We start from the raw sequence: 72,089 nt of genomic DNA on the forward strand, positions 1-72,089 counted from the left end.
ACAGCGGTGTATGACCCCGGTCAAGTGTTTTGCAAGGTTCCCAACTCTTCCAGAAAGACTTTAGCATGCGGATGCCTCCTGGATCTGTCTCTGCCCATCAGATGAGCAATGGAACTTCCTCTCGGGGAGGAATGACTTCAAAAGCTGGCTGGGTGAGTCAGAATCACACACACACACCACATTTCTTCCCTTAACACAGAGAGACTTGAAAATTAAAAAGCAAATTTGCTGGTAAAATGCACTGGGGCTATTAATAAAGACCAGAGGCCATTGTGAGAGATTTAAGTTGTTTTCACAGATCTGATCTTGCCTGAGAGATCTAGAGGTCCCTGGGAACACAGCGGGATGGTGAAGGCCCATTCAGGACGTGACAGAGGAAAGGCAGCCATCAGGCCCTGCCCAAGCCTGTCCAGGTAAGTTCCTACTGTGACAGTCCTCACTTTGCAGACTGAGGACAGAAAAGGAAGCAAATCCCCTCAATAGAGCACAGCTCGTCAGCAGTAAGGTCAGGCATGGAAATGGACTCCTCTACTTATAAAGAGGCCAGTCTCTCAAAGGAGACTTTAGAGACTATCTAAACCTTTGCCTGCGGTCTATGTTCCAGATAAGTTCCTAGGAACTCAAGATGATCTGTTGAAAAAGATCCATTGTCAGACAAGTTTGGACATCATCCAGGTTGGCCTTTGAGATTTCACAGTAGCAAAGAATGACATCAGCCACTGCCTTTAGAATTCAAGAAAATTGTTTAGAATTCAAGAAAATTCAGGTTTAGAATTCAAGAAAATTCTGTTGAAAATTAAAGCTAGATCTCTTCTGAACACCACCAGTACGGATGAAATCTAGACAGGTAAACGTTCATTTAATTATCAAAACTCTAACTTTAGAACTGGTTTGAGTTATGCATGGCTAAATGACAAATTAACCCAAAACTTCTTCTGGCGATTGGATTGAACTCAGGGGCACTCAACAACTGAACCACATCTCCAGCTCTATTTTGTATTCTATTTAGAGACAGATTCTCACTGAGTTGCTTAGTGCCTCACTTTTGCTGAGGCTGGCTTTGAACTCAATATCCTCCTTCCTGAGCCTCCCAAGCTGCTGGGATTACAGGTGTGCACCGCCTCACCTGGCTACCTCAAAACTTAATGGCTTAAAACAATATGCATGGTTCTTTCTGTGAGCCAGGAGTCCCACGTGCCTCAGCTAGCACTTCCAATTCAATGGTTCTCCCACATGATATCGATAGAAGAACCTCAGTCATCTCAAGACTTGACTGTGGAAAGATCATCTTCCAAACTCACATTATTCTTGGTGAAACTCAGTTCCTGAGGACCTCAGCTCCTTGATGGCTGTTGGCTGGATCAGATCCTTGTCACATGAGCCTACCCCACATGGTAAACTGCCTCACCAAAGTGTGCAAGCCGGAAGGGTCAGAAATCACAGCAGATCAGAAATCACAGTATTTTGTAGTCTAATCATCTTTGTCACATTTCACTAGTTAGGAGCAAGTTGTAAGTTCAGCCCACCCTTGAGTTGAGGGGACATCATAACTACTGGGAGGCAGGCATCATCAGGAGATGTCTTGAAGCCTGCCTACCACAGAATCACCCAAATATTGGGGGGAAAATGAGAATTCCTATTCAATCAAAGACACTTTGCACCGTTTAATAGACAATGCTGGAAAGAGAGGAGGTCTTTGTAGTATCAAAGACTAAGGAATTCCTACAAATCCATAAGAAAGAGAATAGAATCCCCCAAAGGAAAAAGATGTACAAAGGCTATAAATAGACAATTTACAAAAGAGATTAAGAAAGCTAATTAATAAGCATATAAAGAGATATTCACATTTATTGGCAATTAGAAAGACACCCTTAAAATGAGATCATACTTCATACCTTTAACTGGCAAAATAGACAGCTGGGTAATGCGATGTGTTGTTAGGGACATGGGACTCTGGTCACTGCTGGTGGGAATGTAGGCTGGAGCGTCCAGTCACCCTGAAGCATTTGGCACCATCTAGTCAAATTTAATACCAGCATCTGCTAGGACCCAGTGGCCCTGCTGCTGGCCACGTATGCCACAGAAGTGCTCAAACCTGTCAGCGGGGATACTCCTCTGTCGCAGAGCCTACAGTGATAGAGAGTGGAGTGGCCTGGCTGTAATGGGTGGGCATCAGGAAGCACAGTGTAGGACCAGAAGCAGCAGATTGTATGCTTACAGAGCAATAAAGCGGGTGCCTGTGAAATCAGGCTGCTCTAAGGAAAGAAATAAGAAGAAAAAAGCTAGACAATGAGGTCAATAACATGGTACCATTTATGTAAATTAAAAATACAGGCCAACAAAGCAAAAATACTCATTAAACGAAACTCGGCAGTTCCTTCTAGGAACTGTAAATGCTGCATTATTTGCATGTATCCCACACATATCCTTCCATACACTTTAAATCATCTCTAGATTACTTATAATACCTAATAAAATGCCTACACGTCGCTTCATTTCTGAGGATTCAGCAGAGCAGATAGCAAATTCAAAATTTTTGCTTTTTGGCGCTTTCTGAAAATTCTTTCTAATATTTTTGATCCACCAGGGGGGTTGAATCTGGAGATGTGTAATCCGTAGATATGCAGGGCCAACTGTATCCAAAATAAGAAAGGGATTATATATAGACCAGGGATAAAAACAGTTCTATAGATTGAAGAATAGCCCTCTATTCCCCAGGAGGCGAAACTCAAACACAACATAGCAAAGAATTCCTGCCAAACTCTCTCCCCTCTGCTGAGTTCGCACCTCCACTTATCTAGGTTGGCTTGACTGGGTGTTATGTGTAAGTTCATTTTTTTTCCTAATTCTATTGGTTCTCTTTAGTTTTACATGGTGCTAGAATATACTATGGTATAATTATCAAAGCATGACATATAATTTGTTTAAATTCAGATCCCAGTATTTCCCCTTTCCCTCCCCCTTCCCTCTACTGATATTTTTGCTATTGACTTATAATTGTTTGTGGTTGTTTTTTTTTTTTTCGTCAATTAGTGTCTTGTGGATGTACATGTAGGTGAGATTCACTGTGGTGTATTCATATGTGTCCATGGGAAACCTAGGTCAGATTCACCCACTGGACTCTCCCTATCCCATCTCACCCCCTTTCCTTTCAATCCCCTGTGTTTATTCCTCGGATCTTACTTCTATCCTCCCCCGACCCCATTTTTTATTAGCTTCTACATATCAGAGAAAACATTTGCCCTTTGATTTGGGGGGGGATTGCTTATTTCACTTAGCAGGATAGTCTCCAGATCAACCCATTTACCAGCAAATGTAATAATGTCATTCTTCTTTATAGCTGAGTAACATTCCATGTGTCCATATACATTTTCTTTATCTGTTCATCTGTTGAGGGGTACCCAGGTTGATTCCATAGCTTATCTATTGTGAGTTGTGCTGCTCTATGGCTGTGTTGCTGTAGTATGTTAATTTTAAAAACTTTGGATAGATTTCGAGGAATGGGACAGCTGTATCATATGGTGGGTCCATTCCTAATTTTTTGAGGAATCTCCATGCTTCTTTCCAGAGTGGGTGTACAGTTTTTCAATCCCACCAACAACGTATAAGTAGACCCTTTTTTGAAAGAATAAATGCCAGTTCATTTGATCGCAGGATTCTTTTTTCCACATCAGAGCTACGTATAACAGAATTTGTGCTCTTGGCTTGCACTTTGGAAAATATAATTCATGATGAATCAAACCACTGACTTGACTTTCATTTTGAACTACTCAAATGTTTAATTCGACCAGAGATGAGATCCTAACGTGGCTAATAACCATCTCCTGAAGACGCTGAAATATCCTTCTTTTATTGATCTGTTTTATTTTTATTTTATTTCATCAATTTTTATTTATTTTCCCCAGTTTCTCAAATACCATCTCCCAGTGTTCAAGACTGGACAGCAAATAATTAAACTCTTGGTTAAACCCACAAAAGGAAACGGTGGGGTCTGATACGGGGGTGGGAATCAAACACATATGCCATCCAGCTTCCCAAAGAGATCCTAGCTTCAAATATTATCAGCACCTGGCAGGATGAGACTATTTTATGTAAATGGATTCATTATTATTAATTTCTGCTGGGGCTGAACGATTTATGAACTGCTTTTCGAATGTAGAAAAGTACTTCATGAATCAGAAGGAAAAATGTTCCCCAAAACCAGCATCGATAAATAACGACTTTTATTCATGGATCCCGCCTATGGTGTCTTTTATCTTCAGGAAGGTTGGAATGGAAATTACAAAATCCCTGCAGGGTGGCAGTTGGGGACAATCCAGGAAGCAAGGGGTCGAACAATTGGAGAGGTGGTTCTCAAGACAGCCCCAGTGGGCTGCAGAGGATGACTGCTGAGATGACCTTCCTGGGACTTGCTCCTCCCAGAGACCCTCTCCTCCTCTCTCCCTGCTCTCATTCTCCTGTAAACACAGGCTGGATTGAAAGGACTTCCTGACTTTGCCACTTGCAAATGAGGTTTCAGGGCTGTGCATCTGATCTTCCTAAAAGTCTTCATTCATGATCACGCTTGGATTCGCCATCTGAAAATGGTCAACAGGTAAAGGCCATGAAAAATAAATGGCAGTCAAAGGTGCCAACTCCGGGCTTCTTGTGCCACTGACCTGCAAGGTGAGCATGGTAAGGAGCCAGAAAAGGGGCCTATGTAGTAAATACTGGATTTCACATTTCTAAAATCCAAAGTCAGGCAGTAGCAACAGGAGCTCTTTGGTCCTAATTTTGCAGTAGTATTTCCAGGTTTTTCAGATTAGGTTATTCTTTTTTTGGGGGGAGGAGGGTGGCACAAGGGATTGAATTCAGGAGCACTTGACCACTAAGCCACATCCCCAGCCCTATGCTTCACTCTATTATTATTATTATTATTATTATTATTATTATTATTATTATTATTATTAAAGGGGATTGAACTCAGGGGCACTAAACTACTGAGCAACATCCCCAGCTCTATTTTGTATTTTGTTTAGAGACAGGGCCTCACTGAGTTGCTTAGTGCCTCACTAAGTTGCTGAGGCTGGCTTTGAACTCTCGATCCTCCTGCCTCAGGCTCCCGAGCCTCTGAGATTACAGGGATGCGCCACCACACCTGGCTAGGTTCTACAGATTAGAGGAGACATTATGTCCTACTGTACAGCTGCATTAGATAGTCCAGGTTTGGATCATCTAGGAAGCCCACAAGTACCTGCACTGGGCAAGGCTTTCCCAGCATTGGCAGACAGAGGAGGTTCCAGTCTGTTCCTAGAACGCTGAGGTCTTGCCCACGGCCTCCTCTCTCACCTGGAGACAGCTATCCAAGGCAGCATTCCCTCCACCACCTCCAGATGGGACCACAGCTAGCAAATCCTCCCAGGTAGTTGGATGTCCATTAACTGTCAACTCCACTCTCCTGAAAAGCCATGAATCCAGCTACAAATAATCTGGAGCAGCCTGAAGCTACAGGGGAATCCCCACTGTGGGGTGGATGCAAACACACCCACACTCACTTGGAGAGGATGGGGGGCCAGAGAGAGAAAGAAGTGGTTGAACTCTTGAGCTACTCTACCTGCCAACTCACTCAATCCGCTTTTGCCCAGAAATAAACATCAAATGGGACCCACGTATCTGCAGTCCCTTCTGGGTCTGATTCCCACATGCCTCTCCCCGGGTGGCCATCTTGTGGTGCGTGATTTTAGTGCTTTAAAATATTCATTTTTAATACAACTACTTAATCTGGTATTCAACCACAGAAACAGTGATCTGTTTCAACAGTGGAAGAAAAATTGGAAAACTAGTTGTTGGAGCCCTAAAATCTCAAATGGCCCTTTCCGAAAGGACGCCTGGGAGCTGAATGGGTTTTCATCCCTCAATGGGAAGTGGTCTCACAGCCACAGATGGTTTCCTATGTTGATCAGACTCTTACCTCTTAATTCCATTGTGAAGAATCCGTACAAGTACCTTAAAAACAAATAAATGAATAGATAGCTTTATTTTGCTTTGTTTTGTTTTGTTTTGCAATGAGTTACCCTGTGTACCATTTCTGGGCAGCAGACGAACACCTCTCTTCTTATTTATGGGGAGGAAAAACTGAGATACAAAGAAGACAATTATCCTACAGAGACATGACAGAAAATTGGAACTGAACCAAAATGATAACTTTATGTTCCTGAATCTTTCTCCCGGAAATGTATCCATTTAGTTATTGAGTGCCTTCTGTGTTGGGGTGTCCTGGGCTGTGGGTTCCATAGCCATCAACACCACCAATAACACCTCTGCCTTTTCTCAGAGGGTTTATATTCCAGGGGGAGGAGATGATGGTGTTAAAATGCTATCATGAGATAAAACTGGGAAGTGGAGAGTGAGATATTTTTCAAGAAAACTAGATAGATGGTCAGGGAAGGTGTCATTGAGAAACAAAGACCAAAGAGAAGAATCTGGTAATGTGAACCAGAGGGGGAGTGATGGGCATGAACATAAACTCTCAAGGGACACACAGAACCTACCCAGGCTGCTGGCAAGGAGAAGGGCAGAAAGAGATGAGCTTAGAAAAGCAAGCTGAGCCAAAACTCGTGGAAACTGGTGTCTGTTAAGGAGTTTGAATTTCATTCTAGATGCTATGGGATAATTTGTTAAATGAATAACTAGGAAGGTTAATTTCAATTACTTGGTTACCATGGAACTTCACTGAAGAAAACACACACAGGAAAAAAAAATAAAATGGGAAGAAACATATTTTCTCAACGTATTGGCAAGTCCAGTCCTCAAGGAGGAAAGAGTGGATTGGCTGTCACGAGGAACTGAGTAAATCACCCATTACCTTTATGTGTCTCCACTGGTCTGGTTGCTCCAACGTAAGCCAAACCCCTTTGCTGCTCAGGACACCAAAGGTTGTCCAACTCTGAAGAAGTAGGGGTTGAAAGAAAAGGCATTTGGGAATTAAATATATGCTTCAATCAGTTGAACTTTTATACAGATTGACTGCAGTGAAAAATTAGAGCTTTGTGTAATCCAATAGAGTAAAATAAAATGCCCCAAATAAATAAATAGTTGTCTTTTTTTATTAGCTTTCCATCACCCCCGGATCCATTTGTATGTGGCATTGTGTCACCTCTCTTTTCATTTGCAATGTTGCCCCTTAAAACTGTTCTGTTTATTTGAGCTTTGCAATCAGGCTTAAATGTACCAATATATATTGTTCTAAAGTGTATATTTTTTTCTGTCGACCAAAGACATAGTGACTACTCCTTTTATGGGAAACCAGTTATTAATCCAGTAAGTCCGCATGAATCAATATCTTTGTGAAATGACACCGTGTTCAAGTTATTTTATGTTATGTTGATGGTTAGCTAATTTTGGAATGGAGACACTTCTTCTAGAAAGACACAGAGCATAATTTAGTGGGGAAAACGTCAATCACAGTGGGTTGTATGTCTTTGTCCAGGCAGAAGAGGGCAGATTTATTGAAGGAAATGCAGCTATATATTCCTTGCCACACTCTGACCCAAAACATCCATTTTGCTTATAATTTCTTTTTGGCAAAATGACATCAACTGCAATCACTAATAGGGAGACAATGCCAAACAATAGCTTTGGAATCAGATGTTCTGGTTCAACTCTCGCCTGCAGGGTGATGCGGTGACAACCCTCACCTGACATCCTCATGATGGTGTTTTTGATAATCCCCTACAGAGGAAAAACCTCATACATAACATGAGGCAAATTTGTAAAATTGAGTCTCCAAAACACACTTCAGTCTAATTATGTTTTCCTAATACTAGAATTTGGGGTTTGATGAAGAATCCATGAATCGGCCCACAGGGAAGGGTGTGGTCTACACCCAAGATGTCTTCCTTTCCAAGACAGTTCTCTTTCCCTTGCCTCTCTCTCCAATCTGGTGTTTTAGGCTAAAACAAAAGGAATGGTAAAGAGGGGAAGGGGAAAGGGAATCTAATGGGTACAGGAGGAGGGGTCTTGGGGATTAAAAAAAATACCAAGACTCATAATGATATATTATGAATGATGGAAAAATAAATTCAAAGTACACTTGGGTTAAAGCCATTTTGGTATATGGTAGCCAATGTGTTTTTAACTGAATTACAGGTAAAATGACAATCTAGGAAGGTTCACTCCTGAGTGAAATGAGACAACACTCACTTAGCATGATAAGGAATTTCTCCTCTAAGCCAATAATCAACACCAAAATTAACAGTGGAATAATAATAAAGGCATACAAAGTGGATTGTTCCATTCTTGACCCCAGTGAGACAGACCTCCCACCAACCTTGCTGTGCCACCTTGACTCTGTGAGCATCCATGTCACTTGCTGATGCTCATCAGCAAACATGATGCAAGGGTAGATTTGTACCTTGGGGCTGCCCTGTTGGAGAACTGATGCTTATGAGGAAGTGATAAGGTACCATCTCAGCACTAGTTCTTGCAAAAGATTAAAGCCTTTTACATGTATTTTATCACTCATCCTTACACAGCCTGATTTTACCTATTGCCCATTTTACAGATGAGGAAACCGAGACACAAAGGTAAAAAAAAAAAAGTCCGTGTTTTGCTGAAGGTGGCACAACTGAGAAGTGATGAGTCTTCTATAGATGCCTGGATGGGGTTGGAGTCCAGACAAGATTCTGGCTCAGAGGGAGGAGTCAACTCTGAAACCCCTTCCTAAGCTACAGTTGTCCCTAGACAATTCTCTTGATCCCATCACCCAAACAAACCTGAGAACTGAATCTCTCCTAGGCAAGGAATCCTGCAAAGTTTGCCATCTCTTTCTGGGCTCTGGTCCTCTCCTCGGAGCTCTCTCTGTTTTCATGGGACCTTATTCTTAGTACAAAGGAGTGCATCAGAACACTGTCGACAAAAGGCAGCTTGAAGGATAGGTGGGTTTATGTGGCTGCAAAAAGCACAGAGATGAATATGGAGAGCTCTTGCCTGAGAATTCTAAGGGGTCTCAAGACACGTGGGTGCTGTAGTTGAAGGAGGAAACCCCTTTTACCTTCTGCCTAACAAAGCATATTTAGAATGTGGTTTGGATACCTGTTGTCCTTCCCCCAGAATGAGCACCAGCTCATGGGTAGGTAGCCCCACAGGAACACTGAGATTTCAGGCCCTGATCTCATTTCCAAAGAGGAGTGAGTACTTGTTCCACCTCGCCCACCCACTTTGTGCTGATAAGCTTTGGAGGCTCAAGAAATTGGGGAGGAGAATCTGGGAAGGAGAGACCACAGAAGAAGGGAGTTCTTTCCTGAGTTCTCAGAATACAGGGTGCCAATTCAAGCAGGATAGGTTTAATTTGCTTCTCTTACTACCAAGTGGCCCTGGAGAAAGTTCCCCCAGGGCACAGAGCAGCTCCCGTTGTCTGCAGGGAACAATGAGGTCAAATCTGCAGCATTAACTTGCTTCATCTTTACTTTCAGCTGAGTGTGTTGGTAGAGGACACTTAGGGACGTGGAAGTGAACAGATGCCTGGGAGATGGGGTGGGAAACTGAACAACCTGAGACTTAGAGGGTGGGATGGAGCAGGCATATCCGGCATTATTGGTAACCTTCGCTGCCGCTCACCTTTCCCGCTTACAGAGTTCTGTGTAAATTCTATAGACTGAGAGTGTCCACCCCACACAGAGACACTCGAAACAACTGTCACCTTCTAGGTGCCAAGTATTCAGAGCTGATGTGTAGTGATTGTAGTTCAGGGAGTTACAGGTGGTGGAATGAGCTTGCAGAAAGACCCTGGTGTGCCTGGGCTGCTTTCCTTCTCTCTGGTCCTTTCTCTCTATCTATGGCACCAGACACCTGAATTCTACTATGTCCATGGCCCAAATACAAGACCCGGGAACAGAAATGAAATCCAGTTCCACCATCCCAAGAGCTTTCCCTTCAGCCTGAATGAGTGTCTTAGAATTCCTGGTCTCTTCTGTAGCTGCCATTCATTCCCTGATGAAGGAGACTTCCCCCAGGGTGGGACATGGAGGGGCTGCCTCCAAAGCAGTGCTGACAGCAGCCAGTCTTCCTTGCATTCCTCTGAGGCATTTAAAGATAGCAATCAGTCAAAAGTCACCTTGGACCTTGAGCACTGACCCCCTGACCCCCAGCAGCTGGGATTTCTGACCTGAGCCTTGTGGCTCTCTGTTCCAGCAAGGAGTGTTCCCCTTATTTCTCAAAGATGCATAGAAAGCCCTGGAGCTGGGGAGTGGCATTTCTCAAGAGGCCTTGCCCAATCTCCTTGACCCTAGGACAGGGCCCATTGGAGGGCAGGACAGACAGGAATCATACAGATTCTCAGTGTTGCTAGGATCCACCTCCTTTCTTTCCTATCTTTGGGTTCCTTTAATGAACTGTTCTCCATCCCAGGCAGGAAAACCATTTCCCTGCAAAATATAAAATCTATTGCTGAGCCTTGCAATGAGAATTAACCTTGATTACCGCAGTAATTTACTAATCAAAACTGGAGACCTGCTAATCAAGTTGGAATTGCCAGCTGCTTGATTTTTTATAGTAACATAACCAAAATTGAACATTTGGTAAACAAGGGGTGTGGGTGTGCTGGGGAGACTGGGAAAGGGCTGGGGAGGGGCAGGGCCTTCAGCCTGACATTTGTTCCATTGACCTGTCGGCCGTTAGAGCCAAAACAGATCGACAGAAGTTCAGGAACTTTTACTGAATGATGGAACACGTACATGGTGAGTGTTGAAGCCAAATCGGGTTTTTCACAACACAGCTTATCTCGGGTTAGGTTCTTCGAGAAGCCCAGTCCCTAGCCAAAGACTCACTAGTGGGAGTTATTTTTTAGGAGATAATCCCAGAAGACACTTCAGGGAGATAGGGAAGGGAAGACAGCTAATGTAGAATGTGTTCACGAACACGTTACTGCTCTGGAGAACTCAACACGCCGAGGTTTACTGGGATTCTGTGCAGAATGGCCCCAGCAAGGTCCCCAGCCAAGGGTGGGGGAAGATACTGCACTCCGGGGTGTTAGCTCCCTGGCACTTCTGGGCTGCCTCACCTGCAGGCAGGCAGGCTCCCGTGCTGCAGAGCTGGCAGCAGGAATCCATCTGCTTGTGAGCTTTGAGTGCTGTGGGGACATGGGGTGGGGCTCCAACTGTATCCTCTCACATCGGCAATACCGCCCACTCTTCCTTGAGTTTCACCTCCATAAGGGAAATCAGCCCCTCTGAAATGCACCTTGAAGAAGGCACTGTGCCCCTTCAGCCTTCTGTGAGTTTGCACATACAGCTCACTCTGTTGGAGCAGGAACCAGATCAGGAGCCTCTCCTCCCAGCTAAATGAGCAGCAGTTTTCCCAGAACAACTTTCATTTCTGCCCCGAATCCCACTTGCCACTCGGTTCTTCAACTTCTATTTCCATCCCGTGGGCTGGACTGAAAACGACCAAAGGACTGGATTGTGTCCTTCTCTGCACCCCTCCAGTCTAGAGGAATTATTCCTAGCACAGGAAATCTTTGCTGGTCAGGTGATTTGTTGACTGAGCCTGATCAGGGGCTTCAGGAAAAAATGCACCAGCCTAAGATCATGTGACTTCATCAACACAGGTCTTCTAAATTGCAAAAGCCCTTTCTCTTGTTGGACACATCCCACCCTCATTTAGCCCCTAAGACAGGTGTTTTAGTCATCTTTTTCACTGCTATGATTAAAAGATCTGGCCAGAACATTTGTAGAGGAGAAAAAGTTTATTTAAGCGCTCAGAGTTTCGGAGGTCTTAGTCCATAGAAGGCCGGCTCCATTCCTCAGGGCTCCAGGTGAGGCTGAGCATCATGGCCCAAGTGTGGCAGAGGGAAGCAGCTCACATCATGATCAGAAGCAGAGAGAGAAACTCCACTCTCCAGAAACAAACTGCATACCCCAAAGCCATGCCCCCAATTCCCATCTCCTTCAGCCACACCCTACCACTTCTGTTACCACTCGGGTAATCCCTATCAGGGGATTAATTCACTGATTGGGTTAAGGCTCCTACAGTCCAATCATTCATTTGCCTCTGAAACTTCATGCATGGTCTCACATGTGAGCTTTTGAGGGGCATCTCACATCTAAACCACAGTAATAAGTAAAATAGACACAGTTAGGATGTGCCTCACAAGACAAAATAGAAAATTAGGGTTCAGATACTCAGGACGTTCATTCAATCACCTCAAGATTTTAAGTAGCTGATCCTAGAACTGAGCTGAAATGTTCTAGCTCTGGGCCATTCATGCTGCCTGAATCACAGAGTGTCCTCCACCTGCAGGAAGCCCCTGGCAGGGGACAGAAGAACAGGTAACATGTGCTAACCAGAGTTGGTCCTGACTCATTCTGTATCCTCTACTTTCAGTAATAGAGATAGATACTCAGTAATAGAGAGAGATAGATACTATATGTGCCAAAATGATATGCATTTGGTAGAACCAATACTTTGAATTTTGATTTTTGATCTTTTTCCAGACTAGTGATTTGTGGTACAATGCTTTCATGATGCTGGACAGTAACAGCAAGCCATGTGGTTCTAGTCGGTCACATAAGCAAGAGAATAAACACTCCACACTCTACAGTGACTGTGTTGCCAGTGGGTTTTTGATGCAGGTATTAAAAAAAATGCATGAGATATTCACCTTTGTGGTGCAGGTGATTTTGCCCCAGTGAAGGCTGATGTAAGGACACCAAGCACCTTCAGGTGGGCTAGGCTAAACGTCAATGTTTGGTAGATTACGTTTTATCAGCTGCATTTTCCACTTCTGATAGTTTCAGTCTTCAATGGGGATATCAGGATGTAATCCCATTGTATGTGGAGGAGCATCTGCATTTCATATTTTAATTGATAATAATGATGGCAAGGGCATTCTGTATCTGTCACCTCTCCCTGGAAGAAGAACCTCCTACCTGCTGTGCAGGGAGTGGGTGGAAGGGGGCGATGCTGGGGACAGGAAACCTGCTCAGGGGCTCTGCACAGCACAGATGCTGACCAAGGAAATGATGAGCGGGGGTGTTGGCTCAAGGAAGGAGAAAGTGAATAGGAGAAAACCACTACAGCACATCTCCTCTCCACCCCCAGCCAGAGCTCTCTAGGGACCACCTCTCGGCCTTGAGGAAGGAGGTAGAGAAGATTTCTCACCAGTGAGTAACGAGCATATAGGGGAGTCAGAGCATGGAGCCCCCTCCAGGTGCTGATGCAAAGCTGGACCTGGAGAAGATCCTGGAGAGAAGACTGGCCAGTGGTGAGGAGCCTGGGGTGTGAGCCAGACCCCCCCACCCCCACCACACACACAACTAGAGATGCAACCGTAGAGGTAAAGGGGATCTAGACAGAAGCCCCATCTCAGGGGTCTCTAGCAGGAAGCCCTCTGAGCAGTTATTGATCACCCACTCTTTCATCCATAGTGGGGTTGAAATGGTGGGAATCATCATCCAGCACCAAAGACCAGGAGAGCAGGGGCTCCAGGAAAAGACTCATACTGCTGCTCACTGTCCTCCCAAGGCACCAGAGATGGCAGAAACCTGCCCAGGAGCCTTTGAAAGTCCTTGCCACTCAGGAACCGGCACTGTGTTCCCCATCTAGGGAAAGAGCGGCCGCCCACCCTTCATCTTGGTCGGTATAAACATGACTTCAAGCAATCTCCAGCAGGAAAGTGGCGGGCTGTCCTTCCTGAGTAAACAAACCCCTAAGGAGCTCTACAGTGAGTGTGGTCAGTAAACAACCGCCAGCCTGCGCGGGGACAGACAGCGGCCATGTCATGCTGTCCAGCTGACCTCAGTCTGTGACCTGCCTGGACTGACCAGAAACCAGGATTCTCTTTTAAATGAGCTGTTAATGACTCAAAGCATCCATAAGTGTATTCTTAATTATAAATATCAAAGCATAGATAAGACTAAGAGGGTCTTTGACCCTCTGTATTAGTCAGCTTTTTCATTGCTGTGACTGAAAGACCAGCCAGACCAAGTGCAGAGGAGGAAATGTTTATGTAGAGGTCTCAAATCAAAGACAGCAGGCTCCATTCCTTGGGTCTCAAGGTGAGGCAGGACATCATGGTGGAAGGGTGTGGCAGAGGGAAGCAGCTCACATGATGATCAGAAAGCAGAGAGAGAGATCTCCACTTTCCAGACACAAATATATACCCCAAAGCCACACCCCCAATGCCTCATCTCCTCCAGCCACACCTCACCTGCCTTCAGTTACCTATCAATTAATCCCATCAGGTGATTAATTCACTGATTGGGTTAAGGCTCTCGTAACCCAATCATTTCTTCTCTGAACCTTCTTTTATTGTTTCATACCATGAGCATTTGGGGGACACCACACATCCAAACCATAACACGCTCTGCATCCCAACCCCCACCTGGAAATCACAGATAATCCACAATCTGTGGATGTGTAGTGTTCCAGGTACATTTTTTTTTTTTGTATTTACCTGGAAACCTTATGCTTTTGGTGAGGATAGGGGGCTTAGCCCTCACTGTTCTTGCTCTCTACATACATAAGATGTGGGCACTTCTCTGCTATTCAGGGGTGAATGATGCATACAACACGATATGACTTTCCCTGTTGGTGGGCAGTTTGTTAGATTTAGCATTTGCTATTTCTGCACCAAGCATTTTTCCATGTGAATCCCTGCAAATGGTTTTTCTAGAGTGTACGCCCCAAAATGCCAGGGGGTGCATAGGATGTACCAATATTGCCAATTTAGTCTCTTAAGGGCTTGTAAGATGTATACCCCCATCCATTCTCCATACCCTCCCAAACCTGTATATCATCAGATTCAAATGCTTTCCCAATTTAAAGTACAGAATATTGTTTCATTCAATTATCATGGTGAAATTGAATAGCTTTTATTTTTTTGATGATTGGGTTTCATCCAAGAAGTCTTAGCCTTTGCTGATCTATTGGGATTTTTTTTTCTTATTTGTTTGGGGTTATTACTATATCTACACACACATATTCTGGATATCAATCTTTCAGACTTGTTGTTATGTTGCAAGTCACAGAGGTTTTTTTGTATTTTGTTTTTCTCTCTTTTCTCCATATCCTCCTTTTTCTTTCTCCTTTCTGTCCCTTCTTGGGAGAATCCAGGCACTGCTGAAGCAATATGTTTACATCTGACACATTCTGGGAACTTCTTGTTTCTCTCATCTCTGCAAAGTGAAAAGCCTTACCCTTGCTGCGAAAGAAGGGAAGAAGCTCTTGTAACCAGCTTTTTTGAAAAATCCATGAATTCCAATTATTCCAAAGGACAGGGGTGCCACATATCACACTTTTGGGCACACCTGTTCTCTGGTATGCATGGTAGACACAACTACTTCATCAGTAAACTGTTGCCTCCAAGCCTGGATTCAGCCTCAGAATCCTTCCTAACAATAGCAGCCACCACAACTCTGTCGGTGCTGGAGTGTTAGAAAATCTATATGCTGTCACTGCCACAGCTTCATCAAGTGCAATTTAATCATCCCAGTTAACAGGGGTTTCAAAGCCTCCCTACCTTGCAATGATTATCTCATCAGAGTTTTCATTAAAAAGAAAAACTCAGCTAATTGGTTTGACCTCACCACTTAGGAAAAATGGTAATAATAACAACCTAACATTTATTGAGTGGTTACTATGTGCCAGACAGTGTGTAAAATGCTTTACACATATTTTCTCATCGAAGGTGACAGCAGCTACTTAAGTGGAATATTGTCACATCAAGGGATCAAGGCAAAACCACCCCTTGGCTGCTTTCAACTTTGACCCTTTCCTCTCTTAAGATGTGAGTGCAAAGACATCAGCTTTTCTTCCTCCCCAACCACTATTATTTAGCATGTTTATCTTTTGATGGGTCTGAAAACTCACTGGAGCTTGGTGAGTTTTCTAGTCTTCATGATCTGGAATATAGATCTCAGCTTAGTGGGAAAAATGATACGATGAGATTTCTCTTGGACAGCTGTGTCTTCCTGGAGCTGACATCACCCCAGCCAGATCACCTCTGCCAGACTGTGGTACCCACTTCTGGCTGCTGTGGGTGTGGGGGAATGATAAGAAATGCTTCTCCTGGAAATACCTGGAAATTAGCCCTCTTCCCATGGGGCTGACAGACTAATGCAGGAATAGGAAAGCCCAGATCCCTTGCCTAAAGGTGGAATAACTCCTGGCACAGTGAATCCTGCAACGTTCCCCATGGGGTCTGTGATAGATAATTTTGAGACGTGAACTTGAATGGATGAAGGAATACCTAAAGAACTGGTACATCATTATTTTGGGATATGTCCTTGACCCAGGGACTGACATGTGAGTCTAAGTGAACAAAGTGGAGAAGATCAATCCTTAAGTGGGGGTGGACTGCACCAATTGTGCCTGGGGTCAGGATAGAAGAAAAAGAGAAGAAAGGAAAATCTCTCCCTCTCTCTCTCAGAGCTGCGATAAATTCTTCTTCTGCCCTTGGATACCAAAATTCTAGGCTTTCTGATCTTTAGACTTTAGAACTTGCACGGTTGCCCACCCACACCCAGGGTTCTCAGACTTTTGGACTTAGACTGAACCATGCTACCAGCATGCCAGGATCTCCAGCTTGTAACTGGCCTGTTTGGGGACTTCTTGGCCTCCATAATCATGTGAGCCAATTCCCCCAATAAATTCCCTTTCTTATATCTACGTCTAGACATTGGTTCTATGTCCCTGGGAACCCTAACTAATACAGAGGCTGAGACTGCAGTCTGAATTCATATCCTCACCTGGCTTCTGCCCCTGCTTTACCCAGCTTGTTCTTTCCTCTAGAGGTTTCACGGGAAGCACTCCTTCCACACATCTCACTTGCATAAGAATCTTCACCTCTGTTATGCTTCTGGGAACCCAACCTAAGATATGCACCCAGAAGTCTCCTCTTCCTCGAACCTGGCCGTAGCTAAACTTCAGTGACAGGGTGCCCTTTGCATCTCCAACAGAGATGCAATCAATACCATTGAGTAGGGCTCAGGAAACCCTGTTGAGAGGAAGGAAGGTGATACCTGTCTGTTCAAATGGAAAACTCACCAAAAGGACACTTGGTCTCCTAGATCTTTTTAAAATGAACTTGTTGGGTCTCCGTTACTTCTCTTCCATTTAAGAAAGCAAACCAAAATGCAAGTGAGTGAGAGGTATTGTTAAATGACTATAGTTTAGGATCTTAGGCAGTTTGGAGTATAAAATTTAGGATTACCAGCAATCGGGAATGATTATAATCCCATGATTTCTGTTGTCAGAAGGTCGGGCCAACAATTCCAGTGGCCACCAATGCTACAAGCTCAGCACTCTCTTTGCAGATTCTCAGGACTCAGATGCCTGAGTCCTGTTTGCTCCAGTCACCTTGGGCTCCATCTACACAGTATCCTGGGAAGTATTTGTCTGGATAAATGAGGAAAAAGAAAATGCCAAGAAAAATCACTCCTGGTATCCACCTGCTTGTGCCTGAATTATTTGAGGACTCTTTGTTCCATCATTGAAATATCTGAGTATATTTGTTTTCAAGTCTATTAGACTTGACTCAGTTATGAATAACCCAGATAAGCATCCTTGTTCTTTCATTTTTGCATATGTAAACATAAACTTAATGCCAAAAGAGTTTTTTTTTGTTTTGTTTTCCTTCATCCTCAGAAGTCCTGTTCAATTGGGAGGCAAAAGACGTCAAACCCATTTCATATATATATATTTAGTTGTAGGTGGACACAATACCTTTATTTTATTTGTTTTTATTTGTATATAGTGCCAGGGATTGAACATAGTGCCTCACACATACTAGGCAAGCGCTCTACCACTGAGTCACAACCTCAGCCCCAAGACCCGTTTTTTAATATAGAACAAACCAACGCACAGAGAGGGTAGTTTGCCCTTGAAGTCTTTCTCAAGGACATAATATGGGCTATCTGATATTTGGATTGAATATCCATTTCTCAATCTGCTCTGAGCTCTATTCACTCTGAGACTTTTAACTTATTCCTCCCCCACTTCTCTGGGTGAATAGTGAAAGCCTCCCTAGTATCACAAATGAGAACCTCCTATCCCAGTTTGGAAGTTTCTAGGTTGTACCTCTGCCTCTAAGGCATGCTTCCTTGGGGCAAGATGAGCAGCAAGGAGACTTTTGCTGCCTGTCTTCCTAACTGGCTGTTGCCCCCTGCATGAGAATTTGTTGAACCCTCCCTGTGTTCTCCTGGGGAGACCAAGAAGCCTGCAGGTGACCCCCAGGGCAAGCAAACTGGTCTTCTCAAAACAACTGATCTTCTCGTATCCTTTGCTTGGGCACTGATGCCTTTTTCAGAAGTTCACCTGGAAGTGACAAATGAGTTAGAACTTTCCAGGTGGAAAGTCATATTAAGAGAGCAACTGAAAAAAAAAAAAGACATTTAAAACTGAAGTTTCTCTCCCTTCTTTACATCCATAATTGGGGTGATAGCTCTCTTCCTTTGCACTCGGGGCTGTAATGCCAGGCCAGAACTTCAAAACGAGAAAGCCCAGGCTGGAGGGATAAATGGAGAGTTTTCATGTTGCAGCCGGGTGGTTTCCAGGTTCATGTCAATTTATTCCACAATCAAGAGCAATCCGCCTCACTTTGCCAAATCATGCGATAGTTTTCTCCCCCATTATATCAAGAAACAGGAGACGGCAACAAACAGCATTACGACGTCACAAATCAATTTTATTGAAACCGTATTAGGTTTCAGTAAAAACTGAAGGATCAGACACCAAAGGAGAGGAAAACCAGGGGAGAGAAGACAGCACACCAAGATTTACTTCTGAGTGCTACAAAATATTGAACTAAAAATAACATTAAAGATGAAATTTGTAATGAATCTCAAGCTGCTAAATTCCCCCAAGGCTGGGTCTGCCAAAGGCTTTGCGGCAATCCTCTGTTCTTTCCTGTCTTTATTTAAATATTTTATACAGTTGTCTATGTTCATGTGCAGTGTGAACTGTCATTTATATTTCAGTCCACTCTAAAATGGATCTTAGGCTACCTCAAGCTGAGCGCTGTGCGGAGTGGGTCTGAGCTGAGAGGTAGTTTGGAATGGGGAGGATAAATGAAGACGGATACTTAATGTACTTTTGGTGTACTTATATTTGGCTGTCATGTTTTCTGCCTTAAACCTGATTTGTAATTCTATGGGTTTTGTGACATTATGATAAGATGCGATGTGCGCGAGACTCCCATTTAGCAGGCACATTGATGGGCGTTTGAGTTAAAGAGAGTGGTTGAAGGGAGCCAGGCAGGATTCGGACCCCGCGGCTTAATGCTTAGTGAAGAACGCGCTTCCTCGGGAGCCGTAGTATTTCATGCTTTTCTGTACATTAGACTTTGCCAAAGTGAACTTTTGGAAGAATAAAACATTTCCAAGATAAATTCAATTTTTGCTAGTGTTGAACTGAACTTTCTATGTCACTTGATGATTTACTCCAGTTCGGGGGTGGGGTGGGGGGAAGAGTGCATTTTTCTTAGTTCAGGCACCGAGGGGGTGGGGTGAGGATGGATGGGGAGGCCAGGTGTGAAGGAGGGAGGAGTTTAGGAGGAGGTGGTATGGAAGGCTCTGAAGGGCTCTCCCCGACTCTTGCTTCTCACCCAAAAGCATTAATGTGTGTAGGTGGGTATGGATCCCTGGGAAAGTTCCCCATGTGGATTCTACAGAGGGGCTCAGTCACCTGGCAGGTCAAGGCATGGCTACCCAATGTGAGCCACTCAGTCTGGAGATGTGGAAATGCAGTGAGGATGGGAGACTTCCCTTTCCCCACCAGTAAACCCCACCAGGACTTTCCATCAGTATCAGCAGAATCATGTCCCCTGCCAGGTCAGCCTGGAGGGGCAGATTTTCCTCTCCTAGCCAAATACCAGGAATTCTGCTTCCCATTTTTTCACCCATTCCTTGGCACATCCTTGGAGAAAGCTTTTGTCCTGGACCAACCAATACCTGCTGCTTTGACAGCTATCCCCAGTGTTCAAGCTTCTGGGACCATATCACAAGCCATGTGCCCACTGCCATCTGTAGGGTGTAGGCCATCATGGATTGCCCTATATTCAATCACAAATGTTCTTAAAGACAGAAGAGGAGAAGACACTGAGGTGACCGGAAACCACCTTTATCCTGAGAGGGTAAACCATGGTTCATGAAGAAATGTTTGTGGAAGCAAAAAAGTCGAAGCATATGGAGAGAATCCCAGGGACGCTCATGCTGGTTTCTAAAAGCCATAGATCCAATATAAAATGGATGACACCTAGTGTTTTTTCAGAGTACGCAGGGAATGCCCAGAGGTAGACGGCTCTTTCTCCCGTCACCTCCCTCACCCTCTTCCGTCCCCACCTTAACCTCCCCCACATCTCTGTATTGTGTCTGGCAAAGGCCACAGCAATCAGGCTGGGCGGTTTCCGGGTCTCAGACACTACCTGCTGTGTGACGTTGGAAAAATTACCCAATCTCTCTGTAGAGGGTTGGATGTTGCACCCCCCAAATGACCTAACCACATGCTAACCCTCAGAATTTGTGAACGTGTCCTTATTTGGACAAAGAGTCTGGAATTAAGGGAAGGATCTCAGAATGAGATCATCATGGATTGTCCTATAGTCAATCACAAATGTTCTTAAAGACAGAAGAGGAGAAGACACTGAGGTGGCAGGAAACCATGTGTAGATGGAGGCAGAGACTGGGGTGACACAGTCACAAAGCAGGGGATACCTGCAGCCACCGGAAATAGCAAAGAGATTCTCTGCTTGTGCCCTTGCAGCGGGTGAGGTCCTGCTGACACCTTGATTTCAGGCCTCTGACCTGCAGAACTGTGAGAGAATACCTTTCTGTTCTTTTAAGCCGCTCAGTCTATGGTGGTGTGTGATGGAAGCACTAGGGAAGGAACACACTTCCTACCCTCCATTTCCTCACCCAAATGGCAACGTTGTCCTCCCTTCAGGAACGTTGATGTGTGAGTATGTCAAAGTGAGGGGGAAAGCTAACCGGAGCTGGCACAATGCTGACATAACATGCCGGTGGGATATGCCTTCCTGACCCCATACGCTCTCCCAGTAGACACATACTTACTCTGGGATGATTTTCTTGGTCTCACCCCTTCTCTCTCCCTGCAAGTACCCATCTCTCCTCTCAAGGTCTATGCCATTCAGCAGGCCCACAGAGACCCTTTTCTCAGGATGGGGTGATTTTGATGTCAGGGCCAGCCAGATCCAGCCCCAGCAACTCATGGGCCACAGGAAGTTGGAGAAGCCGCTGTCCCCTGATGAAAGCCTATGCATGTGGTCTTCAGCAATGAAGCAAATTCCAATGATAGGAAGCTGAGGACTTTCAGGGAACCCAAGGCAACCCTACAACCTGGAACTAGGAGAACAGTCAGGTTGGTATCTCTCTTTCGTCTGCCTCCCTCTGCAGACCAGATCTCTCTACTTCTTTAGGGTAGCAGTTCATGGCTCTCAAGGTACTATCCCTGCCACATGGATGCCAGAAGTCTGACTCCCCAGGTTTTCTCAGTCCTAACCCCAAATCCCCTGTAAGAAGGTGATTGACGTGGCTTGCGTCAGATGCCCATTTCAGTTCCAATGCATAAAGACCATGGTGAGAAAGTCAGGAAGTTCAACTCTCCTGGAGTGGTGGTCATGGCAACGGGGCCTGGTTCTGAGGTACAGAGACAGGGTCAGGGGGAACAAGTAGGGCAGATCTCCTTCCTCCCCCATAACCTTCAACCAACATCCATCATCTCATCAGAATCCAGGTTCTGTGACCTGATGTGTCTCTCTGGGGGAATGGCGAGCGTCTAGGGCAGACCCCTGTAATCCTTGCTTCTTTGAGGTCATTTGACAACTTGCCCAGTAATAAAAAGGACTTGTGACTGGCAATAAAAAGAAGAGGACTGGATTAAGACTTCAGCCACCTGAGCATCTGTAAAAATCCTCCCCCAAGGACCCCGGAGAGTCCCAGACAGACTCTCCCAGGAAGTCACCCTAGGTGAAATGCATCCCGAGACTTCTGGAGTAGGTAAGCCATCTAAATGTCCCTTAGAGACTTGGAGGATTCCAAGGCCCTATGTGTCCAGAAATAACAGGGCTGGCCTTTTACCTCCTTTTCTATGTATTACCAGACTGTGTATAAACTTAGTCTCCCACAGTAGGAGCTCAGTCCTTGAGATACTACAATTGGGAAGAGAATCCCTGGTCAGGGTCTCCACAGTAGAATCTTTCTCTCCTTCCTGTGTCCTCAGTTTGGGCCACATGCTTTCTCTGGGCCTCAGTCCCTTCATCTGTAAAATGGGCATCGTGCGGCTGGCCTCTGGATGGTCGTGAGCATCCTATGAAATATTCTGAGAACTGGGATCAATCGTTGTAGGGATGCTATACTTCAGCCAGAATCAGGGTCACAGAGGACAGAGTTTGCATCGGTGGATTTGGCACGAAGCCCCTGGGACACATAGCAGGAGGAGTTCTGTGAATGGGCCCATGTCTCATGCAGAGAATAGTAAGGCCCTGGGAGGGCCAGAGGGCCGCAGCGGCCTGCTTGTCTGGCTGTAGTTCTGCTGGGTTAACTGCCAGTGGGAATAGGCCGGCCCTGACCTCTCTTTGTGCCTTTAATCTCCTTTGTGTTTCTGCGCTGACCCTGGCTGTACATTTGACTTGTGACCCTCTTTCTGTTCACAGAATACAGGCCTTGGTGAATGATGAGGCATTCACACCAAGGAGCTACAAGGTGACCATTAGCTCTCAGAAACCTCCAGCTAACAGGAGGAGGTGGGGCTGGGCTGGGCCTTGTCTCCCGGGGAGGCCACAAAGCCACAGCCTGATCCATGACCCTGAGCTCTTCCTGACTAAGAAGAACACGTGTCCTGGGGATGTTGCCAAAAAAGTGGGAGGAAGAGGACAAGAGCCTGCATCTGAGAAGTGAGTGCTCAAGGGAACCTCTTAAAGGCCAGGCTCTGCCTTCTGCCCAAGGAAACCACACGCGGCAGGCAGAACAGCAGCCCCCCCAGACGTCAGGTCCTGATTCTTGTGACCTGTGAATGTCATCCTGTCGGGAAAAGGGATCCTTACAGATGTGATTAAAATAAGGATCTTGAGATGAAAAGATTATCTCTGTAGGACCTAAATGTACTCACAAGTGATCTTATCAGAGGGAAACTAAGGAAGATTTGACATAGACAAAAAGAGAAGGTCATGTGAAGGTGGCACATACAGAGATCTGAAGATGTCCCAAGCCCAGAAATGCCAGCAGCCACCAGAAGCCGTCAGAGGCATAAAACAGTATCCCCACCCCAGAGCTCCCAAGGGTGCTAGGCCATGTGACACCTTGGCTTGGACCCAATGATCCTGATTTTTTAACTTCTGTTCCCCAGAACTATGAGAGAATGAATGTCTATCATTTTAAGTCACCAATTCTGCAGTAATTTGGTACAGCAGCCACGGGAAACTAATATGCCACACAGGACAGGTCTGTCTCGTAAGAGATGGGGACAGAACCACTGCCTGGAACACCAATTCCCAGGGTCACTTACTGTGGCTCTGTTCCTAAGCTCTGGGGACTGGGGTCACACTCAGACTTGTATTGTTCCCTGTGTCTCTTCCAAGAGTCATTCCCCCTGACTGAGTGTGAGTCCCTAGACAGTCAAGGCCATATGTTATAGACTTCCCTGATGTTCCAGACACAGAACAGTAAGCCAGAAGAATAGATATAAAGAATTATTTGTGAATTACCAGCACAAGCAAACAGCTAACGAATGGTGAGTTAGCAGATGAACAGAACAGAGTCTGCCACGTGGATGGCAGATGTCTTACCGAATCACCTTCCATTATTATTTCTCTTGCATTTGATATACCTGCAATGGTATATGCCTTACCTTCCCAGTGAAATTTGAAAGCCCAAAGTGGGCTCCTCTTTCCTTGCAGCAAAGACCTGAACAAATATCAGCAAACAGTATGTACTCCATGAAGATCAACTGATGGATTGACTGATGGGTGGATGGATACCAGGCAGAGAGTGGCTCTTTGCCCATGAGGGATCTACTCTCTACCCATTGGCTAGAGTGGGTGGGCCTGTAAGTCCTATATCAAATGTAGAATCTAGGAGTTCTCATGCTGCAGGTTCTGTAACTCTGGGGAAGGCCCAGGAAGCTGCAGTTTTAATTATCTTATTGGCAGGGTTCAGTTCCAAGACCATTTATGGGAGAGACTGATGAAGACACCTGAAGTAGATCTAGCAAAGCTTTTCAGCTTTCCAGAGACCAGCGACTGGAGTTGAGAGTTCACTCTCCACTTATGCATAGATGTGATTTTTAAAATGTAGGAGTGATAAACAACACAAAATTATCTGGCTCCATTTGGGGAGGAGCCCAGCTGGATATTAGTCAGGATCCATTTGCACATGTTGATGCTCTCTGGCAAAAGAAATTGCCCGGGAGGAAGCAGGAAAATACAGTGCAGAGAAAAATCTCAACAAGATGCTGAATGAACACAGGATGAACACATAGTGAAGTTTGGGTGTAAACACATCTTTTCTGAGGGTTGGTGATTATTTCTGAAAATTTCAGATTCTCAGCGTTTGCTCTGATAGAAACAGCTGCCACTCTAAGAGCCAATCTCTGAGCCAGAAAATATGGTGCTTTGAGCTGAGTGTTGCTTTTGAAATGAGGCCTGGGTGCTCCAGGCAGTCTAGAACCCACCTGCCTACTCCTCGAAGGGTTCCAGCCTGGCTGTTGAATGCAGACACAACTGACCTTCGTATTGCCTCTTCTTCTGGGAGCATGTGATGGCTGGTCTGGATTACCCTGGACACACAGCAATCCTATATTTAGGGACCACAATACTTGTTTAAGAGCTCATGGGGTAGACAGCGCAGATATTGAGAGCCAACAAGGGGAACCATTCAACTAGGAGTTAGAAACCTATCAGAATCTCCAGAGGGCTCCTTCTCTGGTTCTCAGTCTTCCCATCTGTTAAGTGAGGTAATCAGACTTTATCAATACAAGAAACTTAATAATCAGGGTAGTTGAAAAAGTTTGAAGTGCTCAGGCATGGTGATGCACGCCTGTAATCCCAGCAACTCGGAGGCTGAGGCAGAAGGATTGCAATTTCAAAACCAGCCTTGGCAACTTAGCAAGGCCCTAAGCAATTTAGCAAGGCCCTGTCTCAAAATAAAAAGTAAAAAGGGCTGGGGATGTGGCTCGGTGATTAAGTGCCCCTGGCTTCAATCCTCAGAACACCTCCTCCCAAAACAAGTTTGAAGTGGTACTGAGACAGCTCCTTCAACAACAGTTAACTCCACACTGGAAAATTTGTCCAGCTCTTTTTCTTTACAGCCCTCTGATCACATCAAGATAGTTGCCAGAACATCTTTAATATCATTCTCCTATTTTGCTTATCTTTTTCAACCAAAATTGGAAGAGACCTAAGGCTCAGAGCCATAGGCAAACCAAAGTACCTAGCTAGCATTTAATGGTGTTTTCTTGCTTTCATTGTATTCAATACAAGTGATCATGGATTTACATCTGTGGTCATGATATAAGGGTTCCTTTTAAATAAACGTGTGTGTGACGACGAAATATGAAGCAACTTCAACAAATGCATTTAGATAAAAGAAACACAGATGTTAGATGGAGGATGTTATCAGATGCCTGATGTTTGGGGATTTCTGTCTTCCCTGGTCCTAGAAAGTTTTCCAGCTCTGCTTTCTGTAAGTCTTTTATTTTAAATATATTTTTAATGGACATAAAGCACTTGTCAATGTTTTCAGGGTACAATGTGAGATGTCAATACTTGTATATGATAAGTGCCAATAAGATCAGGGTAACTGACCTACCTAGCACCTTGGATATAGATGATTTCTTTGTATTGGGAACTTTCAAAATCCTTCCTACCAGTTACTTTGAAATATTCAATGATTTTTTTTACTAAGTTCCCCTGCTGTGCTATAGAACATTAGAAGATATCCCTCCTGTCCAGCTGCAAAGAGCAGCCAAATCTTGTCCCTGATTTCCATTTAGGAGCTAGACCTGCAAGTGATCATGAGTCACATAACACAGTGACTTTATTTTCCTACTGACCCCCCCACAATGCAGCCACAGAAAATGTCCTTTCTCATCCACACCACTGATGCTGGCAGCTTCTTATGCTCCCTTGACACATTAATATTTCTATCAAATGATATGTATTTGGGTGCATGAGCTACATCAGAGCCCAGCAAGTTTTTTCCTTCTGCCTGTTTACGTTAAAAATACTCATTACAATTCAAATTACTTATGCTCATCTGGATTTCTGTGCTTTATAAAGGCTCCCATGCCTATCTCTTTCTGGGGTTATAAGTTAAAATATTTTTATTATGATCCAAACTGCTTTAAAGACTCCACAGACGTTTGCTAAACTGTGACGGAGACAGCTTTGTGCTGAATAAGCCCTCTCTCAGCCCATCCTGAAGGAAGGGAAGCTGACCAGGAGAAGTCTGCCAGAGACAGCTGCTTTGTGCATGGACTTGAAGCTTCCTGTGTCAGTTCTGAGTGCATTAGGTGACAGTGTTGCGCATTGCAACTAGGATTACCCTTGTACCCTCATTGGCAAGGTGGAGGGGGTTATTAGAATTCACTGTCCTCAGTAAGCACACTTGTATTCTCTAACCTTTATCCGTGGAGGAAAAGTATAGGAAAACACATTGTAGCTAATAAGAGAGGGAACTTTCTAACACTCAGAGTTCTCAACAAGGAAACGGGATGACTTCAATATGGCTGTGAACCCAAGACACCAGAGAAGATTCCAGGTGGATAATGAATGGCCTCCTGTGTCTGTGGAAGACAGCCACATACTAAATGTACAGTTGATCTCCCTCAAATCCTGAGAGTTTGTGCATCATGCCTACATTGAGAGTGTGTACATCATGCCTACATTAGACACAAGTTTGGTGGTAGTTTTGGTAGACAGAGATGCAAGTCCAGGTACAGCAGGATTCAAATGTCCAAATGACATGACCAGAAACCTGAGTAAGAGAGGGGCTCTCTCCCAGTTGACCCAACAGAGATTTTGAGGTTTTCTAAGAGGAGAAACAGAGATTCCTAAAAACCTAAATAGCAGATTATTCACTTAGATCTACTTTCTATTAGAAAATAATTGAAAAAACTTAAATATACAATGATGAACAAAGGAATACTATGCAACCACTAAGAGTCTATTTTCAGAGAATAATAATGACATAAAAAACATTTTTTAATAATTTTTTTGCAGTACTTGGGACTGAATCCTGGGACACTTTACCACTGAGCTGCATCCCCAGGTTTTGGGATATATATATATTTTAGAGAGGGTCTAAATTGGTCCAGGCTGGCCTTGAACTTGTGATCCTCTTGCCTCAGCCTTCAACTAGCTGGGATAATATTAGTATACCACTGCACCCAGTCAAAATATTCTTGATGTATTTTAAGCAATATATAAAGTGAATAAATTATAAGTTCATAATTTTGTTGCAAAATATTTATTCATAAAGTCTAAATGCAAATGTACAATTCCTATTTTCTCAGAGTAGAAGGATAACATTTTAAAAAATACTTTTATTTCTAAGTTTTCTACTATGAAACTTAGAAAAAGGCCAAGTTTTGTTTAAAAGCCAGGAGAAGAATGGATCACCAAGAGGATTCCCAGCTTGGGCAGCAGAAGGACCCATAGACACCGCTTATTCTCCAATCTACAACTGGATTAATCTTTATGGGATATATAGTGTCACCATGGGCATGAGGCAGCACTCTATGCTTCCTTTTGTTAAAACTTTTTTTAGTTGTTGATGGACCTTTATTTCATTTATTTATATGTGGAGCCGAGAATCGAACCCAGTGCCTCACATGGGCTCCACCACTGAGCCATGACCCCAGCCCACTCTATGCTTTCTTGATGGGACCACAAAGAAAGCTGGGCCTGTAGGTATGCACGGTTTCAGCCTCCAGCTGCTCCTGACCCCAGAAGATCGCTTACAAGGCCATGGTCAGAGGTCTCCAAAATGTGGTCATTCGAAATATATAATGATATTCTCACTCATGCATACACATACACACACACACACACACACACACACACACACACAATTGCTCATGGCAACCACGCCTTCAATATGGATTTATGACCCAGGTACTTAAAACCTTGTAGGCCTCTTGGGCATCTCTGATAATGCTCTGTCCATTTAACACTCCAGCTTCCTAGTAAAATCTACATCATCTCTACTGGTATGAATCAAAACTCATCAGTGTCTCTTCTTCTGCCTGGACCATGAGGCAGCAAGGAGAGAAAGGCAGCTCACAATATCTAACCCTCTGCGGAGCAAGCCCCAGTACCCACTGCTCCAGATTAGGCCAGAAGCAAACTCCTCCATTATAAAAGGGCCTCAAGCTGTCATCATCCCTGTCTCTGCCTCCAAGAAATAAAACGCTTAGCAACTCTGGGACCTGCCCCAACACCACAACTTCCCAAACCAGACCTCCTTCTGCCTGTCATTGGCCCTGGCTTTTCATTGCTGCCTGTCATTGGCCCTGGCTTTTCATTGCTGTGCCTGTTCTGGAGAATTCCTGATCTTCCTGCCATTGAAGATGTGAGTCATGGCAGATATCAGATATCAGTCCAGGAAGAGCCATAATTGGCATAAACGATGAGAGAAAAAACGACTTGTCAGAACTATCAGAGAGATGGATTTGTGTCACCACACCCATCACATCTACATTAGATGCTCAGAATATGGTGCCCTGCAGGAGGTGTAGGTCTATCCTTGTGGGGCAATAGGGAGAGCGGCAGATAGTCAAACACTTATTTGTGCCTAGGAATACCAGCTGGGTGCCTTTCCTGCCATTCAATGGGGGAAAATAAGTAAGTGATATTTCAAAACAACAAACACCCACCAGTAATAAATATATACACAAATAATGAAGGAATGAATGACCAAAACTTATAGCAGAGTGTTCTAGCCTGGTCTGGAGGTGGGATGGGCATCCTTAAGAAAGGGACACTCCAGTTAAAATCTGAAAAGGATGGACATAAATGAACTCAGAGAAGATGGAAAGGCAGATTACTGCAGAGAGAAGGAGAGCAAATGTCCATGCAGGGAGGAAGGAAGAGGGTCCCAGGAGTCTCTGGGACCAAGTGCATGGAGGGAGTCCAGGCCTGGTGGAAATCATTCTGATCATTTCCTAGGGGAGAGTGAGAAGTGATGTCTATCCACCACCAGCCTCCTCCTCACAAGTTCCATACTTTAGCCCTTACCCCTGAACAGGCCAGTTGACCTGGGTCAGTTTGGGGTGACATGATCAGAAAACATGAGCCTGAGAGTACTGTGGACCCCTGGCAGAAGACCCTAGGCTATGTTTATGGGCACAGTGGGAAGTCTCGGGTACTGAGATGAGAGTCCAGTTTTCTGCCTCTAAGGTCAGGCTGCCTCTTGGCAACCAGAGGAAGACTCCAAGGTGACTCTTGAGACCAGAGAATCAGATGGACAGTTGCCAGTCCAATGAGGTAAATGTGGACTTCAGAGAAAGAACTTAGAGATGTGAGAGCTTCCCGCGGTGGCTTCCCTCTGGAAGTCACAGAGCCCCTCGTCGTCTCTGGAGTCAGTGCTGGACATGTCAGGGAGGATGTGGAGGGAGCATCTACCTGAGAGTTCCTTCCTCCCAGGAATCTTCAAAGTCAAAAAGTCCAACCTAAGTCTTGCCATCATCTCCAGGCATTTCCCCCAGCTCTGTCTTCAGCCAAAGTAGGTATAGGTGACAACTCTCAACATTCTGAGTGCAAAAATCAAGAAGACAAATAGGGGTTTCAGCTATACCATGAGAGTAGAGTCTCAGCGTGGCTGGACATGGGGCAGCAAGTGTCTGTCACCAACCTCAGGAGCACACCCTCATCTCAGTGACTGTGGGAGGAAGGTTGCTGCTCTTCCCTGGAGATTCTGTCATAGGTCCTGCAGCCAAGTCTCAGCAGCTCTGACTGAGCCAGGGACCCTTCCGGGTGGGTACCAGCCTCAGAGGCTGGGATATGCCCATTGATTCAAGCTGGATCATAGGTTCTCCCAGAAACTAGCAGAGGTAGGGAGAAATTTTTAATCCTATTCACTCATCCTATGAGGATGTGCTTGTCTCAAAGGAAAATCAGCATGCCATCATTAGGAAATGGAAAAGGAGGGACGGCCACCCAGAGCAGCAGGTGACTGCTCCCATACAGAAAGCCACCTCTGCTGAGCTCCCTGGTCCCTCTGCTCCTCTCCCACCCTCTGCTTCAGTCCCAAACAGAGAGACTCCCACCAGGAGTGCTGGTGGGCAAGGGGGAGCATGTCCTCCCACTAACAGACTTTCAAGAATATTTTCAGAAAATCCATCTGTAAAGGGAAAGTCCAGTTTTCCACCCTCTGTACTCAAAATTGGCCTCTGCTCATATTTGCTGGTAAAACAGCCCGGGCCCCTGCTCAGCTCCAGCCATGCCTGCCTATGACTGCGCTCACCCTCGACAGGTCCTGGCATTCAATCCTCAGCACCACAGAGAAATAAAATAAAGATATTGTGTCCACCTAAAACTAAAAAATAAATATTAAAGAAAAAAAAAAGATGCTAATCCAAGGTCAGCAAGGAGTAGGGCTTGGGGGCTTAGTCTTCATTTTTCCTCCCAATTCTTTGCAAAGAATGATCTGAAAAGTTTGTCACCAAATGGATTGAGAGGTGTTTTTTTTTTTTTTTCATAATATTGCATTTCCTTCTCTGGGGCCAGAAAAAAATTGAATTATATATCTGACATTTTTCTTTCCTTATAGAAATATTTATGATAGATCTACTAAATAATATATTTGAGAGCAACTACAGGAGTATATACATGTATTAAATAGGATGCAAGATCTTAAATTATGTAAACATAATCAGGCTGCAAATCCGCCTCAAAATCCTCATTTTCAGGTTCCACGTACAAGGTGTGTGTTTCTTTCTGGATGAGTCAAATTTGCGCACCACCATCCCAAAGATTAAAATTCACTAATGAGAACTTTTTCTTCCATGCACACAAGCCAAACTATTAAAAGTTTTATTTCTGAAAATGTAAAAAAAAAAATAGTAATGGATTTTAAAGGCATCAGATCCAAGTGTGTAGAGATTTCTCTTCTCTCTCTACTTACACTTGACACACAGAGCCCCAATCAGGTATCAGATAAAGCAGGTGGTCAGGGAATGTCACCCTTAGGAGGACAGAGGGAACTCGGGCACTCTGAGCAAACTTCTTCCTCTGTGTGTTCCCTTCTGTTCCTCTTCCAGGAAGGCCATCTGCCTGTCCCCCACTCTGCCTCTGGCCCATATGACTAATTCCCACTAATTGTCATGGATCAAATAGCAGCAAAATATTTCCAGTTGCCAGTCTCCTGTTTTCCAATTGTCCCTCTGTTATATGTCTGAGTAAACATTTGTTCTGCTTATTGTTTCAGAGCAAAGACATGAATCACTTGCCTAGAAGACACCGCAGTGGCAGCTGTTGCCTATTAGGAGCTGACATTTGGGGAAAAGGGCCTGCTGAACAGGACTCCAGAACTAAGTTTGCTTTCCTTGCCCTGGTTCTGGAAAAGCAAGCCCGGGGCACTCTGGTGGACCAGCAGCTGGGTCTGTCCTACTGGGTCAAGGTGGGACACTGGAATATTCAAGGCCTCCTACTCACAGAGCTACACATGGACTGCTGTGCTCTCTCTAAAAAAGCATCCTTTTTTTTTTTTTTTTTTTGTACCAGGGATTGAAGTCAGGGGCACTCAACCACTGAGCCACATCCCCACTCCCTGTTTTATATTTTATTCAGAGACAGGGTCTCACAGAGTTGCTTAGCACCTTGCTTTGGCTGAGGCTGGCTTTGAACTCATGATCCTCCAGTGTCAGCCTCCTGAGCCCCTGGATTACAGGCGTGTGCCCCCATGCCTGGCTCTCTAAAAGCATCTTTCAAAGCCTTTTTTTTAGACCCTGGTTTCTAAAGCAGGTTTACAGGGAAACTTAAGTTGATGGGTTCTCAGGGTTTGGGGATGTGTCGGGTTTTGGAACAATTTGCATATTTTCTAATGGGTTCTGTGCTGGGCATTTTTACCTACTTCCTATTATTTAATACTTAAAGTCCTACCAGGTGTGTAAAAAGGCATCTTCAAACACAGTGATGGACAGACATTTTGAGTCAGGGAATGATTCAAGCCTAATGGGTTGTGCAAGTTGAGTTTTGAAGGTCACTGTAGGTAGGCTAGAGGAGGCCAGTTCTTAGGGAGAAAACAATTTATGTGAATGTGGATAAGACAGAGTTACTCAGGCTAATTCTATTACATGGTTTTGAAATTAAGGAGAATGGGGGATGCAAACATTTAAGCAAGTCTCAAGCTTCTCATAGGGCTCTGGATCTAAAGCAGACACCTTCTCTCCTAGGAGAAGGGCAGTAACTTTATCAGATGATTCTTGAGTACCTGTTCCCATCAGTCTTATAAAACCCAATCTTGATAAGCAACAAGCAAGAGCAACTTGCATACTACAGGTGCTCAGTAAGTGCATACAGGAATAAGCTTAAAGATGGCCTCCATTATCACAACTAACACCTTTTGCTTTATAAATGGCAGCTAAAGAGAAGCTATTGATCAGGGCAAAATATTTGCAAGTCCCCTATGCAACAAAGACCTTGAATCCTTAATATGTAAAGAACTCTCAAAACTCGAGTAAGAAAACAAACAACCCAATTTTTTAAATTGGCAAAAGACTTAAAGAGACACTCATACAAAAGCAAATGAGCACAAGAAAAATGTTCTAAATAATTAGGCATTAGGGGAATGCAACTTAAAACTATAATGAGAGACCACTATACAACTATTAAAATGACTAATATTTTTTAAACGCTGCCAATACCAAATGTTGGCAAGAATGTGTAACAACAGGACTCTCATACATCGCTAATAGGAATGAAAAATGATACAGTTACTCTGGAAGAGGGCTCAGTAGTTTCCTATAAAGTTAAATATATACTTTCCATATGACCCAGAAATCCCACTTTCCCTTACCCAAGTGAAATTAAAGTCTATCTTCTCATAGAAACCTATACATAAATGTTTATAGTGATATTATTTCTAATTGTCAAAGCTGAAATAACCCAAACTGTCATCTAATGGGAGAATGGATGAGCTGACAACAGAACACAGCACAGGAACCAGATTGGGACATTCACAGAGTGGAACACAGCTCAGAAATAAAGAGAAACAAAATGGTTAATACCTGACACAATTTGGATGGATCTCAAAGGCATGGTGCCAAGTGAAAGGAGTCAGTCTCCAAAGGCTTTGTTAGTATACAAGTCGACCTATGTAGCCTTCTCAAAGAGACCACGTGGTCCTGATGGAGAACAGATCAGTGGAACAGGACGGAGGAGGTGTCTCTATAAAGGGACAACATGAGGAAGTTGGTGGGGAGGGATCATGGAACTCATCTGTATTCTGGTTGTGGTTGAGGTTGCACCAGATCTATACAGGTGTTAAAATTAACTAGTCCAATGAAGACAATATGGCCTTCTGACTTGACTCTGCTCTGTGAGTAGGACCAAGGAAAGAACAGAAAGCCTATTGAATAGCAGACTTTCCCCACCTCCATCAGTTTTGGTTTTCATTCTCATAGGCCTCGGCTGTCAACTTCCCATCTTCTGAAAGGCTGAGAGGGACAGCCACAGGCTCATGAGTGGGGACCAGGGAGAGTCTAGTTCTGTGGAGAATTGCAACCAATTCTCCCCCTCTGTCCACCAATGTTTTTTTTTTAATTATTATTATTCATGAGCTACTTGGGATTCTACCTGGCAGACTGGCTTCCACCCTGCTACAGACATATAACAACAAGGGCCCTGAGTGCTCACTTGCTCTCTCTCTCTTAACCATTTTATACCCTTTGCAATATTGGGCTATGACTGTCCATTCATTTCGTAAAAAAGGGGATTTTGTATTTCTGTTCAGCATTCTTCTTGTTTTATTTATTCATGGTTGTTGCTGCTGTTCTTTTTCTGGGATATGATTATCCAGAAACGAAGTGGCAGAAAGTTTTTGGTCCTGCCAGCCTAACCCAGACATCACCACTGCATTCTGTGACAGCTACTGGGGCTTGTGCAGCAGGAATTAAACCAAGAGAGAGGCTCTACAAAGCAGGGGTTCCAGTGATGGAGGGAGTAAAGGAAATCCCAAAGGTGGAGGTGACAATAGGTTTGCAGTCACCCAAGCAGTAGGAACCAAACTAGAACTTCAGAGGTTTTACAGAGGAGAGGCCTCCTCTCCTCCAGAGCAAAAAATTGCTACCATTGGATTATCTGATATGTTCCACCTTGTGGAAAATGATATCGAGAGGCCGTAGGTGGGTGTGGGAAAACTTCATTCTACGTCCCAAGAAAACCAAGCAAATGAAAAGGAGCCCATTATTGGCTTTAGGAAAAATAAAATGAGAATAGAAACAATTCAAAGCACCCTGGTATACTATTTGACTCAACAATGAACAATACCTATATAATGAATAATGAATATTAATTTAATAAAAGCTGTTGTGAACCAGGCAGGAGTTGGGCATAGGCCAGCCTCATACGGATCTGTAGACAGAGGTCACACCACTAGTGAAAACCAGGGGCTGCAACTAGAAGCCATGTTTTTAGATGTCTGCTCCACCATGCTTGTTGAGGGGGGCCCAGTGCAGCACTACTTGTTAGGGTTAATGGATACAGGTGCAGGGAATGGAGTATCCAGCCACCAAAGAACCAGTGACATGAGGGTTTGTCTTGCTCCAAAGGAGGGAGACCATTCTGACCACCTGTTACTCCCTGGAGGTCAAGTGTATCCAGTAAGTCATTCACCCAAGGACTCCCATCTTTAGTTGTAAGCAGAAAGTGACCAGCCTGCCTGCTCTGCTCTACTAAGAGGCTGTGGGGAACAGACAGGTCCCAGCTGAGCTTGCCAGTCCCTCATTGGGAATGGTGACTAAAAAGACCACATCAGAATTTCAGCGGACAGTTGGAAGCCTCAGTAAGAATCACCAGCTCAGAATTACGATCAAGTTCCTCTCCTCACTGGCCTCTGGAGAAAGCTGACACCACTTTGCATTTCTAATCAAAGCTTTGAGTCTGAGATAACTTATTGCTTAAACAGAGACAAGTGGGGCCCCTATCCTGGAGCAGAAGAGGCAGCCTAACATCAATTCTCCATGCATCCTGGCTTGGAGGGGGGCGGGGATCCCCTCTCCCAGGAATGTCAGAGATATGCTATCTCCATCAGAGGACAGGATGGAGAGAGAAGTTATAGAACTTCCATCCTCCATCCCTGTGCAGCCAAAGCCATCAGGTATTTAGGGACCATTTTCCTTTTCTAGAGGGTGTTGACATGGTTGGTCTCATATTTACTTGCTTCACGTCCTACTTATGAACCTGTGACTATGAAGTATCTACTTCCAGAAGCATCTTCCCCAGCCTATCTGACTCTTCTGCATTTTTCTAGAAAAAGACTTAGATGAAAAACTCACATGCTCTGGGACCCGCAGCCCATGACTTCCGAGCTGAAAGCCCTAACCTTACAACTCACCTCTTCATCTAAGCCCCCTACCATTGTTCCAGAACCCTGTTATTTAATTTTCTTAATGTGAATGCAAACTCCGAGAACAGGCATTATATTAGGGTCAACTAAGTTGCTGTAACAAATAGATTAATATGCAAATGTTCAACACAATGGATGTTTCTTTTTTGCTTTTTGGCAGTCTCTGGTGTGTGTGTGTGTGTGTGTGTGTGTGTGTGTGTGTGTGTGTGTGTCCCTAAGCCCATTCAGAGATCTAGGTTTTCTATTGTGTGACTCCACCTTAGCCTAGGTCCTGGTCTTCATCCGCATTCAACTGGTGGAAGGAGGAAGAGCAGGGATGGGCCTTCCCAGGCATCTTTTTATGGGTTAGACCAGGAGGCAGAACATGTCACTTTTGCTTACCTTCCACACAAAACTTAGTTGAGTGGCCCCACTAATCATGCATAAGAATGAGAGATGTCATCTACCTGTGTCCACCAGAAGAGTATGGTTTTGTAGGTCAGTCTTCTGCTAGCCTCCCCAGTTCTCATCCCCGCACCCAGATCAAGGAGGGACATTCAAAGAATGTTCCATGAGAGGTTGGTAAGGGTTGGACATGGACCAGCCTCATATGGATCTGTAGACGGAGGAGACTCCTGGGCTCAGGATGACATTTAATTACAGTCCCCTCCCATCTATATCCACCCAACCTCTCAAGAGGTGGTAGGTTGCTTCAGAAAGTGGATGGGAAGGCTGGTCTTCCACACAAACCTCTTCCTGGCTTCTGCCCACAGAGGTCACTTGTACAGAATTCCATTCCATTGTGCCAGGCAGATGGGCATCAAGCACCCACTGAGATACCCCCGTGTCAGGTAACTGGGATATATGGACCATTTGTCATAGGGCAGCTCAGATGGTCCTAGGATGGCTAGGATGGGCGATGGATATGTGGATCACAGCCTTGAGAGAGTGGCAGAGGGCAGGGCATGGTGGTGCATGCTGGTGCTCCAAGCAACTTGAGAGGCTGAGACAGGAGGATCACAAGATTGAGGTCAGCCTAGGCAAGTTGGTGAGATCCTGTTTCAAAAATAAATAAATAAATAAAAAGGCCTGGGGATGAATCTCTGAAATAGAGTGCCCCTGTGTTCAATCCCTAGTATCACAGAGAGAAAGAGAGAGAGACAGAGAAGCAAAGAGAGAGAGAGAGAGCGGGGCAGAGACAAAAGTCATACTAGGGGAGCCCAAAGAAAGAACAGAGGAAAGTGGACGACACACACACACACACACACACACACACACAGACCCCAAGACCAGGCGTCCTTCTCTCTGGAACTCCTGCCTCCTGCTGGTACCATCTCATCTGGCCAGATGCTGGTCTCTATGCTCTGTGTTTATGACCCTGGGAGAAGCAGCTCACTCTGGGTGCACTGATGTCAGCATATGGCTGCAGGTGGCTGCCTGCTGTAGATGGAGCGCTGGAGTCAAAACCAGGGACCCTTTTTAGAATCCTCATCTTTCGGATCTTAGCTCCTCACCCCACCACCACTTCCACTGGCCGGGGCCACCGCAGTGTCTGTCTGGTTTGGACAGCTGGTCATGGCCTTCTCACTAGTCCCCTAGATGGAGCTAGCCCTCACCCTCCTGAGTCGATTCTCCACACAGCCGCCTGTAGGATCTTTAAAAACATAAACCAATCACATTATTTGCTTGGTTGAAAGGCTAGGCTGATTTCCCAGCCTCCATTTCCCTGCTATACCCTTCTTCTACTTCATTTCCTTCACAGCAATTAACTCTACCTATAATCATATTTTATTTTTAATCATTTTACTTGATTATTTCCTTTTCCACTAGAAGGCTGGGGCTCTAAGAGAGGACCTTTGTCTTATTTACTTCTTTGTCCCTAATACTAATTGAAGGCAGTTTTTGTTGTTGTTGTTGTTGTTGTTGTTGGGTACCAGGGATTGAACCCAGGGGTGCTCAACCACTGAGCTACATCCCTAGTCTTTTTATATTTTATTTAGAGACAGGGTCATGCTGAGTCGCTTAGGCCTCACTAAGTTGCTGAGGCTGGCTTTGAACTTGCAGTCCTCTTGCCTCAGCCTCCTGGGCTGCTGGGATGACAAACATGTACCACTGAACCCAGCTGACATGTGGTTTATTTAAGCCTCAGTTTTCTCAACAATCAAAAGGGGGACAATGAATTCTCTGTGTTTCATATCTCAGGGGTTTGTGGGGATTGAATAATAGAACAAAGCAGAGCAGATACTGTGCTCTGTGATGCAAGCCAGGTAAGGTAGCCTCATTGTTAATACTGCTGACCCAAAACACTAATTGTGCAAGATACTTTCACATCCCCCCAGTCCCTGTTTTAGGTCAAATGGTGGTATTGTCTCTAGAACAATAGCCAGAGCACTCCTCCCAGTTGAGATACCTGGGAGTCTATTGAAAATAAATTAGTAATGCCTCATTCTCAATGAAAAAGTCTCAGGGAGATTTATAATTTTATTTTTTCTAAGTGTACAGAATAACATAAATCAAAAGGAGCAATAGTCTACCTTGTGTTTTGACTACTTCGACCCTCTTCAACCTCTGCCAATTTTTATCTCATTTTTGTTTAACTTTATACATCAGAGTTTAATTTGAGAGCTGGTCGAGAAGACAGTGATGTATAGGTTATATCAAGTGCAGCTGAAATTACCCTGTCTCTAGGGACTTTGGGCTGTAGGGAGGGTCCCGGTCGTGTTTCAGGGGGTAGAAGAGGAATGGTACAGTTTGCCCCTTGAACTCAGCCTCGCTCCACCCAGCCACCTTCATTGCTGCCTCTCATTTATTTATTTGGCCACATTTAAGGAGCTCACAAATTGCATCCATCCAGGCTCATGCTTCCTGCCCAGCCGCGGGCTCAAAGCGTAGGCTGCTGTGGACAATGTCATTTTCCGAACCCGAAAAGGAGTTCTATTAGCATTGATTTTTCCTCTTTGAATTGTTATCTTCATTGGGAAAGTGTGCCCAGTTGGCAGTGTAGTCTGTCTAGACAAAGAGATTGCTGGCTTTGCTTTTCTGAGTGTCCACAGCAGTGCCTGACATCTGCCCCACAGAGTACTAGCTAAGTAAGACTCACTGTGTAAACACAGGAGTGAGTGAATGAATGAATGAATGAAGAATGAATGAGATGCCCTCTGCTTCCTCGTGGCTCTTAATATTCCAGCTGGCCCCAAGTCTTTCTGAAGAAGGTAAATATAAATAGATGAACCAGCCACTGACACAAGAACTGGGGAGCTGCTGTCTCCCCCGAAAACTTTTCAAAGGTAGCACATAGACACTTGGGACCAGAAAGGACCTTGTGGTCATCTTGCCCAACGCTATTTCTTTGCATCACTGTTTCCCAAGGCAGCCAGATCATGCGCCGGACCATCTCCATTCAACACCTCCAAGATGTGCCACCCCAGCCATGACCCAGGGCTTAGCATTTTTAAATGTACATTTCCTTCCTAGCACTTATCACAGTTTGAAATTACATCCTTGAGAAATTATTTGATTAAAATCTGTCTCCTCCACTGGACCCTGAGAACATGGATAAGTTCTGTAATTAAATTTCACGAGAAAGGTCTGTTTGTTCGCCTGCATCCTTAGGGATGGCCACAGGGCTTAATGCAGAAGAAGTGCCCAATAAACATTTCTGAGTAAGTGAGTATCAAGTAAACTGGGGTGGAGGGGATGCCTGTGATTTGCTAGTATGGAGGTAGGAATAACGGCCACAGTTAAAAAATACCCAGATATGATATGGAAGTCACATTGTACCTGGTCACCAGGTCTACTGTGAGTTCACCAGCCTGGTAAGGCCGTTAAGAAGGCACTACATGGTGGCTAGACTTTGGAGCTAGGTGAACATGCCAACAGTGGCAAAAATCGCTTTTGATTCCTTACTTTAGAACTTCATTGTCCTGGACCGTAGCTATGAGCCACATCTGTGGCTCTTGGGCACTGAAAACATGGCTGTTCTGAATTAAGAAGTATTGCTAAGTATAAAAATCCATGCCCAAAAAGGTTTACATGAAGTAAATGTAAAATATCTCATCAATATTTTTATATCGATGATATGTTGAAGAAATAGAATTTTTGATAAAACTGATTACATCAAATTTATTATTAAAATTGATTTCACCTGTTTCATCTGCTTTTTAAAATGTGGTCACAATAACATTTAGAATTACACGGCTTGGATTTGATTCTAGTGCTAAATCTAGAGGGAGACCCTTAGAAAAGTTGTTAGTGGGGGAAGAATCTTATATGAATATTCATCAGGGGACAAGAATAGGTGGTGTTAAAGTTGCGCCTCTTCTGGGGTGCCCTTAGCTAGGTTCTTTATCATCTAGTACCTTTATCTTGGGGATATCATGCTGCAGAAAGAATCTAAAACATGTAAAAATCCTTTATGCTTAAGATTAGTCATTATAACATTCTATATATTAACAAAAAGCATTAAATATCCTAAACATTTTTAAGCAGTAGGATTTTAGCATTCATGAAATGGAATATTATGCAATCATCTAAAACTCTACCAATGATGTAAGATGGGAAAATATGGTAATAATGCTCAACCAAAAATTCAAAATTCAAAACTGCATACTCACTAGAACCATAACTATGGAAGAAAAGCTCAGAGGAAAGCAAGTGGAAGGAGGTATACCCAACCATCAACAGTTGCTATCTGTGGAAAATGGGACCATGCATGACTTCTTTTTCTTTTATCTTTTTGATTAAATTTTATTTAAGAAGAATTGATTAAAAAAAAGAATTACACATATCTCAAGTAAAAAGAATAAACCTCAAAAGTTTTTCTGAGCACTGTAAATGGCAGCATGCAGTGAGGCATTCCAATTTCAGGTGCCCCTTTAAGGCACACACTGGGCAAATTTTCTGAAAGAACATCCTTTATACCTTTCATCAGGCAGGTCACTCAGTCCTCCAAGGACCTACAGCTGTTCCATAGACTCTAAGGTCTTTGAGGGTGGTGGTATGATTCCTTCTCTTTCTCCACCCCCAGCACACACTAAAGCTGGCACAGTCTGGTGCTTGGCAAGATGCATTGCTGCCTGCCCTTACAGGTCTCCCTGTGCTGTGTGTAGACCCAGATATCAGCATCAAAGTCCTACCTTTGCCCATTAGTATCTGGTGGGGTGAACCATTTTTTTTTTTAAATCCCAAACCCTTGTAACCATTCTGTTAATTTTCTCTTATGCTTTCCTTCACCTTTGCAAATAGTCTCTTTAGGAAATCCTCCATGAATAATCTGCATTCAAGTGTGTCCCCTCTTTCTCACCAGGATCCTGACTGACACAGAACTTAACTGAAACACAATGTCTATCAGTGTCCTATGGGAAGAGAGGCACAAAGCACATTAGAGGAAGTGCTATGTCCCCGAGCCTGGTGATGTCTATGGTGTGCTCCACCCCAGTGTCCTGGAGAGCTGAGATCTGGGGCAGACAGACCCACATTCATATTCAAGTCCTACCCTTCTCTGAGCCATGAGACCCTCCTCATAGTCTTCATCCTCTCAAGTCTTGCCTTCCTCATTGGCAAAATGGGGTTAGAACATCCCATCCCATCAGAATCCTGAGATGCCTAAACTTTTTAGCCTGGGACTTGGCATGGAATAAAGTCCCAGCAAATATAAGTTCTGCTGTCATCACTATTAACCATGCAGTGTCAGTCTTATGAATGCAGATGTCCCCAGAAGACCACCACCTCTGGATACTTTATTGCAGTTCAGGAGGGTACAAATCCTCCACATCCCCTCTCCCACCTTTGGGGAGGGAGGGACTTCAGAAAAGTCCTCCTCTACCCAGAACTATGCACCGCATTATTCCCATTCTGTTAGGTTCCTTTGTGAATGGAGAGCAGGTTATTCATGAAGCAAGACGAGGGCAGGAAAACCAGCAGGAGATAAAGTGCATTTTGAGAAAATCACTTGTTTATTTAAATATTGTACTTATGAAAAATCCCAGAATGAAAAACACGAGCATTTGTGATAATAATCAAAAAGGAGGAAAAAAAAAAGAAAGAAAATACATGATCAGAAACACAAGAGTTTGAAGATATTTGAAATAAAAATATGCATCTTTAAAATATTAATATTTCAAAATATCCATATTTCAACCACAGAATGAGTCTTTCTTTTAAATGCTCTTTGAAAACACCTCCCCACACTCTCTTTGTCTCCTTTCTTTAGAAGGCATCTTCTCTTTAACTCCCTTTGGGAAACTTCTTATAAATGAGGATTTGCATCTCAAGGGATTACTCTGGTTAGGAAAGTGTTTTATTAAAAAATATATGTTTGCCACAGAATGCTGAGCGATATAATTAGCTGGTCCCTTCTGTTTTATTTTAAAAGGCTGTATGGCCAAGTTCTAATTAAACATATTCTCAGGGCGTTTGAAATGTGAAGGTGCCTCAGAATTGGGCACTGAGATGAAAGAAGCAAAGATATAGGGGATGTGAGCCAGAAAGAAGGATCTCTGGCCACAGGGCGCCCGGCAGTACAGCCTCATTTCTGTTTCTGTGCGCACAGATCCACAAGCCCGGCTCACTGTATCTCTGGTGGGATGCTGCCCTGTGTTCTGGGAGGTCACACACAGAATGAGCTGATCTTGTTCCATCTAAGGCAATCCAGCGAGGCTGGCAGTGTGTCCCCGGCTGGCATCCTGGGAAGAAGGGCGTGTAGAGTAGGTTATCAACTTTACAGGAGAACTGCTAAGATCCCTGCCAGTTCTGACAATTGTGATTGTACATTTGGATGTATGCTTTTTCCTAGTTTTTGACATACAGCCTAACGACATTCTAAATGATCAGACTTCATGTATTTTGTGAACTCAGGAATAAATTACAAGGTGATAGAATCTTGCTCTTGATCACATTATATAAACCTGGCCTGGCTCAACCAAGAGAAGCAGAGTCGTGGCCTCATTTGTAAAATGGACAGAATTATGCTTACCTGTAGCTCCTTAGGAGGAGCCAATGACCTGCAATGGAATACTCTGTTTTCAATAAGGAGTTCACAAGAGTTAAGAGTTTAGAAATACCTCCCTGGAATCTTCCCACCTTGGCACCCTGCATAGCACCCTCACTTTTTACAAAGCACTTTCATATCCATTAGAACCTCTTTAGGAGTAAGCAGAACTTGGCATTCATTGCTGGTGAGAATACAAAATGGTACAGCGGCTTTAGAAAACCATTTGGCAGCTTCATATAGAGTCAAGCAGACTTTTTCCATATGACCCTGCATTTGAGACCTGAGAGAAATGAAAACTTAGGTTCACACAAAACCTGCATGTCCAGACACACAGCACCTTTATTCACAATCACTCTAAACTAGAAACAACTCAAATGCCCTTTGACTGATGAATGGTCAAAAGATCTATACATTCATACAAAGAAATACTTCTCTGTAACAAGAAGAAATAGCTTCTTGATACGCACAACATGAATAAATCTCAAATACATTATATTGAGTGATAAAAACCAGATTTGAAAGGTTATATATTGTGTAATTTTATTTATGCCACATCCTGAAAGATCCAAAATCATGGGGAAGAAGAATTGGTGTCTCAGATCCACGGTTCAGTGGTTCCTAGTGTGGGGGAGTAGGAGTCAGGGTAAGTGGTGGGTAGAGGACTACAAAAGGGAGCACAAGCAAATTTCTAAGGGGCGGGGTAATGGATTATCCCCAGTCTTGATTACAGTGACCACATGACTCTTCTGCATCTGTCAGAATTCAGAGAACTACACACCAAAAGAGTGAATTTTACTCTCTATAAATTAAAAAATAATTTAAAAAAAAGACCCTTCCAGGTTGGTAGAAAATGTAGCAGTTGTTGGAAGTTTACTCCCCCGCCCGTCCCACTCCAATATTCATTCCATCAACCAGGAAGGTTCAGGAAGCTTGTCAGGGACTTGCATTCTTTTCTTGGTGGTGGGAAAGAAGAGGGCCCTAAAAACTAAAAGGACGTAGATTATATGAGTTGATGAAAAGGTTAATTAATTAATTAATATTCTGGATGGGGACAAATAAAGGGGTCCCACTTACCACCTGTGGCCATCTTGAAATCATGAGATGAGACAGCCAAGTACGAGATGATGCTAAAAACAGAGGGGATATAGTCAGAGGGTAAGAAAACTGGTTTAAGTTGAGCCTGAATCTACCACTGGACAATGTCCTCATGACTGTGTGAGTAGGATCCATATTATTTTCAGACTAAAGCATCCTGGAAAGGTAATCAAGGATCTCACTAATACATTTTTTCTTTTTTGGGGATACCATGGATTGAACCCAGGGGCACTTAACCACAAAGTAACATCCCCAGTGACCCCCCCCACTCCGACTTTTGTTAAATATTTTGAGACAGGGTCTCGCTCATTTGTTTAGGGCCTCACTAACTGCTGAGGCTGGATTTGAACTTTAAATCCTCCTGTCTCAGTCTCCCAAGCCTCTAGGATTACAGGTGTGAGCCATTGTGTTGGCAACTGAAATATTTCTATATGATCCACAGTCCCAAACCAACTTGAAACAAACCAGGTGATAAAGAACTTTAGTGAAATAAAATATGAAACATATATTCAATGGAAAATGGGAAAAGGACTCAAAAACATGCCTCACTTGCTCAGGACCAAAAACATATAAACAGGTGCTCAAATACACTATGAATCATGGAAAGCAAATTATACAGAGAGCAACCACAGCCACCAGATTAGGAAATAATTTTTAAAAAGAGGAAAAACACAGCTAAAAATGCCATATGGTGATAAGGATGTAGAACAATGAGAACATTTAAAACACTTTGGAAGATAGTACCGTAGAGATGCATGCTCTGTGACCAAGCATTCCCACTTTCACAGGGGCATTTTAAAAATAAGAGCTCAAAAACTGGAAATAAAGAGAAACCGAACATATTTTGAAAATGAACTAGCCACACACATCCACATAGTTAAGTCTCACAAACAAGGCCAAGTAAAAGAAACAAGACACAAAATGATTCATCCAATGTGATTTCATTTATGAACACACAAAAGAATGAATTCCTCAGTGTTAAAACCATGAAGCAATGCAAGACAGCAGTCACTCCAAACCTCAGGACAGAGGAGTGGCCTCCAGGAGTGGGGATTGGCATTGGGAGGCGTCAGAGAGACTTTGGGTAATTGAGTGTTGACCCTCTGCCCTTATTTAAATCATACATCTATGATTTACATAGTCTTCTATATCTTTTATGTATCGCACACATGGAAACATAGGAAATCAGAAACCAGATTCCTGGAGCCAGGAATGTGTAACTAATGACTAGGTGATGAATCTTTAGAGGTTTTGGCTCCAAAGAGGGTCTACTCCAGTGAGTCTATATTATGGTCTCAAGTCTTGCTTCCCTTCATTATCATTTCCTGCAGCCGGAGACCTTTTAAAGGTGTTTGCTTTTAAGTAAAAGTTGCATCCTTTTAAAGGTATCCATTCTTTCTCATAGGCGTAATGAGTATTAATCTTACAGAGTGCCCCTACTGATTTATTACATGGCTTAGATCAGATATATTTTTTATATGCACCTACAGAGACTTAAGGTGAGCTCTTTTATTCAATTGTGCCTTATTTGTCTGGAAATCTTTCATCTGAAAAAAATCATCAGAGGCAGAAATCTAGGGAACCACACCCAATGCCTCTTGAATAAGTAAAATGCATGCTGTAGGGTCTGAGCATCAACTTCATGCAGTTTCCTTGTAGAAAATTCCTTCCTGCTCTTATTCAAGCCTATTAATTTGACTCTTATTGTACATACAAATCTAACATACTCAGACAGTATTCCAAAAATACATCAGTTTAGAAAGGTAAAAAGTGAAGGAGAAGGGGCCAGAGTGAGTGACAGTAAAGAAGTTGACACTATGTTAAAAGACAAACTAAAAAAAAAAAAAAAAAAAAATTAAAAGAAAAAGAAAAATCTCAACTCAAACTTCCCCAGGATTTTTGGAGGCATTTACCCTAGGGATAGCAATGAAATGTTAGTTTAGAGAGTTACTAAACCCTTTCTCAAAAAATCAGATACATGTGTAACACATAATAAATTGATAAGTTTCGTGAAACTTACCATTCAGGAGGGGCAATTTTATACCCACTTTCCTGTAAAGAAATCATTCTGTGAGAATGCTAGAGAAGTTCATCTAAATCCACATCTCTTCAAGCACAGATACAAACACATGCACATAACTATATATATGTGTAAACACATGTGCAGAGGAAAGTATATATCCATATCGTGTGTGTGTGTGTGTGTGTGTGTGTGTGTGTGTGTGTGTGTGGTTTGGATCCCATTAAAGAATTAAGGATTTGGATGGAATTCACCCTAATAGCTGAACAATTATGGGAACAGTTGCATCCTCAGAACAAAATGACCTTTTCAAGTTCCAAAACATTAAAGGTTAAAGAATGTTTGAAAGGAAGTTAATACTTTTAAAACATTGGGGAAATCGCCATCCTCTCCAGGACCTGACCAAAATGAGGGGAAAGTGCCCGTGGTCTTTATGAGCTTATGCAGGGAGGTGTGACATAGTTAAGTCTCACAAACAATGCAAAGTAAAAGAAACAAGACACAAAACCTTGCCTGCTTCTGCTCAAAGCCATGAATGAAACTACCTCCTTAGCAAAGAGAGATGCTCGATGGCTTGTGATGGGCCCAGCACGGGAGCTCAGGAAAGAAACCCTTTTCAGGTGGGTTCCTAATTGCAATTTTGAAGTCACATTTCTTTCTCTCACGAGTAGCAATGGCAAAGAGAGCAAATCAATGTGTATGTCAGATTTTTCTAGCTTCTACTTTCCATCTGACCTGGATGGTGCAAATTCCAGTCACTACTAACAGGGAAAATAGAAATATCAGTGTGGCTCCTTACCATACCCCTTCCTCTAATGAGCTCACAGAAAGGTCTGGAAGAATCCATCTTATCAATCCTGTAAATGCCCACTCTTCCCAGGAAGTCAGGAGGCCTGTGCCCTGCCTTCACCAACTCTCCCCACCCCACACTTCTTTTTTTTTTTTTTTTTGCCCCATTCCAAGCACCTGCTTGCATTCTAAGGTATACACCCAGCCTCACTGTACCTGTAAGCCTTTGTCTTCAGGAAGGCCTGATTCTGTGGCTGCTCTTTTCACCTGGGCTTTAGAGAGTCAAGTAGTGTATACCAAGCCTTCAACCGAGGCTCAGCATACATCGTCTTAGGTCACCATCCCAGATAAGCAACCCAGGTAAACCTCTTTCCAGGTAAGATACTGGGAAGTAGCTTCTACCTGGACTTGCCCACTGACACTCCTAGTACACCAGTGCCTCTTATGTGGTGTGACCCAAAGCTCCCAGTATGTAGCAACAGGTAGCAGATATTTCAAAAGGCATCTCCAACTTTGATCACCTCCTTCCTCATTGAGTCTCTGTTGTTTCAGATGGAGAGAGTTGTCCTGTTTTAAAGATGGGGTACAAAAGGTGGGGAAGACTTGCTCAGTTACTTGGTGAGTTATGGCCACACACCCAGGCCTTCCACCACTACAAGCAAAGCCTGCATTCACCTGCAATGTACAGCTGCACACGACACATATAAACATGCAGAGCAGACCCACTGTGTGCATGATCCTTCTGTATTGCTCATTGGTACCTACTTCATGTCTCATTTATTCCCTAATTCATTATGCATAGTTCAGCTGAGGTAGCTCAGGCCAGCCAGGTCTCTGCTTTCCCATCTTTCCCACCTGGCTTCTTGTCTCTCCACATGCCCCAAGAGGGAGGAGGAGCAAGCATATTTGCATTTCTGATTTGTGGACCTGCTTGACAAATTTCACTACTGGTGGAAGATTCTGATCCATTTGCAAGTCTCAAATTTTTCTAGGCCAACAGGTGAGGCCTGAGGAAGAGAAGGGGATCTGTGGGCTTCCAAGGAAGGCCTTCCTGCCACATAATATATATCTACTCCGTTGGACAGGAAGAGGCTTCCTCCCTTCACAAGACTTCTCCTAAAAGGAACCCTAGTCCCAGGCACTCGAGTAGGCTGCAAATGAAGATTCTTTAAGGAAGCAGGGAGGCCCCTTTGGTACTTAAACTTATCTCTGCCATCAGTTATTTTCTGAGTGCACTCCCATAAAGCCCAGGCCCAAAGCCTCTCAAAAAACCCTAAATGATGCAAAAAGTCTTGCTAAGAATTAAATTCCTTAACTGGGCAACCTACTTCTAAGTTACTGATGATACCTGCAAGGCACTCAAAAAAGAAAATGATTCTATCTCGAATTTGTATCAATACCTACTATTTTTTTTTTTTTTTTTTTTTTTTTTTTTGCTATTTATATAGCATTGAGTTAGCCTGGGGCTAGGTTCTGAGAGGCCTAGGTCTTCCTGGCTAACAGGCAGGGAGGACAGCTGGAGATGACTCACTTATGCTGAGCATGTCTCAGGAAGAAATGCCTAGAGGGGACTCAGACCACTACCTAAAGACCCTTTTGACTGGTAAGTGGGTTAGGGATCATGTACTCTCCCAGGCAGGAAACTGAGATCCAACTCTAAGTACTACAGAGATGGAGAAGAAACAAGGTGCTCACCAGTAAACAGCAGATAAGTGAGACACAATGCACTTCTAAAAACTCCATTTAAAAAATTAGCCTGGGATGGATGAAGGGGTGGGAGAAGGAAGAGATGCTCCAGCAGATAAGAGATGTCCAGCGGACCTTGGATCCATTGCAAAAGTCCCTGTTGAGTCAGGACTCCCAGGTGGAGCCAGGTCAGGAGGCCAGCTTGCCAGGGGCCAGTGGAGTGGAGTTCTCCTGGGCCACCAGAGGCAACACCATCCCAGAGCCAGTTCCCTTGATGTGCTTTGATTTTCCCTTGATTCCTTCTGGCTGTTTTTCTACATCCTAACCAAGACTGTATGCTTGACCCTCTGTGCACACTCACATAGGGGCTGCCTTTTAGGCCTCGGCACTTCCTCCAAGAAGTAGTTTGCTCAGGGGAGAAGCTCTACCTGTGAGGGTCAGGGTCAGCATTCTGACACAGCCTGCTCTGGTGTATTCCAGGAGTCACATTTTGCTGCTCCAGGCCCTGTACAGCCTCTGGAGAGTCCCAAATGAGTTTCAGAGTTGGGGTGCAAGGCCTGCATGTGTGCAATCCTCCACTTGGTGCAAGTTGGATGTATCTGTTTCAGAATTTCAGTACTGGAGGGGCTTGGGGGAGTCTTGTTGTGCTCTAGGATGGGCAAAGGTCTTGTCATGAAGCTAAGTCAACACAGCAATTACACTACTGTAACTTAAAAGCTAGGTTTGTTCTGGGATCTTACATAAAGGCACTTTGGGGAATCTAAACCCTTTCCTAGGGTCACCACCTGCTTCTGCAATCCATCAACACATTTAAGTGCAAGATACATACAGAAACCCTACAGCACAGCTGGTACTCTCTAGGCCAGCCCCAAATCCTCCTCGTGCCCCAAAGCACCCTAGCCTGCCACCTCCTAGCTCCCAATTCCTCTCTCTCCTCATCTGGATCTTGTACCTGGCGTCAGAGAGGCCGCCCGCTGTCCCTCCTCTAGAGGGCGCGGATGGAGAGGTGGTAAGGGCAGCTCCCGCCGCCCGCTCAAGAGGGGACCCCTAGGGACTCCACCCCTACCCCACCCCGGGCCTAATTTGAATATTTCATTGGCTGCCGCCAGTCTGGTCAATTTATCATGCAAATGTGGATGCCCTCCGCGCCAGAGAGGAGCCACGGGCCCGCGCTGGAAAACGGCGCCCGATTGGTGGCCGAGACAGCGGCATTTGTAATATTTTTCTTTGGGCATTAGAGTCATTTACCAATGCCATCACCGCAACTCCAGGCACTGAATCACCAGCCATTTAAAGGGTTTTATTGGCAGCTCTGAAACTTCTTAACATGTTCTTTTATTTTAAACTAAGTGTCAACCTATTTCAGACCCCACCCAGCCCCCCGCTCGCCACCTAAAAGACTACAAAATTCTTTGGACCCTCAAAATTTGTGCACCGGTGATCGCCCCTGCCTCGTCTTAGGGAGGACGACTTGACCTGTTTGGGACTAGGACTTGACAGTCATTAAAAAAAATCTTTGATAATTCTTATGAAGGTCGAGGAGGAACTGGTAGAACAGAACATGAAAACAGGGGGAGGAAAGAAGAAAGAGGATGAAAGACGTGGGGGGCAGGGGAGGGGAGGAGATGTGGCAGAGGAAGAGGAAAGGCAGAATTCAGGGCTTCTCTGCAGAGGGGGTAATTCTAGGTTATAAAAGTCCCCAATCAGAGATGCCTACATGTCAGATAATGTGACCCTTGGGGCCACTTGTCCCCAACAACCTTGGTCCTTCTATTGTCCAACTACATGTGTTATTCATCAAGTTTCAAGAAATAAAAAATGAAAAAAGAACGAAGCTCCTTGTACCTCTCTCGTGTGCCGGCCCTATTGAGTTATGCTTAGTCTTCTCCGTTTGAAAATTTGGGAACAAACACAAAATCATAATGTATAAATCAGAAAAGAGGAGGGAAGTTGGGAGAGTACAGGGAAACAAAATTCTTCCTGCTCTTGAAAATTCCCTGGCCAGTTAATGAGGTCACCAGGCGCAAAAAGCTGGACTGTCTGGTTAGAGAAGACCGGGTGGTTTCATTTCTGGGACCTCCTCTTCCTTCAGGGTTCCTGTATTCGGAGAGCATTGGTTCACACCAGCGTCGGGTTGCCCACACCTTGATTCAGATACCCGCTGCTGCCTGGTAGTTCCCGTAACCGCACGGGAAGAGGTGGGCATTTCTGCGTACCCACTAGCAAAGAGCTACTCGCTCTTGCCAGGGGTGAGTCCCACCGCGGCTGCAGCCGTCTCCAATGTAGGTTTTGTTTGGTTTTTTAAAACTCTTCACAAATAGTTTCCAAATATCCATTTCACCCAAAGTGGGGTGGGGGACACGTAACATTATAGCGAGGAATTCCAGAAATCCCCCCCCCCGCAACCTACGTCTACACGTGGGACTTCATAAAAGGATAATCCACCGGTCATCGCACCCTCAAAACTGGGTTTAATATACATCTGTCCTCTTTAGACCGAAATGCAAAGATTATCTGTTTTGTTTAATGTTCAACCTCCTTTAAAAAGTTTTTATCTTTATTTTTTTTTTAAGTTCGGCGAACGACAGAACGAAAGAGTATTACGGAAGGAAAAAGAGCTATTTGAAGATGCGCCATTGAGAGCACAGGAAAGTGGGGGAAAGGAGGGACAGGAGAAGGAAATGGCCAGCCTGTCTCCAGAAACCCGAGAAAGTGAACTCTACCTACCACCCAACCCGATCCGCTTCTCCCCCGCCCCCACCGCAGCGGTAATCTTCCTTCCTCCCCCTGCTAGGTGTAGAGTTTAGATTTTTAAAAAGACGTTTAGAACTGCCTGGAAATCCGGAATGGCGGCGGGGGGGGGGGGGTGTGAGGCATCCGGGAGGGGGACTTGAGGGCCCTGGCTTCCGTGGGGGCTAGACAGCTTCAGCTTCCAAAGTTCTCCGGGGTCTAGACGCCCAGGAGTTCCCCTCGGGCTGCAGATCCAGCTTCCGCCTAGAAGAACGCGGGCATCTTGGCTGCCCCGGGAAGATCGCAGGCCCTTTTGCTTTTGAATTGAGTGGTCCTGGCGGAAAACGAGTGTGCCTTGGGCTTGTCCGCCGAATCGGGCCATACCTCGGTGCACTACCCCACAAGAAATTTACTAAGTAGGAAGCCAGGACCAGGAGGGGGAGGGTTTGGGCATGGGGGGGGGGGGTGCGCGCGCGCGCACGAGTACTTTTGTGTTGGGGGTGGGGGACACACTTCACACTCCCAAACCCATTCTTGACCTTGCGCGGAAATCAGCCCCCTACTTTTCAACGAAGTTTACCCCCCACCACCAGCCACCTCCGGGAGCGCCTGAAGCATCCCTCCAGAGGCCCCACAAAAGTGGCATTAATATACCGCTCCGATTTTCGAAGGTTTATTTCACGTCAAAACTGTAAAAGTTCTTGGGAGAATTTACAGACAAAACATCTGGTTCGTTAAAACAAAGCTACCGGAAAAAAAAAAAAGAAAAAACAAACTTCGCTGCTGTGTAAATGCACTTTTAACAAACAATTTACCGCCTGGAGAGGGCCTGGCCCCAGGGTCCGGATCTTTCGCGTTTTGGCAGGGGCTGAGGTCCCCAGAAGGGACCCAATTCTTGGTTGAGGTGTGCAAGTGGCAGGCTTCTCTGCACCCAGGGCACTTCCTCGCCACTGCCCAGCCCAGACTGCGGTGTGTGGAGGACCAAAATAAATAAATAAATAAATAAATAAATAAATAAATAAATAAATAAATAAATAAATGGCGGGGGGGACACATCCAGGAGCCAGCGTAGCAGGCATACCTGGTGCCGCCTGCCCAGGTCCTGATTTCTCCAAAGGCCCGCACTCTGGCCAGCCGCACTCACATCTTTAAACCGGGTGCAGGCTCCTGGAGTGTACTACCCAGACTGCCTTGTCCCTCCAGGTGGTCCACGCCTCCCTCAAGGCACCAGGAAACCCTCTCCAAGGTCAGAGTTTAGGCCCTGGGTGACTGGGACTGGAGCCTGCCCTGGACCGGCAGCCTCCTTTCCTTTAAGTCTTTTCCCTAGGTGGTCATCCCAATGACACACCTCGACCTTCCTCGGGTCAGGAGAGCGGTCACCCATTGCCCTCAGTCGTCACATTGGACACAACCTCGGCTGCCTCCCCGCGGTAGCCCAGCTGCTTCTTCCCAGGACCGGACTTTCAGACTCAGGCAGGATGTACTGCAGGTCAGGACCCCTCCCTCTCCACTGCAACCTGTTCCAAGCCATGCTTGCGTTTGCCTCCCCCCCCCCTCGGGAACTCGTCAGTTGGGGGTCAGAACGCTGTGGGGTGGTTTAGACCCATTAAGATAGGACCCGGGAATGGGTTCCAGGACTCCTTGAGTTCATAAACAGACTGGAGACAGACTGGGAGTTTTTCTATAGAATACAGCCCAGTACCCCAGGTCTGAGGACAAGAGGGCTTCCATTGGTCCTAAAATGCAATCTGGGGGATAAGAATTGCCTTCAGGGCCCCTGGGAATGATTTGGGTTTACAACATGACTATTTCGTTTCGGTGTGAGGCTGCCAGTTTCTCCCAGGAGTGTTCTCCACTGGATGGTTCTCCCTGAGTCGTCCTACTACCCCTCAGCCCATTTTTCCCTTCTTCAGTTTTTAGGGATTTAAAAAAATCATCTCCCAGAGATGGGGGGCATTTGGCTTAAATGTTTACTATCCAGCATGACTCAAGCGAAAAAAAGTTACCTGGTGCTCTTGGGGATGTGTTTCTTGTTTTTGGAAGACACCTGCAACTCTTAGGGTAAAAAATATTTCTACATGGTGCATCTTCCATAGAACTATAGTTCCTCCGCAGGGCGCAGGCTTTTCTGCTCTCCAGTCTAGCATAAAAAACAGCTGGACCACCGGATGTGGTTATGCAGTGCCTGCACCCCCAAAGCACAGGCTGTATCTCCTTTCTGAAGGAAGGATCCCCAGTATGCACTGCCGCAGCCTCTCTGGACTCCTCAGGAACTGAACAGACCTCTGCATTCACTGGAAAGTGGCTCTTTCCCCCTTCTAACTTGCCAATAACAATGTGAACAGCTGTACAGGATTTCCCCCCCCTCTTTAAAAAAGTTGATTAGAGGGGACAGAACTCACCAGGCACCCAGAAAGAAATATTTGCAGTAAGGATGAAGTCAGGTAAAATGCCAGGTACAGCCAGCCTCCCAGAAAATGTCTGAGGAATAAGTCCCCTATAAACCCTACCCCGAAGTTTTTAACTGTGAGGACAAAGGTCCTTTGGACAGGCCGGACTGATCAAAGACGCATGTGCATGTTTACCCTCTGGACAGTTGTGGAAGGACAGGGAAGCAAGAGGCAACGACTGGGAGAACACACAATGACAGGGAGAACACGCAACCACAGCCGAGGTCAGCACTCTGGAAGAATGGGCACCAGGCACTGTCCACATATGGCCCTGCCTGACTACCTCTAAATAACATGGGGATTACAGACTTACTGCCACCCAGACACCTTTTTCCCTTGGTTTTCACTGGGATCCCTGTTCTTTAACCCTCTCCTGTTTCTCCTTGTCAGGCCTGGTGGTGCAGCAGCCAAATGGGACCAGCAAAGTTTTACACCGAGATCTCCTAGCTAACACGTTCTGGCGAACGGACAACCCAGCATCTGCCCAGTTACAGTGGGCATAAGCCCCTGCATTCAAGTAGTTTCAGGGTCTATACTGTGGTTGCTACGGATTTGGAAGCTCTCTCCCCTTCTCTTTCAGCCACACCCAGTCCACAGAAAAAGGGCAGAGACAACCTAGGACTAGGTCGACACTGCCCCCTTTTCATCTGTCCCATCCCTACAATGGTCTGAAAAACTATTCATGTGTTTGGGCCCCGGGATTAAGGGGGTCGAGTGCAGGTAGTTAGAAGGACACAGTAGAGATCAGGGATCCAGCCTACCCCGCCACACCGGGCTGAATCTGTTTGCCTGTCCCGGCAAAACAGTGCGGTCTCGGTGTGCACTCCGCACAGCCCGTGTTGTGCGTGACGGGCTGTCGCTGCAATGTGCAGCCCATTGACACTGATGGATGCGCCTATGGTTAGACGGACAGATGTTAGGGCGGATCACACAGTGCGCGGCGCCTAAGCGGGGGAGGGACAGCCACTGATCCAGCGGCGGCTGCAGCGAGCAACGCGAAGACCCGAGTTCAGGCCAAGGCCCGCGAAGGGGGGGGGGGGCAGGGGTTGGAGAGCAGCAAGGGGAATGAAAGGAGGAGGCAAAACACCACCGGGGCAAACTCCCTGCCTTCATTGAGAGGCGCCCAGCGATGTGCGCGCTGCTACCGGTGCGCCTAAGTGGGCGCTCGGCGCTTCGAAGGTGAGCTAGGGGCTGGTGGGAGCTGACCTCGAGCGGCGCCGACCCTCCTTGCAGGCAAGAAGCGCCCAGCGCGGCCACCAGAACCCTGAGGCCGCCGGCGGCGTCTGCCGACTCACCGTTCCCTCGCTCTCAAGAAGCGTTTCACGCCCCACGGCCGCATCTCCCAGGCCTGGAGGGGTCGCGGTTTCGGCCTCTACAGCCGCAGGCATCAGACGCGCGTGGCGTCCCCACCCACGAGTACGCCACACGCCGCCAGCCCCGGCACCCAGCCGCAACCCGCCACTGGCTCCGGACCCCTCTCGGGGTCCGCACCCCACAACTCCAAGCGCTCTTGCGCGCGCTAAGGCGCTGGAGGCCGCTTTATAGCCCGGGAAGACCGCGGCGACACATCTGCATTCAGGGAGGCGTCTGGACTGAGCCCAAGCTCGCAGGCTGGGGGCGAGCAGAGACTTTTGATCTTACCGTCAGGGTGAGATCACGGTCTCCTGGTCTAAAAGAAAAGAAAGGACGCTGTGAACTTTTAAAACAAACTTACAAAAGCAATCACAAAGAAACATAAAAAGGAGGCAGGCCATAAAAAGAAGGGAAAAAAGACTAAAAAAGAAAGAAACATAAGGAAAAAAAAAAAAAAAAAGGAAGGAAGAAGGTTGGGATTTGCAGCTCCCAGAGCGCTCAGTCAGTCCCGAGTCGCGGGTCGCCGGCCCTCGCCGGGACTGTCGGCCTCCCGGCCCACGGGAGGGCCAAGCCCCCAACCGACACGCCCAGGCATAGTGCCGCCTCAGGGACAGTGGGCTTGGGGACCGCCCCCGCACCCCCGCCACAGTTGCCGGGGAGCGCCCGGAGCCGGCCCCGCCGCGGCCGCCCCATTCCCGGCCCGAGAGCTGGCCCAGGGAGACGCAATCGAGCCCGCAGCGCATCGATGCGCCGCCGCCCGCGCCGCTCGGGCTCCGGCTCCCGCTCCGCCGCCGCCGCCGCCCGAGGGTCGCCCGCATGAGCTCCAGCCCACCCGCGCCCTCCTCGCCGCCCGTAAGTGAGCCCGCGTCGTCCTGCCACCAACGCAGCCCTCCCAGCTCCTCCTCCCCGCGGTCGCCCGGCCGGGCCCGCCCGGAGCCTCAGCGACCCCAATCACCCAATCAATAATCAATCCCCTTCATCCAGAACTGCCCGCAGGCCGGGCGCGGCAGGGTGGCCCGCTCTCGGAGGCGCCCTGGGGCGGGGGATGGGCCAGGGAGCCCGAGTTTGCTCTCCCGCCTCCGTCCCGCCCTGGGATCCGCCGGCGCCGTGGGTGGGGGGCGCGGCCCGGCGTCCAAGGGGGTGAGAGGCGGGGTGGAGGGCCCGTGATCATCCAAAAGTCAGGAGAGGAAACTTGGAGGCACCCCCTCCCACCCTGACCCCCCGAGACGGGCCCGGGAAAGTTTGCCCGGGGAAAAAAAATAGGGGGAAGTGGCAGCGGCGGGTCCCAGGGGAGGAGCCCGGGTGGCGTGGGGCCTGAGGGCGGCCCCCACCCACTCCGGCCGGCACCCGCCTCTTCCCTGGAGGGCGCCAGCGCCCGCCTGCGGGCCCTGGAATTTTCGGGGGGCGCGAGCCCGCGCCTAGGAACCTTTCTGTGGGTTTTGGACGCGGTGGGTGGAGAAGAGTGCGGGCCCGGCGGAGCAGCTGGGGGCAGCCAGGGGGCGGCCCGAGTGGAGAAGAGGGGTGGGCGGGGGTAGCTTGCGCCCCGGGACGGGCTCCGCGGGGCTGGCGCCGCGCCCGTGTGTGTGCGCACGGGCGGAGGCGGAGGGGCGGCACCCGGTCCCTGGACTGGGTGGGGGTCCTAGGCAGGCCCCGGGCTGGGGGCGGGGGCGCGGCGCCCCCGCGGGCAAGCGAGTGACACGATCATCTCCTTTTCCTTTAAGCTTGCCTGTTGCCGACGCCGCCGCTCCAGCCGCGCCGCGGGCAGAAGACTGGACCGCCGAGCCCCGGGCCGCGGCGGCGGCTGCGCGCCCCCCCGGATGCCGTGACCCCCTGCCCGGGGGCGGGGGCCGGGGCAGGACCCGCCGGGGCCGCTCCCGCGCTCCTCCTCCCACCCCTCTGCCCGCCTTCTCCCCCTCTCCCCGCCCCCCAACCCCGAACCCCGCGCACCTCGTCTGGGGACGGGGCGGGGGGGGGCAGGGCCCGCTCCTCCCCGCCCCCTCCTCCTCCGGCCTCTGGAGCGATTTGTCAAACTTCCCATTCCGCCGGCAGCGCGGTCCTCCTCCTCCTCCTCCTCCTCCACCACCACCTCCTCCTCTGCCTCCTCCTCCCCCCGTGCTCCTCCCTCCCCGCGCCTCCCTCGCCCGCCCTCCTTCTTCCCTCCGCACGTTCGGGGATCGCGGCGGAGCGCGGCGAGGGGGGGACGCGGAGAGCCGGGGCGCAGCAGCATCCTGCGGGCGGCCGCTCTCCGGGGGGGAGGCTGAGAGCAGGCCCGCCTCGCCCCCCCCGCGGGCCCGCCGCCCCTCCCTCCCTCTCCTCAGCCCGGCAGCGGCGGCGGCGGCGGCTGTGGCAGTCGCGGGAGAAGCATCATGCCGAGGAGGAAGCAGCAGGCGCCCCGGCGCGCAGCAGGTACGAGCCGCTTCCCCTTCCTCCTCCTCTCTTCCTCCTCTTCCTCTCCTCGCCCGGCGCCTCTGGCCGCCGGCAACCCCGCTTCTCGCCTCACTCCTTGCCGCTCTCCCACTGCCGGCGCAGAGTAACTCCGGGCGCCCGGCTTGCTTTTCTCTTTGGGTGCGTGCGTCCGCCTCGGATACCCGGCGCCCCCCGGATGCTCCGCTGCGCTCTGCCCCCCTTTCCGCTCGCATCCACTTCGGGACCGCGCTCCGGGCGAACTGAGCGGAGATGGGTCCGCGCCTCCCCCGCTCTCTGGCTGCAGAGCGGATGGGAAGGAGCCCTGGTCTGTCGCTTTCCGTGGGGGGCGGGCGGGGTCACCTGAGTTCCCTGGGACACCTTCGGTGTCCTCCGCGGCGGGCCGGCGGGGGACTGCCCGGTGTCTGCCAAAAGAGAGACTGAGAGCGAGTGAGCGAGCGTGTCCCTTTGGCCACCTTACTGCTAATTCGATTGATTCTTCGTTTATTGGGCCCAAACCCGGCACAGCGGTGGAAAACCAGAGCGCACAGGGTCTGGGTATTGTCAGATGACTGTCAAGTCAGTATTCAGTGCTGGCATTTCCTCTACTCTCGTTTGTGTCCCTTTACCCCCTTCCCTCCTTCCACTGCTTCTCCTACCCTCATCTTAGAACACTTAGTTTTGGGACACGTTTGAGTACTCCTCCCACCCCCCACCTTTTTTTTTTTTTTTTTTTTTTTTTTGCCAGGAGTGTCAACTCCTGTTAAGACTGAACTGATTTTTCTTTTCTTTTCTGGAAAAAAGCATTATTGAAAGCAAAACAAAACCCACACACGTAACATTATTTTGCAATAATGTTGGTCGGGGCATGTTGCCTGGAAGGAGGGTTTCTGGCCCTTTGCCACCCTTGATTTGATGACTGATTGATCGCCCGTCATGCTGCTGCCTTTGATCTATTCATTCCCAATAAACATCAATAAATCACTTGCAATAGTGAGGCCAAGCTCTGTGACGTCAGGAGGGCCCTGTCAGTGCAACTTCGGGGATTTGGGGGCGGATTGCGAGAAGACCACATATGGACGTGATGTATTTTGATATGAGTAACACTCTGATGTGCAGTGGTTCAGATGCTGCCTGAAGGAGAAGGTTACCTAGGAGTTCACTTCTTTTCTTTTCTTTCCTTTCACTTCTCTTTTGATGGAAGAGGGGAGGGCAGAGAGAAGGGTCAGGGCATAGGTACCCTGAGTGCTGGTCTTACTCATGGTGGTTCTGGTGATGATGATTTCCATCAGGCCAGCGGGCACAGCCAGTGGAGCTCCCACATTGGCTGCACTCAGGACTCCAGTTTCTTTACACAGGGTCACAGAGAGGGAATGATGTTTTTTCTTCTCTGGGAAAATGTGCTTGCCTGTCAATGTCTTAAGAAAATCTTAGGAGAAAACAGAGTTGGTTTGGTGCATATAATGCAGGTTTTGCTTTCTGTCCTCAGTGTTGCCCAAATTTAGAAAGTTTGAAAATTCCAGTAGTGCTTTAGGGAGAGTGTGACCTCCCAGCTCACCTCACTGATGCTTCTTGCTCATCCTACCTTCTACTTTAAATTCCAAGCTCAGGCAATGAGCTTATCTACCCAAAATAAACTCTAAAACTTTGGAGGAATCCTTCAGAAAGTTGGGTAGTAGGAATGTCTTGGGCTTCTTCCAGTTTTTGAGATTTTTTTTTTCTTTCTTTTTTTGGATACACATTTTAAGGTATCTGAGTGCCTCAATCAAATGAACCATATGTGATTACATCTTCACATTTGGTTTCGAACTCTCTACAGTTCATCATTTTGATTCCACATTGCCCCTCCGAGACTCCTTATTTGATAACTTTCTTCTGAAATTATTAGAGAAGGGGAGAACGTACTATTGTTTTTATTTTATTTTATTTTTTTCAAAGCAACCTGTTCACTAACCTTTTTGCACCTTTTAAAAAGCCAGCCAGGAAATCTCAGGTCAGTTAAGAAAAATTCATTATATAAAAACTTGACTGCACGACTAATAGGAGATGGAAGAATGGTTTTGCTCTATCAAAATGACCCGTCAAAACGACTTTGTTTCATATTTGATTTAATTGTCTCTCTCCTGACAGGCACATTCATCAATAGCTTAATGGTCAATCAGAAGTTGGCAGCGTGAGTGGTTTCTTTCTTTCCCATACCCTGGTTTTGGATTTACTTTATCAGAATGCCTCTGCCTAATGGACGTGTGGAGGAGGGGGTGGAGAATGACTGAAGGGCTACTTATTTAAGAAGAGTGGAGAGGGAAAAAAAAAAAAACCTTCCACATTTGCTGGCGATAAGTATGCACAGGCCAATAAGTGAACTGTGTGAGGATTTTTCTTTCTTGTTGCTGTTTGTTTGTTTGGATGGACAAGAAACTTCCCATTTTTTTCCCTCCTTTTTCAGTTCTCACAGCTGCAAGTTATAAGGTTCCTGCCTGCTTTTGTGGCATACTGAGAGTGATGACAAATTGATTGCTTTGTACTGATAGAGAGTGGGAAAAAGAAAGATGTCTGCTGATTGGTAACTGGAAATCCAGTCCCCAGCAACCTTGAGAATACTCGAGAATTTTTTTTCCCCTCCAAACTGAAAGGTCCGCTCAGCCATAAAAAAAGAAAAGTTGTTTTGCCAGCTTCATTAGTGTTCACCTAATTAGCTGTAAACCTGATGGATTCCTGACAGCTTTAATGATTGGAGATGACAAGCTCGACGCAGTGTCATCCAGCAGAATTAGGTTTGCAGCTAGTTTGATGTAATCAAGTTGATATTACACAGTCCTGGCTGCCTTTAGTTGTGCATTAACTCAATTTTCTGCTGCAGGTGACAAATGGGCTTTGGTACCTGGATAATCATGTCATAGGAATTAGGGCCCTTTTAATGGTCTGGGGTAGAATAACAACCACAAAGGGCCGAGAGCTGGGTAGAGCTTGCAGACATAGCACACAGGTGCACACAATCTTTATATTTAGGCCAAATGTAACACTGCTCTCTGGAAGGCCGGAATAGGCTCCCAAGAATCCCTGAAAAGATGTATTTCTGTAGTTTAGTTTTTTTTTAATAGAAATTATGCAAAGTCTAGTGTCTTTTCTGAGAGAGAGAGAGAGATTTCTTTACCTGCAGAGGAGAAACCTGGATAGGAGTTTCCTTTCTTCAGGCGTGTAATTTCAAAGGGCAGTGCATTTGTGCTGGGCAGATGTTGCCGCCTGTAGAAGCTTAGAGAAGCAGGGTTAGCAAAGGCCAGTGTCTTTTAAGCAAAATGACCATTATCCTTTGCTTAAAATATGATCCTCTCCTATTAGTAGTGTTTGTCTTTAATCAAGTATTTTCTAAAATGCCAGCAACAAATTTAAAGTAACCTAGTAGCAGATAATATTTTATTCATTCGTATACATTTTCTGGAGGAAACGTGAAATCAGCAGGCCATTGCCTACAAAAAAAAAAAAAAAAAAGATAAGAAAAATCCTCAAGGAACCACAACTTGCCACTGGCCATTTGAGGCTTTTTCGTTGAAAAGGAGAAATCTTTTGTGGACTTCTTAGGTGGTGACATTGAGGGGAAACATTCAAGTATGTTGACATTTATAAAAGGGACTTGGATCTGCTTAGGATCTGTTGGTATCAGAACACTGAAGGTCCTCTGGGATATGCAGAGGGGCTTTCACATTGCCAGTGGACAGGGCTAAGCCTAGGAGATGGCCCACCTGGCAGTGCCCAGTCCATGCCTTCCCAGGCTGGGTCCAGGCTGCTCTAGAGAGGAGCTTTTTCCTTCTCCCTTGGAAGCCCCTGGAGCATTCAGGAGTGCATTTCAGCATCAGCCTTGGGATTTATTTGCTCTCAAACCCACCACATATTTTTCCTTTGGACAGGTAGTCTTCTCTGTAGCAAGGTAGCAAAATACTGGCTTTGGCTGATCTGTGACACCCACCCCCAACCTTATTTCCTCTGAAACAAGGGGAGCAATGCAGAATTTTAAAAAGGAAAATAAAAAAGATGAAGGCAAAAAACAAAGGGGCTAGGAGGCGAGGATAATCCCGCGGCCTTCCACATGGGGAAGAGAATCTTCCAGAATCAGCTGCTGTGCCCCCATTATCTTGACAACTGTCAGTGAGGGCTTCAGTGCTCTCCAGGGCCACACTTGATTGTGAGCGGTTGATGTTGTCATTTTGTTCTCAGTTTTGCCTTGAGCGCGCTCATAAACGAGAGAGAGATAGTCAATAACTGATGTATCAGCAGTTATTCCCCAAATTGCCTCACAAGTCTGCATTTTCCCTCTTTTTTACTAAAGATTGTTTTGTAAAGTGATTAGAATGAAAGGTGACTGTTCAGGGCCGTGGGAAATGCCGTGAAACCCAGGTGAGTTCATGGAATTAAAACCCGTCCTTCACCCCGCCCTCTACATCTGGGATTTGTGGAAGGAGAAGGATTACTTGGAAGGCACAGTGCCTGGGCCCTTTGGGGTGTTTTCCTTTTACACAAGTCATGGCCAAGTGAGGCCAGGCTAGGGGCTGCTGCTCAGGCAGGAACGCAGAGGAATTGTTGGAAGTCTCCGGTCCTGGTGTGCCACAGCACATTTAATCCCATAATGCCAGCAGTTCAGTTACTCCAAGTGCAGCTAGTGGGTCTTGCTGACCCATTTCTACTCCTGCCGGTCACTGGACAACTATGTAAATAGCTTTGGTCTTATAGCAAAATAATAATAATAATAAAAAGTAAGGCATGTGTCTACCCTTCTGTTAGCATGCAACTCAGTTAAATAGATCAGCCTTAGAACTAAGGTGCTTTTCACACCCCTAGACGTCACCCCACATCCCATGGGGGGAGACAGGGCAGAACAGAACAGTGGTTTCGTTTACTCAGAACTCTCTCAGGTGTTCTCTCTCTCTCTCTCTCTCTCTCTCTCTCTCTGTGTGTGTGTTTTAGTTATACTCCAAATTGTGGTTTCTCTGTCTGAAGTTAAAAATGAAAGGTGAATACAATATATTGTATTTGGTAACAATGATATGGACTGGTACATCCAGACAGATAATGTGCAGTTGTAATTAGACTCAATAGACAGGCAGTCATTTTTAAATTCTTTGACACATGCATAAAATAGTCATATAATAAGATAAGATGACAATTTTATGTTAGGTTGATAAAGTGTCCTGATACATGCATTTAAATGTCTGTAAGCCTTTTTAAAAAAAATCCAGACAGATTAATTCTAGTTTCCAGTATTTGCAGTTAGTCATTAAATTAATTTTTAAATCCTACTAAACAATAGCTATGAATATTTTTTCCTCCCTTTCTGGATTTTTTTTTTTCCTTACTGAATTTAAGGAATGGATATGTAGACTTGGTAGCTTTCCTTCCTTTTGCAACATTTGTAAAAATTTACGTTAGATGTGGACTTAAAAATTTAGGTCACTGTTCGTGACTAACATAATGCTGTGCATTTTTTGGAAATATTTTTTTAAAAGACAATAATAGGATGTAATCTGCTTCTGATCTCTTGACTGAACAACTGACATACTCTAGGTTTAGGAATCTTTATTAGAAAGATTAGTTAGTGTCCTTGACCAAATATTGAATATTTTATAAGCCCCATTTAAAAAAGAAGACATTTCTAGTACATATACTTCGTTTGATCAGCATTTAGATTCTTGGGTTTAATTACTTCCAATTCTGTAAATTATTTCACTATTTCAGCCAGAATAACTCATGAGATGTATGGGGGTGGGGAAGGGATTTCGTAAAAGGTCACGTTACCTGGACTTTTTGACCATCTCTCTACCTTATTTTCTCAGCTCTGCAGAGGTGTGGCTCTTGAAGAATAATTTAAGTTTGTTTGGGCTTAATGATAAATTATTAATTCATACTGTCAGGACACATGTTATTAATTATGACTGTGCTTTCTTCATCCAGAACAGCTGTTGGGAAAACAGGGTAAGTTCAGATTGTCTTTGGGAGGCTGGGTACCAAAGCAAGGTTCTTACCAACTCCTTGTCATCAAATTCCTGGTCTCCAGGCTTTGAGAATAAAGGATTGCAGAGGGCGGAGTATAGGGGAGAGAGAAACTATTAATTCTAGACCAAGATGGACACTGGCAAATGTCAACTAATGTGCATTTTTAAAACACAAGCCTAACTCTCAACCCATTCTGAGTCCAGTCGGATTCCAACGTGTAGGACACCTGATTTCTTCCCAATTCCAGTTTGGAGTTGGCTGACTCCTCCATTCTACCAGTACCCCTCCCTGCCCCACCCTCTCTTCTTTTCTTTTCTCCTCTTCTTTCCTCTGTGGTAGGCCAAAAGGTCATGTTCACAAGTTTACAGTAGCAGAAAACAAAATACTCTGCATGCTTATTTCTTTCCCAAACTGGAGCCCATCTTTAATGGAGAGCAAAGGGCTGTTTGGTAATATACGTGCAGTGACTCAAATTCATTTACTTTTGATTTTCCGTCCTCATCATTAAATCTAGTCCTATGTATTCAGTTTCCTCTGAGTTCTTTGAGAAATGCATGTTGCATAAAATAGGCAATTTTTAATGAACAATTTAATGTAAATGGGTTTTGAATTTAAATTAATATTAATGAAGCCTTGAGTGAATTTATTTTGCATACGTAAAGACTTGTAAGTCTTTCACCCATGTGCTTTCTCCTTTATGTAGTAACATTGGTTGGGTGGATTAACCAGCACCTTTTAAAGATTTACACTTAAAAAAATTAAATTGATTTTATATGTCCACTAACGCCAACATATTATTAAGCAAAAGCGTTACTTCATCTTAAGAAAACATACCTCATTTCCTACTAACCCTCTTAGTTCCCATTGCTCTGGAAGCAGCCGCTGGTTTGGCATTGCTCGCTGCTGGAGAAAATACATACCAACAATAGTTACTACAATCAAGATGTTTTCTTTCTTTGGCTTACCTCTAATGCATTATGTATCCTGGAATGATGGGAAGTTCTGTAATTAATTCTGTTAGATGTAATTGCTATAATCACTTTGATGTTACACATAATAAAGGTAATATGGTAAGCACATAAAAAAATATAAACACCTTATTGTAATACTACTGCTAAAATCCCTTCTCGCCAAGCCTCGTTTATAGACAAGTGTTCCAGACTATTTTTGGTCATAGGTGACAATTTATCTGAGCTAGGTTAATTGATATTCCAAAGGAGAGGCATTTATTGGAAAGGATGGGCCTTGGCTTGGAGGGATCTCCAAGCTGGTTGCCTAGGAATCTTAATGCCCGTTTCCTTAAAGATGTGGCTAATTAAGAAAAGGTTTTGTCTTCTGTGGATAAGAGAGGTAAACGCTGCAGAAATGGCCATGGCATGAGGAGAGAGTGTGGCAAAGGAAGGAGTGATGAGCTAGGAGAATGATCACAGGGTTCATATCACAGGGGGTGCTGTTCAGTAGGTTTTCTCATGGTGTGGGATTATGGGAAGCGCCCTGGGTATATGTGTATAAGAGAGGGAAAGCATGCTGGCATGTGCTAATAGGTAAGCAGAGAAGGCCACCTTTCTATAAGAGTACAGTAAGGGAAATAAAATGTAGAATATTTGCTTTTTATTTTCCTGCACATTTCATTGGGGGAGATGGAGGATGGTTCCTAACTGTTGCTTGACATCCCACAGCATTGGCTGATGTGATCTGGTGTACTGAAATCTGAATGATGTTTGAGACCCCACCTCACCACCCATGCCCCCATCTTTGGTACGCCCATCATGGACCCATAATTTCCGCAGGGCTTGGAGGAAGTTTGCCTGAGACCCAAGTGCACAATGCTCTTAGGATTTTCTGAATGCATGTAAATCTTTTTTTTTTTTTTTTTTAAACCAGTGCAGCTTGCAAGAGGTGGGGATGTGGTGGGACAGGAAACTTAATATTTAATTTTCTCCACTTGGAGAGTCTGGTTCTGGATCTGTGGACACACAAACTTTGTTGTACCCTCTAATGACAGAGTGTTACAGAGTTCTCATGGCCTGTTCTGTGCTGATTCTCCACATCTACATTGTATTTTTTGGTGTGTTTTAAATGATCATACAGAGGATAAAACTAAGAGAGGGGGCGTTTGAGAAGGGAATGCTGAAATCTCCTGGGAGGAAGGAAAAGGTGTGCTAAGGTAAGCAGATATTCCCTGGCCTGTGTCTTGCTGTTGACCCTAGTGGCTGGTGCAGACCTGGCCAGGGGCAGTGGATCCTTCTCCTGGGCCTTGAGCAGGTGTGGTCTCCTGCCTGCCAGGTAGGCAGGGGCCTCAGGGGAGGGTCCTTGGTCTGGGCCCTGGCCTGGGCTGCAGACCGGCAGCTACTGGTCCACAGCAGTGACTCCCAGGCTGGTTTTGATGGGGAGGATGATAAAAGGTCTGAGAACTCCATAGGCCCCTGTAATCAGGGCCAGCGCTGACATCCTTCTCAAGTTTGACAGCTTCTTCCTTTTCTCTCCTCACCGCCAAGCCTTTCTCAACCGAATTTCCCCGCCCTCCCTCTCCCCTCCCTGCCTGCCGCCCACCCCTTCCCTCCCTCTCCTCCTTTCTGTGTGTGTCTCTCTTGTTTCATGTTCTTGATCAGTCTCAGATGCCGGGAATTATTTTTTTTCGGGCGGGAGGGGGAGTGTTGCTTTAGGTTTGTGGGTTGGGCAGGTGTGAGAGGAAGTCTGTGTTTTTTTTTTTTTTCTTTTCTTTTTTTTTTTTTTTTTGTACTGTAGGCCTGTTGCTAATTAATGTTCCTCCATAAGATTCTGTCGGAGTTGAGTAATGTTTTTGATCTTTATGCCTGATAACTGCATACTTAATGAGATTTCAAAGCTGTGAGTGCAGCTCCCTACAATTATTGACAGATGCCTTTTCTTTGCCATTGGGTTCAGCTTCATAAATCCTCTCGCCGTAATGAGGTTCAGTAGTGCCACCCTGGCAGTGAGCTAATGAAAGGGGGGAGGGCGAAGCGGCTCATGGCTGTCTGACACATTTTTTTTCCTTTAAAATTTACTATGCAGATGTCAAGCTGCGGGACGATTACTTCAAACATGCTAATTTTTATCTTGCTTTTGTGTCAGCCCTTTGCCATTAAAAAATAAATAAATAAAAGGACTAACCTTACTCCACTTCATTTCTTTCTTTCTTTTTTTTTTTTTTAAGTCACATTTTTAATAACCCCTGGTGTGTGACTGCTGGGGACGTTGACACGTGCGTGGCCTTTTGCAGCTATCCAGTGGCAGAATCTGTTTTAGGTTTTTTTTTTTTTTTCCTTTGCCATTGGAAGGGCAGGGGGAGGATAAAGTACGATTTCCCCAGGCCTCCCTGCAGCCTGCCCTAAGTATGCACTTGAAACGTCGGAGAATTCATTTCAGAGTTCTGAAACTAAATCCTGGTGGAGAAGAGCCGCACCATGCCAAACAGTCGATTTCCTTTTCAGCGGAGTCATACATCACTGACCCACCCTTCCCTCCTGACAGAATGACATATGTCATTTATCATATGGGCCCCGGCCAGACAACAGGGAGGGGAGGGAAGCCCAGTTCCGAAGGATGCTGTCTCCTCCTCCCGTACAGTACAGTGTGGCTTGCAGAGAAAGCACTGCTGATTTGGCGAGAGGGAGAGGGAGGAGAGAGGGGAGGCAGGGGAGCAGGGAGGCGAGAGCCAGAGCCTGCTTCGTGGATGGCTGTCAGGGTGTGTGGCGTGGCAGGCTCGAGATTGGCAGAGGCGCGGAAAAGAGGTTATGTTCTTTCAATATTATCTGCTAAACCACACTGTTCAGCCTCTGATCCTCTCCTACTCCCCCTTTCCTATTTTCCTTTTCTCTTTTTCCTTCTTTTTTTTTCCCCCTTTAATCCAGGGAAGCAAGGAGAAAAAAAAAAAGCAGGTTGACAGGTATCATTCAAGCCAGCCTGGCTTGTGAGGGGTGGTATAAATGAATCTCAGGGCTCCTGGCTTCAGATGATTCAAACGTGCGTTATTGAAGATGGATGTTCCTTAAAAAAAGATTGATGGTGGATGCCGGGCTTAGGGTGCCATTTATCATTTTGAATATTATTTAGACTTGCCGTGTAAACCTGTAACTTGAGAGTTGGACCAGCCAGGGCAGGGTAGGGGCCTGTGTGAGTGTGCGTGTGTGTGCATGTGTGTGTGTGTTTCCATCGATTGGCCTTGGATTCTCATTGCTGCCGACCAGACACAAGTCCTTCCATTTATAATAGGGAGGACCCCCCCACATCACCCCTCAAAAAAGGCGGGAGTGGAGAGGTCTTAATTTTGAATAATTTCCAAGGACACAGGGAAAAATGAAGTGTCTGTGATTTACCCTAAAGCTAACAGACAACTTTTTTACTCTCTTTCTTCCTTCATAAAGGCAGTCACGTACGAAACATTAAAATATAAACAGAACTGTAGTTGCTGAAGCCAGAACCCTTGTCTGATTTTTTAAACTCTGTGTCATGCTTTAAAAAAAAAATCTATCCGAAAAGCTTAGCACAATATAACTTAAAAAAAAATATTGGTTGGCTTGGTTAGTAGTGTGAGAATGAAGAAACGTAGACTTACACATCTCAGGAATATTTCAGATAAAAAATGATCTTTTGCGGCTCCCTGCCCCTATCCCAGCAGCCTCTTCCCCTTTGGGTCTGCACTCTGTTCTCCGCAGCTGGGCTCCCACCAACCCCCTCCAGGACTGATGTGGACAGCTGTTTCCAGGCCCTGCCAGTTAATCACTTCTTGTTCTTTTGCACCCCTGTGCTCTGTGCACCAGGATACCCCCACCTACTGGAAGTACTTAGGGACGCAGGCTGGCTTACGCCTGGAGCCCCCAGCTGCTGAGAGCGAGGCTCCTCAGAGAGGGCTGGCCTTTATACATACCTCTTTTGCTTCTGAGGCCTTGCTGCCTGGCTCCCTGGTGGAAAAAGGAAAACAGAAACTCTGCTGGCCTCCCTGCTCCTTCTCCTCTACCCAAAGAGCCCTGATAGTGCAAATTCAATTGTCAGGGATTCTATTAAATATGTGACTTTATTTGGGTTTGCTAATTAAATTTAAGGCGTCTTGTATGACTTATGGTGTGGACATTAATTTTTTAAAAATGATGGAACAGAAAGTTAGATTGGAGTAGTTTTTTATCTAAAGAAATGACAATCTAGAATTTGTGCAAGAGCTGAATGTATCTTGAGGCTTCTAGGGCAAACTTTTCCCTGACATATAAAAGGACTGCTATCTGCCTGAGCGGCAAGGAAATGGAAGTGCTGCCTGTTCACTTGCCAACTCCAGTAAACTTTGTATGTATTTTGAAATAACTTTATTAGCAATGTGACACTGCACTGCACACGAGGATGACTTAGGATTCACTTTGGGGGTTGACCAGCTGCTGCCAAACATCGGGTAGAATCAGATTTGTGTCCTTTGTTGGTGCCTGAAATTGCACCCAGCTATAAAAAGATGATATTGTTCCTTGCTGAGACTTCATGGAAGAAGACAAAACTTTGATCATCTCCCCTTGCACTTGGGCAGTGTTGGAAGTAATTGGAGTACAAGTGCCAATTTGCAGGAACAATTGTAAACACCTTTGATACAAATGGCATCCTCCCATTTTTTACTGATTAGAAAAACTTTGCTATTAATAGGTGCAAAGTCCATTTCAGGTATAATTGGTAAGGAACTGAGTGCACTCATGGGAAGAAACCTTGTTTTGTTTTTTGTTCGCTTTTCTTCTTATCCCCTTTTCTCAGTTTTATGGCTGGAGACATGATTTATTGCAGCCATCCATCTTGGGGGCTCATCCATCACACCCGGGTTGCTAGGAGATTGTGGCAGCAGCTGTTTGCTCTGAATCAGACAGAAAAGTTGTCAATCATCAAAGGCAGGTGAATAGCATTAGAAACACGCTATTGTCAGACGGAATAATTAATCAAAGAGAGAAAAGATAATTAAAAAGATATGACCCTTGCAAGTACTTGCTCTGGGTTGCCTGAAAAAAAAAAAAAAAGAAGAAGAAGAAGAAGAAAGAAAGAAAGAAAGAAAAACTGCCTGGTCTTTTCTAGACACTTAAGCAGCTGAGGGCTGATAAAATATGCACTCTGCAGTGCATAGTTTTTAATTAATTGAAAAAGGTTCAACATTCAAAGACGATGCTGGAGAAAAGTCCGATTATGAGCAGAAGTAATATTTATTGTTTGCATGAAGGGCTTGACACAGACAGACTCCAACTTTCTGTTGGCAAATCTCTGGTTCTGTGGTTGGTGAGAAGGTGCCACCAGGTCTCCAGGTAGTCACCAGGGACCCATGTCTGTTTTTTCTGCTCCTCTGCCATCTTGTTCAGTCACTCAGACCCCATAGAACCAGAGTGGGCCTCTACTAACCAGGATCAGATGTCTTCCTACAGTTCCAGTGGGTCTGAAAGGACTGAGCTCCTTAAATGACAGGATTTTTTTTTTTTTTTAATGGAGGTGGGAGGATTGGAAGATGTACTGTGAAGTCCACCTTCAGGGTCCACAGAGCAAGCTCTGTATCTTTTCAGCTGCTTCAAACCTACCTGGTCCTGAAGGAAAATTTAGAATTCATCTTGGCGTGGCCCAAAAAAGGCGCCTTCGAGAGTTGCATCTAAAAAGTGATAACCCAAAAAACCCAGTATCATGGTCTAGGGATGATTTTAGGTGCCCATTTTACCCTCAAAAATATATTCATAGACTAGGAAGTTCATTCTTGCTCTTTCTGAAGCTAAAATATTCTGGAGGAATTGGAAAATGTATTAAAGACGAGATAGAAAGTGGCATATCTCGAGTTGCTTTTCAGTTAAATATGCTGCAAACCCTGAAACAGATCTACTCTTTTATTTTTGGATACTATGCTTGATTTTCACACCATTCTCCTCCCAAAGAATAGCAGGACTTCTAAAATTAGCAGGAGGAAAAAAGGCTTGAATATTAGAATTCATGCGGAGGAAGAAAGCAACACTTTTTTTTTTTTTTTCAGTTGGGACACTGTTTTCAGGGTGCACCAGATCAGAGCACTAGGGCCTCCATCCTCCACTCTCTACACACACTGACATTGGGAATTCATTACCCTGAGTCCCGAGGGAGTGTGCTACCATCACACCTCTGAAGGTGTCATCCACCTTTTCTCGTTTTATACTTGAAATCCACTGTGGCTGATACAGCCCTGGCCTTGAGGTGAGAGAGAAAGAAAGACACCTTTAATCAAAAACACTTGTCTGGCCTGCCGGAGCCCTCTTGGAGGACTCACCTGTTCAGGTAGCTGGAGGAATTGTTCCTAATCAGAACTTGATCGCCAGGAAAATGAGTGAATTTGACTTCAAGTGACTCCTAGGGTTCTGGAGCCAGAGTGTCCTTGATGGCCTTCTGACCTCACAAGTCAACTGGGAGATACCTGAATATCTGTATTATTTTGACTTATCGGTTGTCCTTGAATTTTGGTGTTTTCTGGAGCAATATCTGTTCTTAACCAAGCAGGGGCTGTGCTGCGGGCATGCCCAAGATTCCAATGGATGCCTGATGGGGGTGGAGAGCTTCATTGGTTGGCCTGGGCCCTCCTGTCCCCCATTAGACCTCGCTGTTTTAAGGTGGACCATGGGGACAGTTCATCTCAGCCCTTGAAGAGCAATTCTCATAGTTCTGTCATCTCCCCTTTCCTAGTAATTGCTGAGAAAGCATACTGCCTAATGTCAGGCAGAGCAGTTCCAAAATGTGGAAGTTCATCAGGGAAGGGCAAAAGAAGAAAGTCCCCTGTGATTCATTTTATGGTAGATTTATGAATTCACATATAAAGAACGTCAGTCAACCTTTAATGCTAATGAAATGAGATTGAAATTTGCTTCCCCTGGGGAAAAAAAAAGGCAAACAAAACAAAGGGAAAGTCTTCAAGTTCTGAGAAGTTTCTGCAGATCATTTTTTTCTGGAGCTGCATTGGGATCTAATGCTCCTTGTTCTCCCAGGTCATCCCTGATACCTGTTTAAGTGACCCATGAAATGATGGAGAGGAGAGGGGGAAGGGTGACCCAGGAGGAAGGGGCACCTTGGTCGTCTTCAGAGGAGTCTGGGGTTCTGAAATTGTGTGCTTACCAGGATTGCAGCCCCTCTGTCCCTGGATTATGGTTTCTAGGACAAGGGAGGGGAACTCATCGAGGGCCTCCTGTATCTGAAGGGAGTATAGTGGGATAGAGCCACGGTGCTCAAAGTCCTATTTTACAGTGAGCAAAATAGTGTCTACTTGCCATTTGAGGATTTCCTATAAGTGTCATCCATTTCCCTCTTTTAGACTAGGTTCCCTGGAAGTCCTGGATTTTCCTAACTCAGCTGCCATAGACTCAAAGCAAGCTGGGACCCCCCCCCCCACCCCCTCCCCCACTGGCTCTGCCCGCAGCCTTAGGATGCGAGAGAAAGGAAGCTCAAATTAAGCAGTGTGACTCCCTGTAGGTGAAGACATTTTGAACCACTTAAAAGACCTCGGCCCACCTAAGTATGCAGTGCTTATTACTCACCTGCCCAAGGAAACGCCTTTGAAAGGGGCAAGGATTCACATTCGCTGGAGGAGAAGATGGAGTTACCATGGCTTTCCCGTGGTGAAGGGCTCCTCTTTCGTGACATTCCATTTCCTGCCTTTGTTTTTGCTCTGGGCTTGTATGAAATGGCTCTTTCATATATATTAGTTAGCGAATACTATGTCGGTGTAATATATGAGGCTGCGGTGGTGTTATTTTCTCTTGCTTTTCTGTATAAAATAGTAAAGGCAGCAAGGCCTCTGGTACGTGACTGAGGTTCCTACTGAGATGGTTAGGTGAATAAGTAATAGAACAAACACGGAGTCTACTGGGCAAAGGAAAATAAATAAAATAACAGCGTGTTCTTGGTTCAGAGGGCCGTGCAACACAAGCTTGTTCACGTTGGGTGCTGGAGCCGCAGAGCCTGATGAAGTGTGGGTGGGGAGGCAGAAAGGTATTATTTGGAAACACATGTACTGGCTCCTTGTGAAAGAAGTGAAGTATTTAACATTTCTCCGAGGAAAACATCTTTCA

The 72,089-nt window shown here is 45.5% G+C and overlaps 1 protein-coding gene and 1 long non-coding RNA gene across 2 annotated transcripts in view; one reads left to right on the forward strand and one right to left on the reverse strand.

Annotated features, from left to right (window-relative positions):
• Window positions 1-4,257: 4,257 nt before the first annotated feature.
• On the reverse strand, window positions 4,258-54,703 carry LOC308637475. The gene is made up of 3 exons (XR_014019622.1): window positions 54,591-54,703; window positions 6,845-6,925; window positions 4,258-4,577 (listed from the first exon to the last, which is right to left on the reverse strand). It is a non-coding gene; the product is annotated as an uncharacterized lncRNA (long non-coding RNA).
• Window positions 54,704-56,920: 2,217 nt separating this feature from the next.
• The window catches only part of TSHZ3 (teashirt zinc finger homeobox 3), a 69,791-nt gene continuing 54,622 nt past the window's right edge, over window positions 56,921-72,089 (forward strand). Inside the window, exon 1 of the mRNA XM_081273840.1 lies at window positions 56,921-57,054. Coding sequence (XP_081129966.1) covers window positions 57,015-57,054 — 40 coding nt within the window. The 5' untranslated portion in view covers window positions 56,921-57,014. The remainder of the gene's footprint in view (window positions 57,055-72,089) is intronic.

Source organism: Spermophilus citellus, assembly GCF_964194105.1.
Source record: "Spermophilus citellus genome assembly, chromosome: 18".
NCBI classification, from domain to species: domain Eukaryota; kingdom Metazoa; phylum Chordata; class Mammalia; order Rodentia; family Sciuridae; genus Spermophilus; species Spermophilus citellus.